We start from the raw sequence: 72089 nt of genomic DNA, 5'->3' as shown, positions 1-72089 counted from the left end.
TACTTGCAAACTATATTACAGGTTCCCTGTTCAGGACAAAGCAGGATGTACATCTTTGCCTTCTATCAGCTCAGCTCATTGAACCATTCCTCAAGGACTTTGACCCTTTCCACGTGCTGGATATCAGAGCCAAAGCAAGCATGTATGAGTAAGGTTTTTACACTCTGCCAAGTTCGACTATGTGTCTTTTCTCCATGGGAAGAATGATAGCAATTCACAGAACAGACAAATGAAGGGACTTAATAAAGGAACCCCTGGATCTGGTCCCACGTATCTGTACAGCCGGACAGTCGGTGTCAGTGGCTTTCCAACACCCCTCCTCCCCAGCTGGGTCATCATTCCAGCAGCAAGGCCTGATGCAAATCCCACTACATGCCAGGAGAAAGTATAAAGGGTGAGAGACTGCCTCTGCCCTGAAGCACCAGGCACCACGCAGAGATTCATCAGGTCTGCTCTGCTGCAGTGCAGAGGAGGCTGTGGAACACAAGCAGACCTCTCATAATTTTGCAGATTACCTTGATCCAGGGTCATAGTGTGGGAACCATTTTTCAAGAGAGTAAGCAATAAAACAGTAGGTTAAAACAACAAAAACAAAAACAAACAAACAAACAAAAAAAACCACAAACCCAAAATCCCCAAAAACTTGTAATTCCAAATATACTACCATAATGCAGTAATGCCCCAGCAGATAATGTTGAGCCTATGGCTCCCTCTGGGGAAATTAAATCAATTTATTCATCAATGTACAGCAAGGTTTTTGTCACAGGTTAAGAATCCGTTACAAATTTGTCATTAGCCTACATTTATACTGAGACAAAGAGGAAAATATACTTTTCCAGATGTACTTTCAACTTCATAGCATGGAAAGCAAAGACATTTTAATATGTTTTGGGATTTATTTACATTTTAAACTTCACCCAGAATGATGTTACCACGACCTTGCAACTTCAGCCCTCCCTAGACTGACACAGCACAGGCCACTAATCCCTGAAATGAAAATGCTAGTTTTGTGAAGATGAATGAAAGCAGTGTTAGTCCTTTGCTGAACAGACAACTAAAGAGAAGCATTTTGAGGCAGTTGTGTAGATGGATAAAGTGCCAAGTAAGGAATACACAGAAAGATCTGGAAGTGTTTAGATTAGGACAGATTGACTTTATCTTCAGGACAGTGTAAAGTAATTACAATCAAGGTTTTAAATCTGTTCACAGCAAGTAGGATATTTACTACTGACTACAGAAAAATCAAATGGGACCTTGGAGACATACCAGTGATAAGAGTGACAAGAGACAGGTATCTCCGTGAGCTGCCCATTACACATATTCACACATCAGTACCAAAACTGCCTCATTTTTCCAACTTTTGGGTTGTCTGTGCTTAATATACTTGATACTGATAAAATGGTTATTGTACATACACATCAGCAGTGCATACAGGGATGATCTCAGGAATAAAACCCACCAAGAGTGCAGCTGAGGTTAGTTAACCTTGAAGGTTATTGCCCTCTCAAAATGAGAAATATCTGACAGTATCTTCAAAAGTGTTTCTTTTTTTTTAATTAAACATGAAGAGAACAGTAGCAAAAACTACGTTGAATGAAAATAAGCCACACTTTAAAAGTAGCAGCACTATTCTATTTTTAACAGAGATTTATGTGACCTCTGTCTATGTTGAGCACAAAAGGACTGTTATAGGATGGCAAGGTTGGATTTTCACAGCCTTCAGGCTACAGACCATGCTGCAGTTTGTATCCATCATTCAGCAGTAAGAAATATTTAGAGGAATTAGTAATGAAGAGGGCTGTGGTTGCCCTTAGACATTCTAGGAAATTTGCTTGGGATCAGCATTTGCAGTGAAGTTCTCAAAATATCCATGAAAGCTCTACCGGTCCATGCCAGAGTGACAGCAATACCTCTTCCTACTTCATTTTGGTGCAGTCATTTCCTGTGAAAGATGTCAGCAAGGCATAATTCTGCATAGCAGAATGGTGTCTTTTCTTGGGACACCTACATCTTCCCTGATTTGTGATGTTTTCCACTTTTAGTAATGCCAGAAATTCACCAAAAGACTTAATTAAAGGGGTTTTCATTTTTGTAGTTCTACAGAGATAGTAAAAACCCCACAGCCCTTACAAAGAATAAGGGAAGATCTGTGCATATCTGTGGTAATGTCACTGAACTCGGTGAAGTTGACTGTGTTGGTAGACAATGTGTTCCTTTTGTTTTATAGTATTACCAGTTAAAAACCCTCGGCTACATGTAGTGAGTCTCTTTCTTCTAGAAATACAAGACTGCACTACTAAGGGAAAAAATCAAAAAGAATCCTATTTTACAACAAAAATTTTTTATGCTTGTTTAATAAGCAAATTTATTGAAGTTTGTGGTTTTCCTTTCCTCACAAAACCACCGGCAGAACAGATCTTCTCAATCAAATGCATTATTGGCCCCGCTCCACCTTCCCATTAACTGTGAATCATAAGCTAGTGCTGAAAAAATCGACCTGATTTGCTTTAAATAGAAAGAGAACAGAAAATAAAGGCAACTGAAATGTTTCAGGTGCTGAAAAAGAAGGCTGAAAAGCTGAATTTTAATCCTGAGTAAGTGATCTGGAGCACAGCTAGTGCATCTTCCTAAATGCTGTGGTGCTTGCTGTGCAAAGACTTTCTGCTCTGGATTTAATGCATGTGACACCTCACTGATGAGCCCTCCTAGGTCTCTAATGCTGAGCTTTGGATTTAATGTTCCAAACAATTTGAAGAAAAATGCTTTCCCCTATGAGTGTTAATTATAAGGCTCTTAGAAGTTAATTGATTACAATCTCCCATGATTCATTATCTAAGGCATTACACCTGCAGCTCTAACTGAAGTATTTATGACTCCATCCAACAGAGAGCTGTCTATGCCAAACTCCAGGCAAGATCTGCCTGTACCAAAAAGTAGGAATGTAATGGACTATAAAACTATCAGTTAGCAGCTGCTAACTTCTCCATGAGCTGAGGACAAACAGAGCCAGCAGGACAGCAAAGCCCAGCTTGCGCAGAGGAAGGAGGAGACAAGTTCAAGGGTGCAGACTTGGAAAGGCTATGCTAAGCCAGGCACACTCACTTCCCTACCAACAGGGCTAAAGCTGTGCAGAAAACAGTCAGGGTGTAAGGAAAAGGTGAAAATATGTCTACACAACATATTCTAGAGGTACACAGCCTGCTACATGCTGAAAAATAGCCTTATGTTTATAAATATTGAAGAGACACATCTAATAAACCCCTCTGAGATGTTGCGTGTATCAGCTTGTCGTGCTTCAGGCATGAAATCTGGTCAACAGACTCTTTACATGAAGGAGAGCATGCTCCTACATAAAGTGTAAATGTATTGTAAGATTGCATCTCCCATTTGCTCTATGGACACCGCTACAGCCCCTGGAGGTGCTGGAGTAGTTACCCTATGGAAACAAGAGAGGAATTAATCTTCCAGAGCCACTTAACGAACATATGCTTGGACAGACAGGCACTATTTAGGGCTTTGAAATCCTAAACTGAACATCCAAACCAAAGACAGCTATCACAGGCAGAGAAGCAGAAGGTTATTGACTCAGACAACAGTACTTGATAAGCAGGGAACTCAACACTGCAGCAGCTGGCCTTTCAAAATGGGTTTTATAAAATGTGACAAAATCGGATTCACCCCTGTGCAGGCAGCGCAGGTGTACACAGGCAGGGAATATACTTTTGGGATTAGTTGTTAACACAGCATTTCCCACTTTCAATGTGACCCAATATATGCAGGAAGCAGAAGCAAAAACATCTGTTGCATCCTTGGGAGTTTTAGCAAATCCCACTGAATTCAACTGAAGAGAAAGGGGGAGCATGATCTTTCCTATCCACAGACTTCACCTTTCACTAAAGAACAGAGCTCGTTAAACACGAGCAATAGCAACACAATTTGAAACAATGGCAATTTCTGTGGTTTTCTGGTTACTACTTTTGCTATCCTGAAAGATAACATGGTTTGCCTGATTACTAGTGGCCAAAATTCCATTGGCTCAAAAAGGGGCAAGTTCCAAGCTGAGACAGTAAAATGACCAAAATATGAGGGAAAAGGACATAAATGTAGTTGATAGAAGAAATGATAATAAAGTCCTAACTGTAAGTTGCAGCTTTTACCACATCCACTACTTCTTCTTCCTTCCAGTGTTAGTTGAGCAATGCAACTAAATAATTAATTTAGTCCCTTCCTTATAGCAAATTATAGAATCACAGAATGGCCTGGATTGGAAGGGACCTTAAAACTAATCTAATTCAAATCCCTCTGCCATGGGCAGGGACATCTTCCATTAGACCAGGTTGCTCAGAGCCCTATCTAAACTGGCCTTGGACATTTCCAGGGATTGGGCATCCACCACTTCCGTGGGCAACCAGTTTCAGTGCTTCACCACCCTTACAGTAAAGAATTTCTTCCTAATATCCAATCTAAATTTACCCTCTTTTAGTTTGAAGCCATTACCCCATGTCCTATCGACAGATGCCCTTGTAAAAAGTCCCTCTCCAGCTTTCTTGCAGACCCTTTAGTTACTGGAAGGCTGCTCTAAAATCTCCCCATAGTCTTCTGTTCTCCAGGCTGAACCACTCCAACTATCTCAGCCTGTCTTCACAGGAGATGTGCTTCAGCCCTCTGATCAACTTTGTGGCCTCCTCTGGACTTGCTCCAGCAGGTTCATGTCCTTCTTATATTGTGGTTTCAGAGCTGGGGTCTCACAAGAGCAGAATAGAGAGGAAGAATCACCTCCCCCAGCCTGCTGGCCACACTGCCCGGGACACATCTGGCTTTCTGGACTGCAAGCACATGTTGCTGGGTCACACTGATCTTCTCACCAACCAACATCCCCAAGTCTTTTTTCCTCACGCCTGCTCTCACTGTCACAGACTCTGAATAGAGTGCCAATTTATTTATGCAAATTTAGACTCAACAATTAAAGAGCTACTTTAGCTGATATTTGTAATAGGGATGTTCATAGGGGAAAATTAACATGATTTTAAAGGAAAAAATGAGTAACTTTTGGTAGCCTGAGGGCAGAAGGAACTGACACGATGTTATTGCACACTTTATGCCCATGCAATATTAATGCAATCACCATGACAACCGTGACATCCTCTGAAATTATACACCTTTACAATTATGGAACATCTTCTGAAGGAAAAAAACACATCTACAGCTTGCAGGAAGGCTGCTGTAATCTAAAATCTATTGCCTCTTTTTATAAGCATTCAAACATTTCTTCAACAGCTCTTTCTTCTAAAGGTTACAATAAGTTAGTTTCTAATTTGTGTCTGACCTAAGTGTAGACATGGCTGTCTGTTTTTTTTTCCACAGTGAAAAACAAATGTATGCCTTAAATTTACATGAATAGTGTTTAAAGGCAGCAAGTCATAATTAAAAATAAAAAAAAAAGCACCTGCATAAAGTAGCTGACCAAAGTCTTATAAAAATTGTGAAAGTTCCTACATGTCAAAATCAATCATGGCTACATCCACCAGCCACCCTGCTTAATCAGGAGCTGAGGCAGGATGCATTATTTACATTTCTATAGAATTAGCACAATGTTTTCAGTGAACAAATAATCTGAATTACATTGAGAATAATATGGCAAACTACATAATCTAGGGACCTGAATAGCAGCCATAAAGTAATTGCTCAGTAAAGTAATATAAAGGCCACCAGACACTGTGTCATGACAATGTTATCCTTTTCATAATGTATTCAGGAAAATCAAAATGACATAAGCAGGCTTTAGCAACAATGCCTTACTTTTAGCAAAATGCCTCATGTGGATTGCATACACTGCAGTCCTCTGCTTTTTATAGTGTCATTACATTTCCTTCCAAATTGAAACCAGGCTGTGATTCAAATGCTCATTCCTCCACTCATTTAAACATGAAGTGAAAGCATCCAGTACCTCAGGCTTATTAGAAAGAAAATGAAGAGTTATGAAACAAGAAGTAGTAAAAACAAAGTGGTAAGTGTCCCGCCCCCAGCAAAAACTGGGGTGGAGGTTCAAGGTAGCAGCTATTTAACTTTTATTGCCCTGTTACTGAGGAAGGATGCACTGTATGGTGTCAGAGAGATATCAGACTCGCTCTGTGCAGTGCCTGAAGAGTTTAAATGTCCCTGTTTATTTTCATAAAAAGCTGCAGATAGGAAAGAAAAAAAGAGAACTCCTTGATCCGTTAAAATCAAGTTCAAAAGTTCAAATCCTTTCACTGAGAGACTGGGCTTAGACTTTTCTCTAGTATCTCTCTTCACCATATCCTGATTGGACACAGTCATGGATCTTCCCACTGGCTTAGTCTTATGAAGTACTCCAGCACCAACAAGCACATTCAGAACTAATGACGTGTTTCAGTGTAACACATCCACTGTAACACATTGGCAGAATAACCCTGCAGTAGTTTGTCTCTCTTACAGTCCAAGGAGATGGTGGGAGCACAGCTCTGGTGGCAGGGCAGGCGCTGCCATTTCCAGGCAGAGGAGGAGACAGGTGCTGTGGTGCCAGCAAAAATGTGGCTGGTCCTGACCAAAGTGTTTATCCATTGGGAAGCCAGACACAGCTACTCACAAAAACTCACCAGCACCCTCATTGTTTCCCCCAATTGCAGTACTGTCTCCATCATGTACCTGTCTTGTGAACAAAGTTAAACCCATATGAGACAGGCTCTGCAACCATAAGAACCCAGTCAGGGGAATATAGAAAACATTACCTTTTAATTAATTCCTACTCTCATCATGCTTATAGCAGATATGAAATTGTCCCAGTGACACAAATTCTTGAACATAATGAACACAACACTGTCTTTCTGACAGTGGCTGACTAGTGCAATATGGCGTAAGAATTGCTCAGAAAAGAGGGGGAGCCTTGGAGAGAGACACTTTCTGTATTGCTAAAACCTCAGTGTGCTTTGCCACAGTGAGAATAGAACTAGAGCATGGGTGATCAAGTATGGGCTAGGGATAAAGATAGACAACAGTCTTACACTTTCAGATAAAAAATTATATAACCAGCATAACTAAGTAATATAGAACACACCAAATGCTTCTCCCTACAACCCTCTTTGCCAGTGATTATATATAAAAAAAACAGTCAAGTAAGCTAAATCTGACATATTTTGTCCTACATTTAGTTAAAATATTGTATATGTATATATGCTAAAAGAACCTAGAGGGGTTGTATAACAGTTTTCTTCGGAAAATACTACAATCAGTCAAACATCAGACTTATGCAAAGCTCAGCTCCAGTGACACCATTTTATTCACGACATTAACTTCTGTGATTAAACTGGCAGGGATCATTGAGCCACCCACTGTAATAAATATTAGACTTTTTTAATAGATGTTCCTGGATATACATTTATGCACATTTACTAAAATGAAACCACTTATGAAGCAGAGGAGAACAAGCAGAAGGTACTTGAAGGGCAAATTTCAGTCAAACCTGCTCAAACTTATAGGATCACATAAGGTAAACATTGTTAAATCTTTACCTCTGTATGGAGCAAATCAGGCTACAGTCCCATCTGAAGGACTGAGATCACAGCAACCCCATAACTCACAGCTCCCCAGCTGAGCCCAAACTCACCTCCTGGAAGCCTGACAAACACCAGGCTTCAATCACTGCCTCTCCAAGTTACAATTTACCCTGGAACTTCTACTATTATTATTTGGATTATCATAACACTATGAAACACCATGAAGAACGCTACTTTGAAAACACAAAACAAGATGCACCATAACCTTGTATAAGTTCTGTAGCCTCAGCATAAAGCAAGAATCAAGAGATTACACACATGCTGGCATAAAAAAGCAGTGAAACAATGTTGGTCAGCACGACTAGCCAGGATCCCACCACATCAGTGGGCTAACTATTGTAAATTAAGCCAATGGAACTATGCTGATTTACTGAGAAAACATCCTGCCGAGTTTGTATTATACTTAACTGCTGCTCCATATTTAATTATAAAAATCCTAAAGCAACACAAAAGCCTACAGCAACACAGTTGGTGCCTGCTGTGCACCAGCTGTCTGCAGTGACAGAGCATGACAGATAGCCCCAGCCTTTGGGGGTCCAAGGACTAAAGCAGTCCCTCAGCAACCAAAACCACTGGCTTCTTCATGTATTACAATCTTTGTTGCAAGAGTACTTTCCCACTGTGCCCATTTCCATCATTGGGAAGTAATTATTGTTGTCTGGACAGATCCTGTTTTCATTTACTTCAGCGGGAGGAAAAACACCATGACAAAGAAATGATGAGGCTGGAATTTTAACCCTAATGCATCTTTTGGGAAGACTGAAGCACAAATTTGCTTGATCTTTCCAGCGTTGCCCACTGGATGGGCTGCATCTGGTACCCAGCCCAGGGGATGTTCCAGGACTCTGCCACATCATGCACAGCCCCACTCCCTGGAGCACAGGAAGCTCTGAGACATCCATATTGTGTCCTCACAGCACAGGTGTTGAGGAAGCAAACATGCAAAGGAGGCAGAAATCCTTCCTTTCAGGGAGGGAAAAAACCCTCATGATGGTAACCTGGTATAAGAAATAAGAGCTCACAGTTGGTTGGGGAAAGAGGACTCAGATTCGCTCCTGGATTTGTGTTTTGGTGCACAAGGAAAAAAAAAAGTAGGATTTTTTTTTTCTCCTAGACAAATTTAGTGAGTCTGTTGCAGCAAATTACTGTCATTAAACACATTTGAAAGCAGCTGTAAGTAGGGGAAAAACCAAAGATAGTTATACACAGAATCATGCTCCCAGGACTATGGAAGGAATATTTAATATTTTAGAGGAAGTTGAAAGAAACTTATAATAATGCTAAATTATGAAATAACCAAGTCAGAAGAGATTTTTCTTTCTGCCTTCTGCTGCTGAAGATGAATGCCTGATAAGTCCCAAAGGAAGTTCCCTCCCCTCTTCATCCCTAACCCCTCCAATAAAAAAAAAAAAGGAAAACATAAAAAAAGTCTCCAAGTTTTCTGCACAGACAGAGTCTGAGATCAAAAGAGATGAATTTAATAGAAGGAGATCCAACACAGAATATCACTTGTAACTTGTCCATTTTACTTCCAGTCTGCCCTTCAGGTGTCTGTCGCTTTTCTGTCTGTGTCAAGAGAGGCTCTCTACAATTTTGGAAAATCAGACGTGATAAAATCATGCTAAAAATATTTCAGTTGCAAAATATGATGCTTTATAAAACAGTAGAAGGCCAGAAATAATTCACAAGGAAGCTTTCAAAATGCTTCAAGAACACTTTTGGATAAAATTGCACTCTGAATCATAAATACCGTAGGAAAGAGAGGGCTCCCCAAAGACATTTAAAGCTAACTGAAACTTTTTGTACATTAACGTTTAGAAATTTGAAGAAAAATAAGAAAAACATTGAAGACATTTTCTTTCCTAATACAAAGAGGTCCCTGAGTGGATGCTCACACCTCCAGTTCAAATTTATTATATATAAATTTTCAGAGCAAATGGAGAAATTCCAGGTAGGTTTTAAGGAACTCGTAAGACATGCTACCCAAGCAAACACTGTAACAAAGGGACATAAGTGTGTCACCACTTGTCTGCAGAGCCAGGCAAGATGACTCTGTGCTGCTCTGATGCTATTGTAAAGTAAAGCATATTAACTGAAAACACCTTGGAAGTTGACTTTGCATTTACCCTTGACTGTGAGTGCGTGCATGGTTAATCCCACAGCTCAGCTGACAATGGCAATTTATGTCAGCTACGTTCTCCACAGGTTGCATGTGCATATGTGAAAGGCCAGTTTCTATTTTGCCTCAGCCAACTCCTTGACTCACTAATACTTTGCAAAAATACCCAGTACTTCTGTTTCTGACTAATTCACTAAACCACAATCTCTCTATATGCTGTAACATGTCAATTCCTTGGTGCCTTTGGAGCAGGCTGCATTTTTCACATGAAAAAAAGATTGAAATCCAAAAGTAAATTTTAACTATCCACATGCTGTATTTTACAGCATCGTTTTGCAAAGACAAGAAGAGGTGTAATGTTACTCCTCCTGAAGCAGCACAGTAAGGCAATATTAGAACTGATTGTGTAAACCACACTTCAGTGTGCTACATTTAAACTGCTCCAGAGCTGGCACTAAGAGATATTCCAAAACCATGTGCCAAAAAATGACACAAGGCAGGAAAGAAACCGAGAAACCATTAAGCTCACTATAGAATATATTATTTTTGACCATTTATTCATGACTTAGTGACAATAGCCTCTGCACTGCCTTTCTTCCACTGTGTGTTATTTTAAATGGCAACATATAGACAATATCATACTGTGAGACTCGATTCAATGACTGATTTTCAGTCAAATTCTCGGCTTACTGTACCCACTAAACATGCAATTATCTAATGTAACCAGACAAAATTACATGGTTGAGCAATTTAGCTCTCCATGTGTTTAAAAGACCCACAATAGTGAGCATAAGATTTAAATTTGTAACTTTTAATCCCTTGTTACAACATACACTAGTAATTCTGCACAGTTGTGTATACTCCCCAGAAAGAAGGTTGTCAGCATCATGACCACATTTAAATAGCACTTCTGGGATCAAATTGGTTTAAACCAAAGAAAAATATAAGAACTCAGTAGCCTTCACTGTCTGCCACTTGTGTGTTAGCACATTCCACCTGTGGAATGAGTTTTTCGTTTCAGCTTTCCTAGGTGGGAAACTCCAAAGTTCCCATTCCAAACTTTCTAGTGCACCCTGTAACAGATATTACAATGCCAACCAAATGTGCTACTGCAGTCCATGCTGTTATTCAGCCAGAGCAGCCACGTTAGGCTTCTGTAATTCATAGTAAGTCATAACAATAACATTATTGTCTGTGGATAACCATCTGTGAGAACTACTGACACAGTGGAAGGAGAAAAAACTCTCTCCATTATGTTAAACCCAGCTTGGAGGAGCCCAAAAGGAGGGGGAAGTGCAGACTGATGGCCCTGGAGTGCTTTCAAAGCACCCTACCATGTTCCAGGCAACATCCTCCCTCAGCTTTCCAAAGCTCTGACATGCCCAAGCAGGGCCAAAGGTAGCCTGTTTTCTGTGTACCCTCGGAGAGGGTTGGATTCCTTCTACTCCACCAGACTCTCCCTTCCACAAAACAGAGGAGGAAGGCAGAAAATATTTCTTCTATAACATCACCCACATCATGGAGATGGCTTGTATCATCTCAAGAGCATGTGTTGTCCCAGGAGCATAAAGAAGAGTAGTAGGGTTGGATCTGCAGGACAACCTTTGTCACTTGCAACTCTCCCACTCATCTTCAGTGCCATTTATGTAATCAGCAGCAAAGCAAGCAGCTCCATGTTACACACTGCTGGTCTGAAGAATTTTTAAAATAGATTTTGATCTACAGGTGTGTGGAGTAGCCAAAGCAGAAAGGAAGGCTCCTGTGAATAATTACAGCAGATCAGAAAAAAAGAAAGGAAAAAAAAAAGATATAATATTTCTTCATTGGTACAGTTGGGCTATTTTGCTCCAGCGATATTCTTATTGCTGCTGTAAAATAGAATATTGATTGGAGAAAGTAAAAAAAAGCATTCACAAAAGCTTGAAATGTCAAAATTAGTAACTATGTCAATTTGAGGGAATGTCTGATCTAGAATACTCCAAAGAGCATTTGATCTTTGCTATCTTTGCTTTTTTTTCTCCCTCTCTCATAGACATACTGCAAATCTAACTTTGAAAAAACACAGCTCGGTTATAAAAAGAGAAAGATATTAACTTTAGTTGTTGTTTTATGTCTTTTATTGCTGATTAACAGGCATGACAAATATTTGTTTAGAGTATTTATTTTGCTAAAATATAGGTTCAAATTCATTAGCTTACTGTACTTGCTTTATACTACCCCAAAGAAGAAAGTAGCCATAAACTCTGCTAAAAAAAACCCCAACTGATTATACTTGCTTTGTATGGACAGAATGAAATAAACCAGCAAGAATATATCAGTCAGTGTAGACATAAAAATCTTTCTCCACTGGCATAGATAATTTGCCTTCCTAAAATGTTAGGGTTTAAACGGAAGATGTGTCTCTTGGCTACTGACGTAATTTCCATATTTCCTATAACACTGAGATACATCTTAAAAAATATATATTATGATTGCAGTTCATGTTTTTTAAAGGTCATTTATACCACTTTTCCAAATCTGCTTGATGATTGAGCCTAAACACCAGGGGAATGATTCCTGTAATGGCTTTGTCTGTTCAGTGCCTCTTTCTCTCTACATCCTGAAGGAAATCAAATCATGAGGAATATTTAAGTCCCTGGTCACATATGTGAATGTTTCATAAGATACTTCTGTATTTATTTTCCTAGAAGAAAAGGGATTCATCACCTCTGAATTACGCTGTTTATAAAGTGTTACATCCACAGCATACAAAAGTCAATTCAAGTCTTTGGAATAACATTAGTAAGCCTAACATCAGACCCTGAAGTTGTTTATTGTAGAATAAAGGTGTCCCTGTAGGCCTGGATTTTTAGATTGAAAGCCATCAAATTTGTTCATTATGAACAAGTTAATAATTTGAACATTGTTTGTTGTACTTTCAACTCCAGATACGTTTCAGAGAGATCTTGGAAGGCCATTTCCTCATTTTCTCCTCACCTCTATTACTGTTACACATCACAGCCCAAAGACACTGTCAAGTCTATATACAGCAAATCTGGGTAGTACACACAAGATCTCTGTGTTATTCAGCTGTTCTCTTTATAGCTTGTAGCACTTTGCCTGAGCTGTTAATGGAAGTGTCTCTGTACTGGCTCGGCCAGATCAAGAGCTGTCTATGGTTGTCTTTCTCTCCTCAACAAATCATCTCCATTTTCTCAGGAAATAGAAGATGAAACATTCTCAAAGATCTGTCTGTGATTTAAAAGACTCATCTTCAAAAAAAACATAACACCTCACAGATCTCAGTCATAATTAGCAGTTTTGAGGTTGTTTAGCTAGAATACTCCTTCACAGAAAATCTTGCAATATTTTAAAAAGTTTCAGGGTTTTTTAATTACTCTTGAGATGGAAAAAAAATAATTTCTTTCCTCTCTCAACAGATAAGTGGTTTCATACTGATTTCAAGATAGTGTTGTCTTCAGGAAAGAGTCAGTCAAAAGACCATCAGCTTGAACAATTCAAGCAACAGAAATACATTGTTGGGAACCCTTTCTGCTAGACTCTAGCTGTGATGACTATTTAATTATATAATTTAGTCATACAATATTTCCCCTTGGACTCATCTGAACACAGCAATATAATATTTTGAGGACAGAATTACAAGCAAACCTACCTCAAAGTAGTAACGATGCCTGGCAGTGAAGTGTACATGATTTACATCACCTTTGAATGTAGTTGAAAGTATTGGGCTGCAAAGAGTGAAGAAAGTTTCCAAAAGACTTGGTATATTCTTCATTTTGGGATTTATTGGATCCCAAATCCCAAATGTTGAATCAGTCTTAAAGCACCCTGAAAGCACCCTGTGTTAATAGTGTGTGCATCTCAGGTCTATCAGCAGAAAGGGGCCTTCACTGGATACTCATTCCAGTGTTTAAGGCTCGGATCCTGCGAAATCCTTCATCTCTTTCATTCTTGCAGTTTCTAAAAGAGTAAATGTTCATTTGCTTTTGACATTCAGAGGCACTGTAGCTTATTAAACAAGATGAATAGAGTTGGCATCAGACATGCAGAAACTCCGGGAGTCCTGGTGTGAGGCAGAACCAAGTCAGAGCTTCACTGTCTACTTCTTTCCAAGACAGAAAGGAAATACTATTACAGCTGACCATGTGACAGGGCACAGACAGTTCATATGAACAGCACAAGTATCCAAAATATGAAATACAGATGTAAAGCCTCCTGAAGAGGGAGTCATACACATATAGGAACTTAAGGGTTTGGCTTTTTGCTCTGCAAACTTGCCACAATCTACAGGATTTTTATCTTTTGAGTAGAACACTGACAACTCAATTTCTGAACACATTAATTTTGTCTATGGATGCTGGATTCACCTTATCTGGTAGGTCCATATACCACCTATGTGGATGATATGGGATACACTGACATTGAATTCTGAAAACAGTAAACACTTTCTGATTTTAACAGTGTGTATGTAACAGTATTGCCCCAGTGACTTTTCACTCTTTTCTCCTTCAGCTTTCCACTCATAGGAAAGGAATAACTCTTAACCTCTTTTAATAAAGTCCCTTGAATGAATATTAATATATTCATAAGAATAAATTCTGTAGCACAAATAAGCTCTGTAACACTGCACTATCAATAATTTCTATTATATAAGAATAGTAACATATTTATTTATGAAGAATTTAAGGATTCATAAGATTCATATGAATCTTGATTAAATATTTGCATTAAGGTAAAACCCTTCACAATAGTGTTAAAAAGCACACTGAAAAAGGTAGCTGAAAATTATCAATGCAACGAGGACAATCCCTCCTCTTAGAGCCAAAGTACACATGAATATCAAACTCCTCAAACACTAACAAAAATTTCCATCACTTGGAAAAAAGGAAATAAGAAAACAGATGGGATTCCTCAGGACTCAAATTTAGTAACTTCTGAGATTACACTTCTGTTAGGAGTCTAGTGTGCAACCATCACACATTTAAGCAGTTTAAGATTAATACAACCTACTCAGGGAAAGAAAAAAAGAAAACACCCCCAGCAAACCAGCAAAAGTAAGAAAGCCCATTGAAATTTGGAATATAGGTTATAATTAATAATTAATTCTCCTAACACAAAAATACCATTGCTGTTAAAGTAACCTCCTTACATGGGCTTATGGGTTGCAAATTTCATTTGAAACAAATACCTTTAGCTTGAGTCAAGGCACTTCAAAAGAAAATTTTTAATCTGTTAAAATTAAAATTATCATTGTTTTCTACAAGATAGAGTACACAATTAAAGAGATCCTGCACTTTTTTTATTGGAATAACAGAGTAATTTTTCATACCTTTCTTCTTTTTTTGTTGTTTGCTTGGTTTTGTCATTTTTTTTAGCAACAAATAAGAATTCTGAAAGCCCAAATTTAAGTGTTTATTTGTCACTCACATTATCAGGACATTTCAGTAACTGGAGAACTGAAGGGAATAAGGACCTGAAAAAAAATTATTTACTGTGTTGATATAAGGAATGCAACATTAAATACACATGGTTTACTACCAGCTTTATCACTTCAGGAAAAAGTATATATGGATAGTTATACTTTTTTTTCTCCCCAAAATGACAAGAGTTGCCCATCAAGAAAGCTCCAATGACCCTGCCTTCCTATTCTTCACTGCCTCATAGCTAACCAGAGATCATTGCTTTGAAACACAGGGTTGTGGAACAAAGTTATTACTCCTGTTCTCAGGGCCTAACCTTTGCTCTAGAAGGGTGACATCACTGCCAAGCACCAGTAAACTGAAATAAGACTGAGCTGATTTCCTGTTACTTTGTATACCTCCCTGAAAGATACATTTCACAGTCTGAGTTCACAGCCTTGCAGGAAGAGGATGCTTATTTAGCAACACCCCTGAATGTTTCTACCAGTGCACAGATATATAAGCAAACAGGACAATTGCTAAACCTCATTGCTCTGGTTTTTTTGTTACTGAAGAATAAAGTTAAATAGAACACAATGGTGGATTTATGTAATACAATCAAGCACCAAAGTCCAGAAAGAACTATAATCACCCTACTTTTTATTAACTTTTTAATTAAAAAAAAAAAGAAGTAAGAAGACAAATTGAAGTCACAGCTTATTTTTCCAAACAGAATGATTCACATCTACAGTTATGAAAACATTACAAAATTCAGACCTTTCAATCGAATCCTATGGTAGAGATACAGCTGGATAGAGAGCAGCTTCAGAAGGATTTGACTTCAGAAATGCCCAGCAGCAAACCTGCCCTTTTCCTTTTCTTCCCAAGCCAACAGCACCTGTTCTGCCATGTTATTTACCATAACTTTCCTGACAGGAGTTCTGCACTATTTCACCATAATTTTCTTCACCCTGTCAGTTTCAAAACAGTATTTCTTGAATTGAGACAAGGACAGAAGTTGCAGATACTCAGGTTTTCCTTTTGCCATCCCAGAATTCACATCTTTGCAGTAGCTTTCCTCTGATGTTGGGAAATCTTAAGTATTTTTTATTCTGTAACTGCATGGACTTACCACCTTTGAGGGTGCTGACAGCTCACCCCCAGACCTGTTATGGAAAGGCAAAGTGCAGAACCAGCCCTGCTGCGCTGCTTTGCTTTGATTGTGGTTGTGTGGGCAGAAGGAAGTGCCAATACAGGCTGCCCACTGGGGACACATTGTATGGGATGAAAGCACGTAGTTATTGCCACCTAGGAGATGGACATCAAAAAATCAGACCACCCAGTACGGAAGAAGCCCTGTCTACTTTCCGACTCACATCGTCACTGACCTCCACACTCCACCTTCTTCCCACAAGACCACTCCAAGCTCCTAAGAGTGCTTGTCCTCTACCAGGACAGCCTGGACATGTTATGGACCCAATGCTGTCCTCCACAGCAGAAGAATTATCTGAAGGTTTTCCTGCAGTGCCCACTCCAGGTATTTCACCACCACCAGGAAGAGCAGATCACATAGTCCCAGATCTGGCTGAGAAGAGCAATTCCCAGCAGAAGGGATGTCTCCCCAAAGGATGATGTGGCTATTGTGATTAATGATGGAGCAAATTCCTAGATCAGTGCAAAGGAAACAATCCAATCCCTTCAGAGCAGGCAGCAAGCTAAAAACAGGGATGGACCAGTAGTATCAAACCCAACACTCCCATCTCAACTCCTGTTTCTCCCAATTACAGAAATTTCGGGTTCTAATCTGTAGGTTATTATGAAAACAGGGAGATTTTTCAGACTGAACACAGGGCACTGCCATCCTCTTCCTCTCCACACTGGAGGATGTTTAGCAGAATTAGTATGTCTTCTGAGTAAAGGCTCTTCTCCAAGAAGTCATTTTTTGGTATTGTCATCAAACCGAAGATTCTTACCAAAACCTCTGGTTTTGAGATCCCAGTAAGCTAAGCACAGATATCAGATATGGGCAACAATGGGCATCTTCAGACTTAAACAGTTCCTCACCACAAAAACATTTGGGAATTAAGCCTCACCTGTCCCTAGACTGGCACAACAATTCACTGTGGGTTATCCAACAGCAAGCGAAGCAGAGAATAAGGATCAGCAGAAAAATAAGCTGTTTCATGGGCTGCATTTGAAGGAAAGTAATGGATATGAAACAAAGCACAGTTCCTCAGTCGTATTTTCTAATCTGAGTCTCCAGCCCCAGAAGACCCCACGACAGGACACTTCCCCGGCTCCACAGTAGCAGGTGTCCAGGCAGAGGCCAAGTAGGCTGCCAGTAAGACAGCTCCAATCTCTTCCCAGTCTCCTCCTCATAAAGGCTGGCTGGATCCTTATTGAAATTGTAAAAATAAATCTTAAAAAGTTATTTGTTTCAATGTTTTGTTGGGAGCCTTATCTGCTCCTACACCTCTCCCAAATAGTAAGTTTTTTGCCAAAAGGGCAGCACACATAGAAAGGTTGATACAGAAATCCCAGCTGCTAGACAGGAGAGATGACGGAGGAACACTTTGTCTCCTTAGATAATAGGCTGCCAGCAGTAAGGAGGAACACCCAGAAACTGCAGAGGTTTGGTCATAGCTAAGAGCAGTCTTCCAGATTGCATGCCTAAGAGCTTTCACAAAAATTTTTCCTACCTTTGTAGAACAAGGATGACTTTTATGGGGATTAAATGGTCAATAAAAGCAACATACTGCTTATGCCTTGTATTATACAAGTGTCCTTATAAAGTGCCCTTACATGTTACGGGACATTTTGTGCATGCAGCAAGCTTTCACTGTGGAGAAAAGATCAGTGCTCTAGGCAGGGAAACAGAAACAATACAGATGAGTGCAATGTCTAGTTGTGCAAGAAAGGGGGCAGGGATGTTTGGAGAAAGGCAGCCTGGGACAAGGCTGAGCCTGCTGAACAAGTCATCGGCGTGGTATGACACAGATTGCAGCTCTCTGATCCCTGAACAGTGATTTCAAGCACTTTAGACTGCCAGCAGAAAGGCTGTCCCACAGCATCCTTCTCCTTAGGGAGACGCCAGAAGATATCCTGCATTTCAACAATGAATGGTTAGGAGCCTCTCAAAGAAAGTGCATGAGCCTCTTGGTGTCCTGGGAGAGCTGAATGGTAATGAAGAGTATGGATTGATATACTGGTACCCTAGAGAATGAGGTTTTCTTTTAGAAGAAATGCATCTTCAGTGGAAAAAGGCTGAGGTATAAAAGCCAATTTGTGATGTAAGCTGTTGTTGCAGAGACTCAGAGAAACCACTGATCTTCAACAATGGCTCACAGGGCCTGTAAAATGACAGAACGATAATTAATAGTTAATCACAAAATTACGAAAGCTGCATACAGGCATGCGTATTTCTTTTCATTTGAGAGATTCCTGATAACACCATCAGTACTGATTAACCTTGGGTACACACCTGTTATAGACCACACTATACTGAAAGTGAAATACAGCATCACAGGCTTAGGCCACCAGCAGATGGTCATCTTATTTTGAATTGATTCATCACTGACCAGTGCAAGTAAAGGATTTCCAAGATCCAGAAGGCAGTGGCAAGGCTCTCTTCCAGAGGGATGAGTTCTCAGGAGACCAACCCTTCAGCAGAAATAAGAGCATGGGCATGGTAACTGTAGACAGGTTGCTGCCTGCTTCTGTACAGTGATACATAGTGGCTGTGCATAGACTCTTAGAGTGAATAACATAAGCTATATCTACACTAGATTTAGTTTTCATCAGGAATGTGCTTCCAAAGGAAACACATCCCAGGGTGGACAAGTTCTGCAAATCTGAGCCAGGAGTGCACTTACAGCTGCCAAGGGACACTTCACATCTCATGAAACACAGAGACCTTGGGCATTGCACCCTTAGCAACAGGCATTTTACCCGCACAAATGTACTTCTCATAGTCTGTCATGCTTGCTATCAGGTATAGCCAAGGTGAGTGTGAGACAAGTGATCCATGAGTATGGGCAACACCAGAGACACACTCCAGAAAAATCAAAAGTTTGTGTTGCAGCTGAATGATGGTACAGCCCAGGCAAGCCACTGTAGAGGACAAGGAAGAACAGTGTAGTGACAAGCCAATTGACAGCACTTCGAAAAAGGACTTAAATACACTACATGATTATAGACATAACTTTCCACAGATCCTTTCTATACTCAAGGTATGTTAGAACTGTTCTGTTTTTCTCTAATGGATATAAAAGGCATGTCAGGCTGGAACAGGTCTGCAATTTCAGTTTCAGCTGTTCAGTTTTTATGAACACTTGAAAAGAGTTTCAATTTTAACAAGATTGCTGACAAATCATATTGTAAAGTGTTAGTACATAACATTTACTACCTTACACCTGGATTTGAAAAGCACACTATATCTGAAGAGAAGCTATGAAATATATTTTCTGTAGAGAAGTTAACACCCCTCTGAGGTCAGCTATTTTTTTATTGCAGAGAAAACACGATAAAACAGACTAATTTAAGATAAGGTTCAGATAATCATGCTTTCTAAAAGGACATAAACATACATTTTTTAAGAAAAAAGTTGTAGATATAGTTTCTAAAGTAGTCTTTGTCTCTTTAGAAAGTTTAGACTGTTTTTTTTAACCTATGCCTTTAAAGAAAGGCTCAGTATCTTTCCAGGCCATAAGGACAATTAACTACTAAATAAATGGTCTGTATTATATTACTGCAGCCAGAGAACCAGATCTCAGAAATGGCTGAGGGATAATAGTGCAGTTTTAGAGACATCATAAAGAGTAAGGCTCAATATGATTATCTCATATTCACTTGTTCTGCCTTCACGTGCAACTTTGAGTAAGAAATTTATTATAATGAATGAGGTGTGCCAAGAAATGGTCTTTGAGAAATCCTAAGAAGTCAGTTTTGGCCTCTGTTTTCAGTAACAGGGTAATATCCCATGCCATTTCCATCAGTGGAAAAGAAGTTCCAGGTTGTTCTTACAGAAAATACCTTAAACACAAGACAGCACATTACAACATGCAAAGGGTGGGTCTTACAGGTAGAGGAACCATTCTCACCTGTACTGAAATACTATTGTTTATATACTCATACATAATAAATAAAAAACAATTTATTTCAGAATAAAAGGGGGATTTTAAAATATATGGTAGAACCACCTTTTTGCTTGTATTACATGATGTTATTGTTTATGAGAGCATTTGGATCTTATTGCATTACACTAAACAGAGACAACCTTATATGCCCACTGGACCAAATGCCATGTTAAAAAGTTATGCTACCTAAACCATTATGCATTGGCCAACATCCACTAGAATTTCTGCCATGTAAAAAGGTGGTTGCTCACCTGACTTACCAGCCTGCACAGGGCTCTGTGGTCATCACAGGTAAGTCAGCACTACATCAGCTGCTCATCCTCTAACCTTAGTGGAAGCAGAATTCAGTTGTGTGGAACAACAAGTTGAACACAAAAAAACTCCTGTCCATGTTGTCAGGAAAGCAATGAGCAGCACTGCCAGGCACACTTCACTGTTGTATTCTAGTACCAGTATGTTCTGCTAGAGAAATTCCCTACCTCTGATACTGGTTTTGAGGGATGTGTTCTGATGTTTGTGAGTTTTTTTCCCGAGAAGGATTCATATCCCTCTCCAGACTAGGCTCACCTCTCAAGCTTATTTACTGCAGGAAAATCCTACCCGACTGGTAAATCATGATTGCAGCTGCACAGGCTGCAAACTCCTTCAGCTGTGTTTCTCCTTGTGGAATGACTTCTTGCGTGTCCCAAATAACTGTGGGGAATTGAATATTACCGATGTCTTATTCCCATTAAATGCTATTCCAGGTAATTCACCTCACATGATCATGTCTGGAAACACAGTCAAAAGGATTTTGCATTCATGGTCAGAGCAGGTATTTATCTAGAGAATGAGGCAACTACCAATTCAGAATGAGTTTCTTCACTTTAAATGGGAAAGATTTAGAAAGTCTGGTTTTGGCAGGCCTCTAAATCCTCTTAGACCATCATGGCTTCATCTCTCATTCAGCATGGTTTCACACTTGGCACTCCAGTGCCTTAGGTCAGACTGACCAACTGTGTCTTCCATCACTAAAACAGCAGCCAGCCAGTTCTCTTTTGATCAACAGGGTAAAAGTGACTGAAAACATAACTCTTAAAAGTACCAACCCCAATAAAGACACGATTAGTTTATAGTTGGGCATAAAGCACTTAAAAACACAACACAGCAAGTGCTCAGAAACAGATGCCAAAACCTCCTTTGATCATACATACAACAAGGAGTTCAGGAGTTGCATGGAAGACAGTCAGAGGCTGCGTGTGTGTCCATATGATCATCATACGGAGACTGCTACAGAAAAGACACCTAGGATTATTTATTGCTTTAAAGGGGCTTATTTTTTATCTTTCCATGGTGTGCAGATTTGATAGACTCTTTCCATCTGCATCCTCTCCAGAACATTAAAAATAGCATTCACAACAGGGATATTAAAATCTTATTTTTCAGCTATAACAGATCCTACAGGCACTGGCATCCCCAGATGCTTCCTCTTCCCCAAGATCTACTCATTGCAGTTTCTGTTACCTCCCTCTGCTAATGAAAATCCCCCTAAATCAGTGCATTACTTGGTAAGTGCATTTAATGTAGCTCTAGATAAATAAATAAGGGGTAAAATCCCCTGTAAATAAGTAGAGAGGTGAACTTGTCACAGCTTCATAGAATGACCTAGCTTTCACCAAAGTGTGTTTCATGAGCTAATGGCCCAGGTTAGGCTACAGAGAGATTTCAGGCAGCTTACACTAAAAAGTAATTTTAAATGCACTCAGGGCTTCAAGCACAGTCCTAAAATGAAAAAAAAGAAAACATGCATGACATTTCTAAACTGTAGAAAAAGCAATTATTGTGGTCCGTAATAATCATTGTATCAGCAAGACTATGAGTACTTGGGGGTTTCTTTATGAGTATCTTTAGCACAGCTGCAGTGCTATAGAACACAGAAAAGAGTGCAACAATAGAAGAGAATAAAAAAAAAAAAACACAGAAGGAAAAAAAAAGACCTCCTCTAAATTAGACCCATGAAATACTTAAAACCATAGCAGGACAATGAGAAAGCTGTAGGATGGTTATTTAAGGCATTTTCCATATATTGCATAAGACCGTAGCTAAAAGGCAGAATTATGATGGAACACTTTGCAACAAAGACAGTATGAATTTCTTTTAAAGCATTACAAACTACCAAGGCCACAAAACTACCCACCTGCCTCTTGAGCCTTCAATGAGCAGCAGCCAGCTCAGATCCATCGAGCAAAGACCCATTGAGCAAAACTATTCAAATATCCCACAGAAGTATTGAGTTTTCTCACTTGGCTCTTTCTCCTCCAGTATCTACAATTTTTGGCATCAGAAGCAAATTCATCATTGCGACTTAAAATATATTATGATTATGCTGTTTCACAATAACCATGCTCTGTGGCATGCCCTCCATGCTGTTTTACAGAAACAAAAAAATAAATCAGATTTTAAAGATTAATAGATATAGGAAGATAAATGATTGTACCTTCTCACCATACTTCTGATGTCATCTCTCTTTCATCAGCACACACACAGAATTCAGCAGCATTGGGCACCTAACTCAGAATAGTGTGAAGAGGTGTGCTGATACAATGGCTAATGAAGTACCTTATTTTGGTATAATGAAATGCTATAAACATCAATTTGCTGTGTTTAAAGCACTCTACTACTTTGCCTTCCAGAATAAAGCTTTTAAGAAAGGTCCACCTCAGAAGTCCAGTTTATACCTCCTGGGCCACCAGAAAACTGATTTCCTAAGAATCTCTTTCTGAAAGCAGCAAAGATTAATAATGGTTTTAAAGCAGAATACTGGTTGGCCATGAGGCAAAGAAATGCTTTCACAGCAGCCTTTAGTTAAAATCAATTCAGGCAAGGGACAAATACCTTGCAAGGAAGCTGCATACCTTCATTCAGGAATTTAAAAGTGTTCTGCTATCCAGTTAAACTCCTGCAGTCCTCTTTCATCATTCAGCCTTTCCTCAGTGTGCTACCCGCATTCTTCCAGAATGAACACAGTATTCTGATTTTTGTCTGTCTCTCCCTAGTCTAATAGCATCATGAGTTAGTGGAAGTCATCACTTAATCATTCTAGTATGACCAGAAACACCACAGAGGCAGAAGAGGGTTTTGGTGTTTGAGCCTATGATAATGTATATTTCTGTCTTTCAATTTGCCTTTTCTTTTCTTTTTTTTGGTAAAAAAAAAGTGTATTAAATTGTCCAGCAGTCTACAGAATTCTAAAATAATATTTAAGCTTTGGGAATGGAAAATTTTGAGGCTTGTTGAGATGATTAAAACTGGTATTTTTTAGTAAAACACACATTCTGTATTCCATCCCCATCCATCACAGCAAAATTAAAAAAAAAAAGCTTTCCACTTTTAAACCCTTTTCATTTAAAAATAGCTTTGCAATTCAAGATACACAAGGAGAAATGGAAACTGATGCAAAAAAGAACTACAAGAATGAATGGACTAAAAACATGTGAATTGTACAGGAAGTCTCCTCAGGCCAAACCCATCCAGCTCCAAAAAGAGACAGCTAAAGGACACTCATTCTTAAGTGAGCTCTGTAAGTTTTTCCTGTTTGCTGGTAGTTCAAAAAATAATTGATAAATTAATTTCAAATTGAATTAGACATTGCAAACTATTACAAATTATATGGTATCTAGGGAAAAGGTCAGGTCTGAAAGGATGATTTTGTTACCATGCAAAGGCGAAGAGGAGGGACAGTTGTATTCTCACACAACAGAGTCCCGCTGCCTTGGGTCCTTTAGGATACAAACAAACAAGTTCAGCATCTGCTTCAGTTCAGAGCAAGCAGCTGAGTAAGGGTCCTGCTCTGAGACCTTGTATTGAACTTATTTTACTTAGTACAAGATACATTTGATTGATTAGGATTTTTACTTGTGATACATATTTTACCCCTTGTAGATAAGAGAAGTCAGTATTATATAAAGTGAAATTAAATTAACATGACAAGGTAAAAATAACAGTTTCAGAGTATTTACTAGTCCATTTGTTAGGGGACTTCTCAGATTCCAGTATTTCAAAAATCATACTGACTTTGAACCTTAGTGTTCCAGTTGCCAGTCGAACGTCCTTGCAACTGAACTACAGAAAATACTGTTAGTGCCATCATCCCCTCACTTCTGTGTCTAGTATGGCAATGAGAAGCACTACCTGGCAGAGATCTACCTCATAAATGAGTTTCTGAAATGCTGGCATAACATGATGATGTATATAAGTATTACTGGAAGAATGCAAGCTTTGGTTACCTAATATACAATTTTAATTTTGCAAATTATTTCCTCAGGATTGTGTCTTCCATACGTCTTAGATGTACAAGTTTTGTTGTTTTAAACAAACTGAGCTACACTGTCAAAGGCTAAGAAATCATATTGCCACATGCCAGCTGATAGTGATCACTTGACAAATTCTTTCAATTCACTTAAGATGCTGAACATTTAAGTGAAGTAAATTATGCATTTCTAGCAGAACTGCTCATTGCTTTCTACAGTCCTTTTGGAAGTGATGGCACAGCTAACTCCTTTCAAAGCTTTCTCTGAAAGTCAGTTTGTGTACAAACCTTCTACAGCACCTATCACAGTTTGGCCTGAAAGGACCTGAACACTCGTACTCCAGCAGTTTAGGGTCCTGTATCACTGATACCATCCCAGTATTTCCTTCCTCTTTGCCAAAGATGTCAACTGTCAGCGTACTGGATTAAAACACCAGTGCTATGAGGAAGTGCTGTCAGTTCTTTGCTGCAATTCCACTGGAGACACAAATGCTTCATTCTGCTTCTCTTACAGCCTAAAGGAAGCATTGTATTTCAGCTCTGGTCTTGAGAAGGCTCATACAAAGCACTTGGAGTGCTCTATTCATCTTCATTTCGCACATTTACTGGGGAAAAAATGAAGTAGCTTGCCCCTATCTCTGCACTTTAATATTTAAAACATTAAAAACCTCATTTGACAGCCTCGTAATTTATCTTTCAGATCATCTCTGAAATGCCGCAATATAAAAATTTCCCATGTTGAAGAAAAAAACCTCATTCAAGACTAGCAAACTATTACTCTGCAGTTATATTAGCATTTTATTATTTCTTGAATGGCTTTTAACTAAGGGAAGATAGAGCATGAAGGACTGAGAATCAGGATGGGGCAACACACTTCAAAATTAAGTGTACAACATACCAAGAACTGTCTCCTAGCAGCATCCAAACACATAATCTCTACTTGTAAGATTGTATTAAACCCCGAAAACATTCAAGAACAAACTTAAGAGACATCAGAAGAGCAGCTGTCTCCCTCCTCCTCCCCCTCTATTCACTCCGGTGGGAGAGTGCTCCCTCTCTCCTCTCCAGTTTCTTTTTGCCTCCTTTTCAATGAGTAGCTCACAACCCTTTTCCTCAACACAAATAAGATCAGGCTGCTTGGGCCTTTAACAGACAGACATCAAACAGCCTCACCTGGGAAAAAGGTGAGTAGCTCAGCAACTGCACGTACCTCTGTTACCTCTTCACCATTAGAGCTCCAGACAACAAAAATAAGAACATACCAAAAAAACAACCTTATGCCACAATGCTTTCCCAAAGCCACTTTCTTCAAATGTTGGACAGAGCTGTGAAGTTCATCACTGAATATTTTCTTTAAAGCTTTTCGAGAACATTAATCTCAAACATCTGACTGACTAAAAACATCTTTTTTTTGTCCCAGTAGATGATACAGTTTATGACTTTCTTCAATTTCTTAAACAGAGTCAGAGGGCCAAAGACTGAGAACTTTACAAAGAATTAAGTTATAAGCAGAAAAACAAGGCAAACTAATGTAATTTCAGCCAAACCAACATAACTCGGCTATGAAAGATACTGGCAGAATCTCTAAGCCACAACTTCAGAACTTGATCAAATGTACAAAAGTTCAACTTTTTTTTCAATAGTCTTTCTGAAATTATGAAGGGTTAAAACCATATTTTTGTTAGAGATCAAAAATAGTAGAAAGGTCATCATCAGAAACTGGATGTAATGAACTATTCTTGTTGATTTACAGGTACCTTAAGAAAACACAGGCCAAATTCACATCTTGAATGCATGTTCTAATGTTGGCTACAATAAAGTCATTGAATGCAATTTGGATTTTTTCTGGTTGTTGGTGTTCAGTTTTATATTCTAAATTATGCAGTTGATAACTTCAGATTTTTAGATCTTTTAATAACTTCACCATTAATGCTAATAAATAAGAATAGAAATATAAGTTTTGGCAATTCACACCAAGTTAATACTGATGCCTTAAACCCCTAAGGTTTTTTCATTTTTCTAATTTTATAAGCCTTACAAGTTTTATAGGTAATAGAAGTAGATTTTAGAAATAAACCCCTTTCTCCCTCCTCCCCGTAGTATCCCTTAGTTTATATTCCTCAATCCTTTCACCCCATTCCATACTCCCTATATCACCCTATCCCCATATCTAGTAGAAAATGTTTAGTCTTTTAGTCAAGGCAGGCCTGTCTTGTTTGGAGAACGCTTGTATCTTGGCCTAAACCGCAGGACAGAGTCAAAGAACTGGGTCACCCTGCTCTCTGTACGCTGAAGATGAAGAAGATGATGAAGAGGGGGTCCCAAAAAGCACCCCAGACCCATTTTGAGAGGCGGGCCAGGGGGTGGACCAGGCCAAAAGTTATAGGGTGGACACACTTAGGATTGGCCAAATATTGTTATAAATGTAACATCCCGGGCACAGCCCAGCGCGCGCGTCGTAACATCTATTGCCTTGGCATAATTAAACCCTTTCTTATCTCACCCCAGCTTACGGCTCCTGAATTTTTTTCGTAGCACCAGCTCAGCAGGCATCAATACTAATCTCATGGGAAAATTCTGTGTTTTAATACCAAAGCTCTTGATCAAAGTTAGACAAGGTATTATAACTTTGCAATTTATGGAATCAAAATGGGAATAGCTGCATCTTTGTTTTAATCTACCAAAAACAAAAACAAAAAAATAATCCTGGCATACAGGACAAGTATTAGCCTTTTTTAGTAAAAACTACGTAACATTCTCAGGATGACAGTTGCATAGGATTTTTAGAACGGATTTTGTGTTTGGTTTTTTTTAATCACATTTCAAGAGAACCACTACAGTGGAACAGAGGAAGAGTGAGAACTTGTGGCCATACCTCAACATATTTTTTTCCACAGTAAGATGTTATGAGTCCTGAGAAAAACTGTTATGAAATTATGCACAAAACTGATGCTTTATTCATTTGGTTTAGTTCCAATAACTGCTACTTTATTTTGACAAATGGACAAACCCTTCCGGAAGTATGTTTGTATCTGAAATGTGTCTCCCACTCACTTATTTGTACTGTACTGTCTCTTAGTACATTTTGATTTTATAGATATGAGGACACTTATTCATAAGAGGTATTTCATATGTGCTTGGTGTCACACTGTAAAGATTTCTGATCAGACTGTGGATCACTATGGAGCTCACTGAAAAGTTTTACCTGCTCAGGTTCCTGGTTTCCTAGACTTTTCTTCATGCTTTTCAATATAAACAAATGCAGTTTTAACTACGCTTATTCTCTAATTAATCTGCATATTCTTACATTACCATATTAATAACAATCTTACATCAGACATCTGTATGTTCTTTATCTGCAAAAGAATAAACAGATTAGCCTATTCTGCAAGGTACCCATTCCTTAGATGCCTGCACAACAGCACAACCTGTGAGGGAATGCACAGTGACAGTGTCTCTCCCCAAACTTCTCTGTTAGTGAAAGGGCAGAAAAGGAAGGAGACTAAAGACTAAGGTAGCTGGGAACAGCTCGTTCTGTGAAGCTGCAGTGAATTCCAATGACAACATATTTGGTCTTAAATGTCTTTTGTATCACTGCAATTAAAGAGAGTAAAATTTCAGATAGCACATTCTGATCGGTACATCCTAGCATACATAAATCTTTCTTTTGTAACAGATGCTCTGCAATTCCTTTCAGAATTGAGACATAGCATTTCAGAAACACAAATTGACTACAGAAGTGTATTTCTACACTGGGCTCAACTCTTTGGGCTCAACTCTTTTCTGTCCTAAAACCAGAAGGGAGTATAACCAAAAATGGTACAGCAATACACTACCTCATACAGATCTCAACCCACTGATAGCACCTTTAAAAATAAGCCTAATTATGCCTTAGTTCAAGTAAATTATTCCTACAATAAAACTGCTCAATAACCCTGATCTCTGTCATGTCAGGTAACAGTCCAAGTCTTCTCACTATCACAAGAAAAGAAACTACATGCAGAGCAAACCAGCCAGAAACATCTTGTCTGGAACTATGACCAACTTTGAAAAGCACTGCTTCTAAACAGACTATGGACAAATAGCTTTGTCCATATGGTCAAATAGGATAAATGCATTTTAACTCAGCCATTTTTAAATACAGCATATTTTAATGACCTGGAAGCGTGACTAAGTGAAATTCTGCTCCTGGTTTCCTCTGGGTCGAGCCAGCTTCTTTGCAAGAACTCCAGACACAGAACTGAAAATGGCTGTTTTGCACCTGCACAGCTGAAATTTAATATTCCTGTTCATCAGAAAACCCTAAAGTTTTGCAAAAACTACAAGCACTAGTGTAGTCAATGACTGATAATTAAGTTCCTCTTTCACCTGTCTCATCTTCCTCATTCATATGTGAGTGTACTCTCACAAGCTATAAATTATTCAGGGACGAGCTGCTTTCAGCCTCTTGTTGCACCTTCTACACTTTTTTTTTACAATTAAATAGTCAAGAATTTGGCATTTACAACCCTGGCATTACTCTTTGACCCACAGGATCTTAGCTAGTAATATGAACTATAACAACTTCAAGAGATATCCACACAGTAGGACAGCCAGCATCTTGGTAGGGTTTCCTTTTTGCTTGATTTGGAACAGATCCTTTAATTTTCCCCAATTCTAGCACACTAGCCACCATGCTGTTCATGCCGCAGATGGATTTCTCTTGCTCCTTAAGGTTTTATGTAGAATTTAAATCATGAAGCTGCTAATTGCATACATGGAAACAGAAACCGCAATCTAACAAATGTTACATTGTTCCCATTCTGTGATCCTGGACCCTGTTTTAGTTACTAAGAGGTTACTACATTTAACCTCAAGTTTCCTCCAAATTCCATAGGTAGCATCATGAAGTCAAATAGCAAATTTTTCAAACCCTCCTTCCACAATGTTAAGCCCCTTAAAAATAGCTATTTTTTTAAAGACAGCTGCATTTTAATGAGACTTCAACCACAGATGTGCACAAGACCACAGGGGCTGGAGAAGCCTCCATAAAGCTCTGATTTTTTACATATACTAAATTTACAATATTTATGATAGCCTGAGGGAATATCTAAGCTAGTACAGGGAGCTTTCCTGTGTAAGGCTAGAAAAAGCAGTTTGCCTGAACACTGCATGAAGAAATGAGGGGAATAGGGAACTGGAACAGAATGGGGGCTCAGGGACAACTGTCCTTCTCAGCCAGTGGTGCACCTACAGCATTTCCCCACTTTTCTGCAGTGCTCTGACACAGAAGGATAGTCCTGACGGAACAGAGATGGAGTGGAGCCTTACTGCAGTCACAGTGAAAGCTAAGTGTGTGGCTTCCCTGACAACAGAATGCAAATCCTCTCGTAGCTTTTCCTAGAGCAGTGGCCTTGGCTGACAACTTTCATCTCTGGACAAAGACTGAACAACCAGCGCAGCATATCTACAAGGAAACACACCTGCTGGCCACCCATCAGGTCAGAAAAAACAAAATTTTCTGTCTGGACTAGTGAGCAAAATTCTTGCATGATTTTGTTCTGTATTAAGATGCAAATACTTCAGAAAGCGCTAGTTATGAAATTCCAAAAATTCTTCAACTGAAGGTCTTGGAACAATAGTAAAGGAAATATATTAATAACTAATAAACATTATTTATTTTCATTTTTATGTTATTGTTTCTAGCACAAAGTTTTTGTATTTACTTTTGACTTCCTATCTTCTCATTTTTACTCCCTATTTGCCTCCACAGGATGGATGCAAAAAGATTTCCATCAGCACATTTAAAGAAAAACATTTCTTTCAAGCAAGGCACAAAATTTAGATTTATTTAATTTGATTAATCCCAATTTTTGTTTTACATTAAGTACAAAAACCAACTTGAACGTAGGTGTAAATACAATTCCACAAAGTAGTTCAGTGAGATTTAAAATCATATCCAGAACTGTAAAGCACAATTAAAAGCAGCCCAGGATATACAGATTGCTTACCATAACTGCTGAAAGAGCTCATAATGTATCAATGTATTTAACAACCTCCAGCATTAAGTTACCTCCTTTCTAACCTTACATTTAAAACACATTTAGCAAATCTGTACCTAACAAAGGAAACATTAAAGAATGAGAAGTGCAGGTAAGTTTTACTCAAGCTGAAGCCTAACTAAAACACACACACAATCAAAAATTAAACAACAGAACACAGACTTAAATATTTTGAACATTTCTAGGAACAAAAATGCTAATATAATATAGAAAAATAGCCACAGGTTCCAAGACTTATTTACTTCTCAAAGAACTTATGGTGTACTGTAGCTGCCTGAAATATTTTAACAATTATAGAAAATCGTATTTCCAAGTTTGGTAGGTTCGTATTTTCTAGATGACAGACATTTAAGACAACCATCAACTTATTTACAACTAGAAGCTTATTCCTTTTAAAATCTGTATTAAAAAAAAAAAATCAATTTTGGCACTATCCATAAGGCAATGGATGATATGTACCTAAGACAGCAAATCACACAATGAAAGCATAACTAGAAGAAAATTATATTCTTTAACTTAATATTATAACAAACTGTGAGACTTTAATTATAATTAAAGAGGATATTAAAGGATCAGCACTTCTAAGTTACTTAAACACCTTATCCAAAATACTGAAGAATCTTATTATATGCAACAGGAAATTGCTGAAATCTGTGAAGCCACTTTGCCATGTCTTGTGGAAGAACCCAGTATTTCTATGGTTATTAAATTATCAAAGTAGTTTTATTATCAGAAAATAGCAAAATGTGTAAGGAGAACATGAATTTACTTCTTAAATAAACAGAAAAAAATTATTCTGAAGTCCAGCCTTTGCTAACCGTCTATTTAAAAAACCCCAAAGGTAGTTTTTCCATTCACTCCACTGAGTAAAGACCACAGCTTCAAAAAAATATTTTATTGATATAACTAGTTTTAACAACTTCCTTTTTGCATTTCCATCAGCTTTTGTGATAGCTGAACCTTAAACTTCAATTTCCCAGTGTTGCCACATTTCCACTGCAAAGACTGCAAGCCCAGATTTCATAAAATGTGAATTTCATTTAAATTTTAAAATAATCTTTGCATTTATCTTGAATTTATAAAAAGATTTTTTTCAAAACTTAAGGCAAAAAACAAGTTTTATTGGTTATGTTTCTTTAAGTCTGAGCAGGTGTATGAGGCTGTTTAAATATCAAAAAAGCAAACGCCATATACAGTATTACCAACAAAAGTAAAGAATAAGGCAGCATGCACCCTTAAGATGAAAAGAAAATTTAATTTTACAAGATGTTTAAATAATTCCAAGGCAAAAAGTGTCTGTCTCCTCTAAGAGTATCTTCAGAAAACATGGAAATTTTAGAGGAATGTTTTAGAGGACATCAACTTACTAAAATATTCCGTTCAACGTTTATACAAATACATTACTACAATTGTAAGTTTACATACAATCAACTGACATCTCAGTGTTAACTAATTACTTAAATTTACAAGACAAACATAAATAAAGCTGTTAAAACAGGCAAGTACAGTACTGATCTATCATTCAGCACAACGTATTTTGTACTTCTTTCACCTTGAAAAGAATCAGATTAGAATTGTGCGAAGTTGATCTTCAAACCTAAAAATAAAATAAAAGAGAATTAAGTATATCTATGCAGGTATTACACAGCATGGGCATATTCCAAATGCCTAAGTCCTGTTTTCAGGTATGTAATTTACCATTTAACAACCTCTTGTCTGTTCTCAGAAGAGGCCACAGTCTTTAAGGTTATTTTTAATAATGACATCAGTTACAGCATCAAAAACAAACTGCACATTTTTTGTGTCTGTGGCACAAGTGAAGTGAGTGTAGATTTCCTTTGTGTCTTTTCTCTTGTTCAGATCCTCAAACTGACACTGAATGTATGCAGCTGCTTCTTCATAAGTGTTTGACCCTAGAAGAAAAAAATCGCTCCGTAAGCAGGTTTCAAACTGCAAAATAGTAACATGCATTTTGTATCTTTGAAGGAATTGCTTCTTTGGAAATTGTTAACCTAAACCTGAAGAGGAGTAATTCCACAGCCATTGCTTAAAGATACCATTAAAAAACTTTGAAGGAAACCTTTTGGATGCATTTGTAAGAATAAAACCTAAGTATTCAATTCCAGCTGCAGGAAATCTTTCCATTTACTTCAGTGGCAGAGGAACAAGTCATTAATGACCCATCACTGTTCCCTAGATTAGGATATTTTGTTTCCTGAATTCACTTTACTTGCTTTCAATTTTTATGTTTTTAAAAGGTTTGGGTTTCCCACACACAATTAAAGACATTTAGCATACGTATCTCTCCTAAGCTTCTTACCTCCGACATGCTATTTTCTGTACCAGAGCTTGAAGTTACAAAGAAAACGATACATAAAAAGGCTAAGACTTGTTCAAATGAATTCATCCTCTTTTGCTTTGTATTTCCTGAGTAAGCCACCTACTTCAAAATGTATGTACACTCCCTGTTCAAATAAAACTCTCATGTGCCCTCAGGGTTTCCTACTTACGTTTAAGTACTAAAACAAGACAATATCAGAAATAAGAATGGGTTAAATAAATTAGCCTGAAGAGTTGTAGCAGTACCATGTAAATGCTATCAGTGGACCAGCATTATTTCACATGGTTAAAAAGACTTAGCCCTATTTTCCTTCTGATCCATAAAAATAATCCCCCATCCTAAACTTCTTTTCATATAAATATTTTAGATGCCTAGAGTTATTCAACTCATGATTTGTCCATCAAAAACTATGTAATTTAGCAAAAAAAACTCAACTTGACACCTGCACCCCCCTCTAATACCTGCATATTCAGGGTAGCAAATAGTGAGAGGACTTCTTTTGATTTTTTCTTCAAAAAGATCCTTCTTGTTCAGGAATAGAATAATAGAAGTGTCTGTGAACCATTTATTGTTGCAGATACTGTCAAACAATTTCATGCTTTCATGCATCCGATTCTGTAATTGGAAAAAAACACATCTTCTTTGTATTTTATCAAACTTTGGTAGTAAAATCAGGATCCATATTTTTGATTAGTTATAAATGAACCAGGTAAGTTACAAAACTAAGTTTTTAGCAAACAAAATCACATTTTACCACAGGGAAATAGAGAGAAGCCAAGACCACCACAAAGACCACTTCTACAAGCCGGCTTTAAGCAACTACTTTTTCTAATTTCCAGGTTTAAGTTTTTAGTATTTTAGAAATTTTTACTGTGTTTTGACATTTTGCAGTACAGATATTCTACAAGAATCGCTGATTTACCTGAATTTTTCTTAATACTGATCAGATCTTCTGGAAATTGAAAATGAATTCTGCACCTAGCTGATATTCCAGAAGAAGGAAAAGAAGTTCTACAAGACTAGTGAATCAAATGAGCAGGTTTTTTTCCTCTTACCATAATTCTTAACTCTGTAGAAAAATTATCCAATATGTAAGTACTTTGGCCAAGTTCCAGCCATTTAAGCAGCAGGATACTAGATACGACCTTCTTTGACTATGTTTGACTTGAAAGGTTTTCTTATTTCTCTTTCCTCCCCAAATTATATTTTATAGGAAGTTGCAGAACACAAGGAGGAGCACAAAAGTCTGTTAATGATTCGCACACAATAGACAAGCATCACTTCAGACCACTCAGACAGTAAAATGCACCCTGTACACAGTGACATGGAAGAAGTAAACCCTTGAAAGAGGAGAAAGGAGCAGAGGGAGGTGGAAGGGAGAAGGAAGAGAAAAATTTCTGCAACTGAGATCAGAGAAACATATTTAGAAAGATGCAAAAACTGAAGACTGAGGAAGGAAGGAAAAACAAAACAAGGTAGACACAGATAAGTCAAGAAAGTTCTTACTCTGTACTTCTAGTATCCCTAAAGAAACTAAAATGTGTATTACTGACAATGCATCCTCATTAACTTATGCATCCTTTAAAACATGAAAGTGTAGCTGCAAAGAATATTTCTCTTAGTATTCCTTCTGAGAATATGAGGAAATACTTTGAAACCTGAAGGCATGAATTCTATCAGCATTCCTGAGACCTCTTGCACAAACCATACATCTTATAAAGCAGTAATACTCCAAAAGACATATTTATAGCTTTCCTTCCAAACTTATTTAGCTTCTATCCAACAACTGTTCCCTTCTTCAACATTGCAGTACTTGCCATTTCCTCATCTTCAGCCAAGACCAAGTCATAATCACTTAGTGCCACACAAAAAATAATTGCTGTAACACCCTCAAAACAATGAATCCACTTCTTCCGCTCTGATCTTTGGCCTCCAACATCAAACATTCTGTGAAACAGAAGCACAAAGCAGGGAATGAACTTTGGAATTTCTAGCTTTCTGAATATTAACCAATAAAATCTGAAAATATCAGATATGTAAGTCTGAGCACAACATTTTAAAAAGGACATAAAAATCTGCAACATTTATTACTATTTTTCTCAGTAAAAATCCTAATTTTAATAAAGCCTTAAAAGCCTTCCTATACATTTTAGAGAGCATGAGGAGGTATGAAATGAAAGCTAAACAAGATTAATTATTTACAATAATATATTTAATCAACAAAGTTAATTGTAATCTATAACAACAAAAATATACAGAGTTAGCTTTACTAAAAAGTCTAAAATAATAAAAGATACTGAACAACAACGTAAGATTCTTTAAGAGAAGAGTGGTGTCTTTTTCAATACTTGGAAATAATGCAGAACTAAGGAAGTTGAACACTGACTTTATTATTGATGTTTTTGTATTCTGAATATTAAAATATATAATTAAATTTGTAGAAAATAAATTTTAGATCTCAACTCTAAATTCTGGTGAGGTTCAGTACCTCTCTCTTCTAAATCAAATTACAATTTAAATCCATTCTTCAACTGGCCATGTTTAAATGAGATTTTTTTTTAAGAGATGCTTTAATTATTTTCAAAATTATCTTAAAAGACAAAAAAAAAGGATTACAGAGTAAAAACAACTCTCATTTTCCCTCTAATAAATGCATTTTTTGGAAATGCAATTAAGTCTTTCATACAATACACTCACTAAAACTGACTTGTATTTTTTTATTATCCCCCTTTCCTCTTTTTCCCTGAGCTGTAAGATTGGAAGGTGGGGCACATGGATAAAACCTTACCAATTTAATGTTAGTGTACTACACAACCAGGTAAATTGCACTTGAAGGGTTTTAATTACAGTTGTTATTTTTACAAATCAAGTGTTCCAAGTTGCTAGATTTTAATTTGAAAAAACACAGTAAAAATAAGTAGAGAAGGAAACAAATTAGAAGGAAAATCAAGTCCCTTTGCTTTCTCATCAAAAACGGTCAGAAACCTCGTAACCTCTAATAAGGTATTCTATTGGGATACACTATGGTGTGACAATGCTCATTGCCCATTTAATGTTCTACATTGGGATAATTCCATGTTAAAAATGTCTTGAAAGATTATTCCTGTTAGAATTTAAAAAGGAAAAAAGGATTCCTTAGAAGTGTTCCTTACCTTCAGAGATAGCTTTGAGAGGAAGCCTTTGGATATTACCCTATATAAATGCAAGGCAGCCACCTACTCCTACTTCTCAAATAATTAATTATGGCTGTACCCCAGGAAGATATTTTGTACCTGTATACTTTAATAATTAATACCTTAAATTTTACTTGTTACTTCTGTCATTCTAATGCTAGGCTTTATAAATTCATACTAAGAGATGAATTTCTGTAAGAATTAACATTTCTACAAAAAAAAAAAAGGTGTTCTTTGAAGACAAAAGTAGTAAATCATCAGACTCAACTTCTGGAAGAGTCTATAGAAACAGGATGAAGACTAGCTATTTGCATTTTGGATTGAATCAATAATCAAAGTAATGCTAAGCACTTTATAGAGAAGGCTGAATTGAGGCTCAACCTCAAAGAATCTAAATACATACAGAAGAACAGGAAAGAAAAGATAATGAAAGAAATTGATATTGCACAGCTAGTCATGTTTATGTACCCTTGCCTTACAATAATGAAGCCTTTCATGTCTTTGGTTCATCTTAGAAGTTCTTTTCAATGTTATGTCAGAGTATATTTCAAGCCCTTCCAATAACTCATTAAGCCTGTCTCCTAAAGCACAGGTACAGGTGTTTAAATGTACAACATTACAGCTAAATACTTCCACAGGCCTGTCTCAAAGTTACACATTTTACAGAAGCATAATCCCATGGTCCTTGTAACAGCCCTGATAATCAGCACAGACTGGACCCATCTACAGTAGGGAGCTGAACAAGAAACATTATGAAGTGAGTGAGAAGATGAAATGCTCCTCAGAATACTGAAGACCTCTCTTCAGGCTTGGCTGAGGACTACTCTCCTCAGGTTTTCAAGAGGTACATTCCCATTTATCAGCTATTCTTTTATGGATTAACAGATTTTGTACACTTAAACCCTAAAACAAGGAAACAAAACATATTTGCACAGTACTGATGGTCCTGCAGCATACCTATTACAGTACTTGATACACATTTCCATGAAAAAGAAATATTTTCCATAAAGATACTAAACAAATATATTATATAGACATGCTGACAAGAATTTCTGCATAGTCAAAATGTGATTTCATGTAATTTAATGTGTGTTTTACTGAGTTTTCTTCTCATTCTTCCTCACCAGTAGGAGGTCAACTGTTCTGCTGCTTTCACCATGAATGGTGCACCTGGGTCGGGGAAATCCCCATGTCAACACAGGCTGGGGAACGAAGGGATTTAATTTACATAAAAAGCATCTTTACAAAATGCTTCCAATAAACCCAAAACATTTACTGAAGTTCCAACAAGTACTATATCCCTTCAGAAAACTGAGTCCAGCATGAGGAATTTTTTTTTTAAAGAAACGGAAAGAAAAATAATCCAACTTGTGGTTAGACAAATTTGTTAAATTACACCATTGAAAGCCATATTCTACAATTTCACAGGAACTGTAACAGATAGATGATCATGCTGCAAGATTTACATACTTAAAATGAAGATCTTTGAAGGTAAAGTGAGTTTCCACTATTCCTGTGGTTTTCACTCTAGTCCTGAGAACGTCCTGTTGAGTTGGAATGTAGCTGGTTTGTGCTATCCTGTCCAAGTCGTTCAAGTAACTAAAGTTAAAAATAAATACTGTTTTCAGTTATTCATAAAATAGTAACAAAATAATTGCAAAGAATTACAGAAGTTCTAGGTCCATTCATTACATTGTGCTTGAATTTTATAAAACAGTTTTCTCTGACGTAAGACTAAAAATCTAGACATGTTATTCATTAAAATTTCCAAGTTTTTTTTCCAAAATAAGCTTTAGAGACATAACAATATTTCATCCTAGATGAAAGAAAACTTATGCAATTTATTCCACTACAAACTGGAAATCCCAAAATGCAAACATGGTTCCACGTACATCAGTGTTGTTCGCACTAATTAGAAGAACACCTTCATCTTTGTAACCTAATGAACTAACAGTTACTTTGAACTGTAAACAAAGCCCCAAATTACCCTAGATTTGATAATAGGTATCAAAAGAACAACTCAGTGTTTTGGTCAGAATTAATGTGTTTAAGAAAATGCCTTATACATAACAATTAACTTTCTATTGAGATTTTCTAATTACACATATTTTTTACAATAATATACTTTCATTGCCAAAATTCTTGCAATGTAGGCCAAGACCAGTGCTTCTAAAAACCACACAAATCTTACTTGTGCTTACTTTTGCCGTTCCCACAGTAAATAGGGAAGGCATTATGTTCTACTTTCTGTGTAACAAGTTAGCAATTTTAACGATAGAACTGTATGGCTAAAAGAACAGTTTTCTTATGAAATTGGAGGTAGAGATATCTAAAACAACAAAATAGAACACAGGAGGGTACCAGAGGAGAGTAATTTAAACTCCAAATGGAATGCTTCAGTGAGAAATAACTTCAAAGAGTACAAATTACTTCAGAATTATAAAGCTTTTAAAAAATTGCACTATAAGCAGTGTCACTGCTATGCCATTCTTTACCATCTTAACTCTCCCTTGGTGGACTCCTTCCTTGACTGACTTACCATTACTTGCTGCCACACAATCTTATTTCTGCCACCCTTAGTTCCTTATTATTTTATTTTTTTACTGAAGTGCCCTAGCATAAAAGATACATCCTGATTGTTACCTTTCCTCAACACGTTTCTAATAGAGACCATTAATTAACAAAGAAAATGCAGCAATGTTGAACTATAGGAGAAACGAACATAAAAGTAATATCCTTGGTAATACAAATTCAGATCAAATTTTCTGGACATGTTCAGATACTGAAAAGGTAGCTGAGTCAGGTTTCTGTAATAAAAATGCTATTAAAGCACCTTAAAGCAACTTTTGTCTTCTTTAAGAGGGTGAAACACCTGGTCAGAGCACGACAAGTTCATAATTATACCACACCTCTTCCTTTCCAACCTCGAAGCCTAGTTGCAGCATTTTGACCCAAGCAGACAGTATCTTTGTCCAGATACTTCTGTGGTTTCCATCTACGTGGGAGCAGAACTTGTCAAAAGATGACACGTACACTTCTTTAACTACTACTTAGAAGGCCAAGAGAATCTTTTCTGTCACACTACTTACTAGGCAGCAGAGTCATTAAGCTGGTACTCTCGAGATCTGTTGAAACAAGCTTGAACTCCACTGTCTTTCCACAGTCTCTTGATAACTCCAGCAAGCTCTGCAGTCATAAATCCTTCTTCTGCTGCTCCAGCCAACACAAAGAGCTGACGAGCATCATCCTTTAGGATGTAAACAGAGAGTGCAGAGACAAATATTGAGAAATACAACACATGTATTATCACCTAAGATATTCAGCAAGAGTTGCTTAACCTGGTAAATGTGAATGTAACCAAACAAGAAAAAAGTGAAATAAACAATTGGTTTTAGTGTTCTCAATAGGATATCAATTCCCACATTTTTCAACAACACAAAGTGTTTCAACACTAAAAATTTGTCATTGCTAATAAAGTTTCTTCTGATCAGTTTATAAGTCGAATAAGTTTTCATAAACAGGAGTAGTAACCTATTTTGTGCTCAAGCCTAAAGTTAACTGTATTTGCTCATCAAATACCACATACTGGACAAAATGCTTACACTGCAGACTAGACCCTTCAGAAATGCAGATGTATATTGATTAACTGAAGATAACACATTAAACACTTAAGCTTCAAAAAACAACTTTGAAAGTGACAAAATCACTTCCCAAATCTTGCATCAGGAATTAGAAAAATACTTCTTAAAACCTTTCCAGATAAATCAGCTACAAATATTCATTACCTCTAATTATTCTACAGACACCAAATTTTCTTGGTAAAGCAATATCAAACAAATATCAAGATTTTTAAGAGCAAATGCTGGATTTTAAAACTATTTATAATGACAGGCTTTGAGAGTGAGGCTAATGGAGTACAGGATGTAAATCCACCATTCCCCTTTAACAGAACGTGACCAGTTTAGTACCTTCATCCAATTTTGACTGAGCACTGAAACTTAACGTTAGACCTGTAAGGCACTGGGTAGAGGGAAGATCTCCACACTAGTACCCTGCTGCAGGGAGCTGCTTGACCTTGGTTATCAGCAGTATGTGATCTAATGCCAAGGTACATCAGCCAGAAAAATCATCACACTTGAGGCTTGTCACTACTACCCACAGCATGTACTGTTTGTCCAGTAATTAAAAGAAAGAGAACAATGAATCTGAAAAGGAGAAAGGGAGAGACTTGGACACATCAGCTGGGAACGGAAAGTATTTCAAGAAAGAGGAGGATTTAAAAAAGCAACACATAAGGTTATTCCTACAAAACAGTAAGTGAAGACACAGGTGCAAATCTGTAGAAAAATCTATTGCTCTGCTGTTCAAACACTAAGCTGTGGGAAAAAAAATTTCCAGGATAAGCACATTAAGTAGTGATTGTTCTAAAGATACTGTCCACTGTAGACTTAAACAATCAAAGTTTATGCAAGCTAACAGAAAAATTGTTTACAGATAGATTGAGTAATACTGAATTTCACAGGCTGAAAACACAAAGTTTGCAGTTCAGTCAACTCGAAGCAAACTTGAAGAGATTTAAATATATGTGTATATATATATGTAGGTACACATATGAAGAACCAGTATCTGATATATAGTTGAAAGTGTCTTTTGAAAGCTAGAGTTGGTAGAAATCTAAAAGAACAGTTGTTAAACAAAAATACTAATTACTGTACATAGACAGGACAAATTATGGACAAATAACAAAAATTCAATGGATTGCAATAATAATTACGTACAAAACCCAGAGCCCTAAAGATCAAAGGGTTGGATAGTCAGATCTCAGGGACTGTAATTTGAGCAATATGCCTGCATGAAAGAAACCTGAATGATAATTCTGGTCTTGAAAATTGTGGATGCAAAGGCAAGAACCTACAACTCATAGAAGCAGCAGATCTTGAAGAAGAGACAATATATACAACAATATGTACAACACACGATAGAAACAGCTTAGAAACTGACAGCCAATTTTGTCACAAAAAATGATGCCATTTTATGCCTAACATGGTCTGACTTTCAAATATACAAAATTTACTCTGTTTCAAATAGCTCTGATCTCTACATGCTCTCAAACAGGCAAGAGAGGAAAGGGAAAGTGGAATAAGGGAGTTGATTTTAGCTCTTTAAAAGCCCAAACATTAAGAAATGGTCTCTGTTACGCCTGTACTCCTTTTGCTAAGGATGGCAACTACCACAGACACCACAAGTGAGGTAGTATATAATGATCAAGTCCTACTTTCATTATTAACCAATGCTAGATATTTTTCTATAATATCTTTAACTGGAATGGGGCAGCTTCCTCTCTAGGTATCACTCATTTTATACCAGATTTCATAAATGAGGTAATGTAAAAAACCTAATTTAACCACCTCTCTAATTACTGTAAATCTCACATTCAGAAAGTGGTCCACAGTCCTTTGAAGCACATTCACTAAATGTCTCTCAAAACACGGTACTGTCCTGTAGCACAGACAAAGATACACCAGACTCCAGACAGATCATTACTGAAGCTGCTGGTGTAACCTGTGCTCCCTTGATTCAATAACTTGAAAAAAGAAAACGTTCAACTCACTGCTTTACCATTAGTCCTATGACAAAAATAAGAGTATATTATTTTTCCAAACAGACTTATCCCATTTAGAGGAAAACCCTCAGAAATTCACCCAAAAGAATCTGAATGTAATACTTTGCCCCAGGAGTTACAATTTCAAGCTTTTCAAGCTTTTTTTTTCGAAAACAAAATAGAATAACTGAGGTATAAATACACTTTTTTCTTTTTTTTCAAGTGATACTGATATACAACAGAAGCTCTGTATTACTTTTTCCATTTCTGGCTTAACAAACGGCAAGAATCTAGTACTAATGTTCCACAGCAGTGATGCTCTGAAAAAAAAAAAAGAATTTGGACCACCAAGACTTGACTAAGTGCAAAGGGATGGATGGCTATTTTAAGATTATTCCTGACAGAAGTTTGCCTCATCATTTATATAGCTCTCTGAAGTTGAGAAACTCAGATGACTTCAAACTGACATCATGTATAACATAGCCCTCAAAATCTTCTTGTTAGTCATTTTATCTGCTAACACCTAAATTTACTCCTCCTCCGTTTTCTCTTACTATGTATTTAGCAACATAAGTCTACCATCTGCCTCTTTGCAACATTAACTGCCAGACTCCAGAGAGAACTCCACTGCACAAATACCGAACTAACAAGCACTGAGATACTGTTGCTGCCCTGGAAAACTTTGGTCTTCCAGGGCAGACTACAGCAAACGTGAGAGCAAATGCACAGAGGAATAACAAATGAAAATGAAGCTTTTCCTATTTCTGTTTACAACTGAAGAGACATCATTAACATATGCACATAACAAAAATGGCTATAACTGGCTAACTGCCAATCAGATTTAGACTTCGGATACAACTTTATGACTCACTATATGTAATCTCATGAACGTTTGTCTTCCTTATGACAACCATACATACTGCATTTCACAAGATTACTAAAGGAATACTCTCTAACATTTATAAATTTTGCTTTTCAAGCAATCAATAAAATGAACACAAGACTGTCATGAATAAGGAATTTACATACTGTTTCTTAAAGGCCCTCCTCTCCTTCCAAATTGTGATTCCACATTAACATGACAGAACAAACTTAGGTCAAAATATCCCTCTGACCTCCTTACATACTTATTTCAATACATGAACAGAAAAACCCTTCCTCCCTTTTTCCTGGGGGATAGCCACAACGTGACAAGTTCCTGCATCAAAACCCTTACTGGTGAGCATTCCATGTTCTGACACTGATTTCTATGGAAAGGAGATAAAAGCACACGTAACTAAGTTTAACTATTCAGACTAGCAGCTCTGGGGATCAATTTCAGCACTGCACTACAGACTGTACTCAGTCCTGCAACAAGAGGACAAGTAAAAACACCTAAGCTGAGCATTTTATAGAAATATTCTGAGCATCTCACCACCTGACCAGATATGGGTGTAGTCACAGATAAAAGCACAGGGGTAGGACTGGAGATATCAATTCTACAGACCAGTTTCAAACAGGTGGAACAGCAAATAAACCCATCAGAGGTTTGCATGTGGGATATAAGATGATATAAGATGGAAAAGGTGAAGAAAAGCTTAGAAAAAGGTCTCATTTCCTGGAAAAAATCCCAAGATTGCTATAATGAAAAACATGGGATACCAGCATCAGGTGTAGGCCCATGTCTCTGCTTTGAGTAAAATGAAGTCCTCAACACTGGAAATCCGTATGACAGGATTCAGTTAGAGGCTGGAAATGTTTCAGGCACTGCTGTGCCTATGAACTAATAGAGACATTCAGACAGTAGCTACATGCCTCCCTATTTCAGCTGTGTTTTTTAAGGAATGTGAAGATGTCTAACTGAAATGACCTACAGAATGTAGCAGCCCACAAATTTGTACAAATAAATGACTGAGTTTTTGAAAAACTCCCTAAGACTCAGATGTTTAGTTCTCCAAATTTAGACAGAATTTGGAAAATTGTATCTAAAACAAACAGTTGTTCTGACTCAATCCAATGCTGACTGCTCCACAGGTCACCTTGCCATGTAAAGTTTTCAATGAGACTTTGTATCCTACAAAGAAGATTTCTGAATATCAAAAGATTTTTTCAGGAAACAGTATGGATATTTCAGCCGTATGTGTGTGTGTGTACTTCAATACTCACAGCCCTGATTGGATCACCAAAGTCTATCTTCAACCTCCCCATTGCTCTAATGATAGCAATAATGGACTGAATGGTGTTACTGTAGACAACAGCTTTGTACTGTTTACATTCTTCTTCTGAATAACCAGCTTCATGTATAATCCTACGGAAGAAAAAATAATAAATTCTCTGTTCACATAAACAGAAACATTTCTCTGTCATAGTATTTTACCATACTTACTTCATCTGCTTGACAATTGTGCTTTTTCCCGATTCACCAGCTCCTGAAAAATAAATATGTGAAAATTCATTAGACTTTTATTAATCTTTGAAAATACATTTAGTTTCTACACTTCAATTGTCTAACCAATATAAAAACTTTCAATAGGTAAAAGGGCATATTACAAATTGATTTTTAATATAAAAATGCATCTTAAGGTGGAAGTTTCAAAATCAAGCCATTTTAAGAACAAATTATTCAGTTCTAAAATGTCTTTTCTTTTTACAGAAGCGAACATAATCTTTACACAGTCTGCTGGTGTTTCTAATGCTAACAGATGATAAGTCGCTCAACTTCAAAGGGGTCTGAAGCTGAATTCCTCTAGATGCCTTTTTAATCAAAACCTAAACAAATTCCTCCTTTATAAGTTCTTCACACATTAACGGTCTTCCATGTTGCAAATGAACATCTTAAAACTCTTCAGAGCTCTAGTCCTTATAACCCTCTTTTGACCCTTGCATGAATAAACCAGCACAGCCAACCTACTTCTTGTTAGAACAGATGGCATAAGGTTTGTCAGTCATCCTGATACCATTCTTAATGCTTAACAAATTAAAAAAAAAAAAAAAAAAAAAAGAGAATGCTATGTTAAAATACAAAGCTTACAAGAACAATTAGTATCTCTGTCTACAGACAGGAAGGAAAAAATTGTAATTTTTGCTGTCTTAACAACGTATCTTTAGTCTGTTTCTTTCTCTAAAGATATATGAAACTCTTACAGCTGTGGTGGAGTCATCATCCCTGGAGGTATTTAAAAACTGTGTAGATGTGGCACTTGGGGTTTAGTGGTGGACTTGGCAGTGCTGAGTTAACAGTTGGCCTTTTCCAACGTAAACAATTGTATGATTCTGTCCACACAACCATTATGCATGCCAAGGCCCTACTTTCCAGGAAGTGGCCCAATACCTGCCTCCCAGTGGGAAGCAGGGAATTAATTCTTCTTTTTGCTTTGCTAGTGTGTGCAAGCTCTGGCTTTTCCTATTAAAACATCATTATCTTGATCCATGAGTCTTCTCGCCTTCCTTCTATTTTTAATTTATCCCAAGGGAGAGGAGAGTTATCACACAGCTGTGTGGGTGTTTGGGTTGACCCTGGCCAACAGCTTTCACGGCTGCACTGGCAAAACTGCAGACAAGTCAAAAGAAGCTGTTCTTCCCCAGCAGTCAGCATTCATTATGCTGCATCAAGTACTGTATCCAGTTCTCTCCCTCGGCAGCCAGTAAATGAGATACTGATAAACTAGACAAAAACCAGTAGAAGGTCACTTAGTTGTTTAGAGGGCTGCTGCACATGGCATTCCAGGAAAAGCTACAAGGAAAGGGACTTTTTAATCCTAGAAAGATTGAGAAGAAGGTTGGATGTGTGTACAGCTGCTTCCTCTCCATAAAACCCGCTTAAGACAGCTTAAAGCAGAAGTAAATTTGTTACTCATTACACATCCGCAACAAAAAGATGTGAGGCAATCAAGAACCTGCAGCACAGGAAGTTTCACAGAGATATAAGGAAGGGAAGGGGGAGACATGCAGGGGACCTATCCCCATGGAAGAGATTGTACTGGAACCAACTGCGCATGGAGGAAGTAGAAAGTCAGCCGTGGAGACCTACAAGATTCAACTGGCCAAGGCTCTGAGCAACCTTATTCATTTCGACGTTAGCCTGGCTTTGAGCCAAGGGCTTAACTAGATGACTTGCAGAGGTTTCTTCTAACATCTATTATTTCATGCCAGTATAACAGAGTATTCTGTACTTGTACACTGTACAGTGATGCTTTTGAGATGTTCCTCCTACTGAACCAAATATGTAATTCAGGACAGACTCAGGCCAATTTAAGACTGCCAAAAGCTGTCCCACCTCCCCCCCAGCACTGCTACTGATGTGGTTACACTTCCCTTCCTCCAACATTGCAGAATGAGTGCTGGCATCACGAGGAGCTGGTGAGCTCAGAGTTGAGTAGCTAAGGAATAGAGAAGGTCTGTCACATCCATCTAAGATTGCCTAATACCATCATTACCTAATGTCCAAGTAAAAAACTTATTTTTTTATAAATCTGCAAGTCTCTTTATAGAGTAGCAATAGTTCTCAGACTCTGAGCTGCCATGGAAATACATTGATATAAACAGAAATCAGAGGCACCAATAAAAAAGTCATTCGTTATTTAGACACCTGAAGCACTTATAAACCACATTAACACCCAATCTCAAAATAGCTAATCATGCACTGACGCACAAATGAGTGACAAAAGTTTAAAGATTAGCTTTATTAATGAAATTACCATAATTTCCTTTGCATTATTATTTTTATTCAAATAATTTGAAGACACTATATTCCCCTGCATTCAACAGCAATTTTGGAGATATTAAGAAATATACTACAGCATTAAATTTATATAACCTCATAAAGTGCTCTTTCTGTTAAAAATTTGTTACATTTGACTAACCAAGCAGGTCAGTGTCAGGGCTAGTTACAGTATAAAAATGAAATCATTTTTGTCTTACACTTTCTAGTCCATTTTTTCTGAGTCAGATATGAGTGTTAGAATTCACATGTACCAAATACCTAGAATAAAAGCCCTGTCAGTAACAAAACCACAAACACTCAGAATACATATGAAGAACAATTAAGTCATTTTTTTATCGAGTACTCAACATCAACAGTGAGTTCCTGGAAGGTGCATTCCCCTACATTATTTAACGGAAAATAGGAAAGATTGTATTTGGTTTGGGTTTTTCCTTTATTTGCACACTGAAATGCTTGCAGCTTTCCTAATAATCTTTGCAAAGTATATAGGAAAATTACACCTTACTCAGTTTCTCATACTGAAAGGAAATTCATTATTTTCGCACTCCTGAATGCAGAGTTCTGCCAGGTTTTCTGACAGATGCACTTTTAACATATCCTCCTTTATCTCAGCGTACATAAATTGCCCATAAAGCAAAATGAGAACTAACCCTGTTTTAGAAAGCTTTAGAGAGGAGCAAGCAGTATTAAATATTACATGTGACAGCTGCATATAAAATGTCAGAGCTGACTGTATTGTCGAAACCAAACCCTACCCAAATTTAGACTGACTTGACTGTATATTCCTCAATCATCTAGTAAGGGATGTTATTTATTGCTTGCTAGTTAAGTGTGATACTTGATTTCAGCATCACTACTGTCAATAATTTGAACAGTCTTACAGGCTCTGTTACTATTTATGTATAACAAAAATATTAATAAAAAGACATGACAGTTCTGCTCAGACTAGAAGAACAGCAGTACATCAGTTCTGAATTTAAAAGAATAGTGGGTATTTTTTGTTTGTTTAGTTTTAAATGATGGTCTAAATTAACTGTTAGGTCAACACATAAAAAAATGTTTAATAACTGATGAGTATTTTCCTTTCTCTTGCACACTATGTCCTTCCCATGCTTCTCAAAAAAAAAAAAAAAGGCAACACATCCTATGAAAATCTAATTTAAAGCAAAGAATTTTAAAACTTTTGTTCACATAGTTCAGAAAAATATAACTTGAACTAAATCTAATACTCTTACTACACTTGCTTGCCAGAAAGGAGGTAGATCCTTATGCTCCATTATGGAGACTGACAAAGTGTGGAAACAAGGCACATCCAAGTTAATCAGCACAATTTCATGTTTTCCCCATAGATCCTACTATAATCTGAAGGGTCTTCTGCATTAAAGTTTAGTACCTTCACATGTCAGTATTTCACAGCTAGTACTGTGCTATTCAAAGCAGTCTTTTACTTTTTTTTGGATCCAGTCTGAGTTCTGATAGCACTTGGTGAATTCAGACCCAGCACATAAACCCAGGCCTGTGACTGACCCAACTGTACCATCCACAGCTCAGGGAATCTGAATAAAGAGGGATTAAGCTTGTATTAGAACTTTTCTTTCAAAGCCAATTTTCAGCTTTGGAAATAGAAAAATCAAAGCATCTTCATGTTCAAAAAACCCAATCAAAAAACCATTTAACAGATCTGCCTTGCATATAGCCCTCTAAAGGAACCAAGTAAAACTAGCAAAGCTCAAATAAATTTAAGGAACAGCTAAAGCAGTATTTGATTCTCCAAGCTGTGATTTGTCCAATTACAGAAAAAATTTATAAGACAGGGTTGGACTCGATCTGAAGGTTCTTTTCCAACCTAAATGATTTTATCACCCTATGACTCATTACTACGAAATTGTAGCAAATACCATCTTAGACAGATTGAATATTCTTTTACGTTTCAAATGGAGCAAATCTGTGTTTAAAAAGAATTAAGTATTTAATAATTTGATTAAAATTAACAGATCAGCAAAAATGTTACTTTAAACTACTCAGAGTGTCTCATGATTTATTATCCCACACACTGCCTACATAGCAAGCATTCCAGAACTACAAATTTCTAGAACAAATGTTTTATGCACTCAGGCACAGAAACTGCTGCTTGTAAGTGCTGAGATCTTAATAGTAACATTTCTAACGTGTGACACATTCGCTAATTGGTTACTGAAGGAAACAGTCAAATACTAAAGTAAAAACAAAGGAAACTTCAAGTTCACAGTATCCCTCCTTGGAGGAAACCACCTGTCAAGTATAACAATTTCTAATAGCATAAATATACTCCTTGTAACACTAACACAGTAAAAACCCTATAGATTTAATTTTTTTTGAGAAAAAAAAGATTAGAGCTAGAGAAAGAATGGGCTGGCTTTGAACTTCTGACTAAGTCAGACAAAGGAACAGAACCCACAAACAAGTAGAACAGCCCTGTATGTTGTCAAAAGAGAGATCAAGTATGGACAAGAGTAATTAATACCAAACTTTCTACAGATGCTTGCCAGCTTTTCAGCTTGTAGAACAGGACACTTAGACCAGACTAACTTAAGCACAGACACATGCAAAATTTAAAATAAAACACACTGACTTGTAAATTTTTGGATTCACCTCCTGTGAAGTTCTCTCCCCACAACTCTCCTATCCAATTCTGCCAGACACTGCAGTTACATAGTAGTAGGCACAAGCTGAATGATGCCTGTTCCTCACCTGCCACTGGTCACAGACAAGCTAAATGTCCATTGATTTCTACTCTTTCTGCTATGGGGTCAGTAATCTCTTACAAAAGCACACTGCTTTGTAGCCTGGAAGATCACTTGGAGGTATAATCTCTTAAATTTATCACCTCATGACACATTACCAGACATGAGATCTAAATTAGAACGCAAGCTGCTAATCAGTGTTACTATATCCAAAACACATCAATGCTGGGACAGGAAACCCACAGTGGAAACTTGTTGATACAACATACACCAGACTGAACACTAAATGAAACATTTTCTGACACCAGCACCCACACTGCGCTATCTCCCTGAATTTTTTTATTTTGCCCTGTGTTCCCAATCCCCCTTTTTGAAGCCACCCAGCAGTAACATTTCTTATCTACCACCATCCTGTATTCTTCTAATGCTGGGGCAGCTGCTGACCCTAGCAGTTTATGTTCCTTTTCCCCTTCCCTGCTGTTTTCATATAATCAACAAAAATTGGATAGTATTCATTACTTCTAAGGTGGCATTAGTCTTGGAATTTCCATAGCTGCTGGAATTTGAATGTGCCAGGAAACTTTGAGCAAGCTAAGAATCTGTATGAATAGTATGTGGAAGAAAATATTTCAGTAACGTAGCCATGCAGTAATAGAGTGTGAATCCCAGATTACAGCACTGGTTCAAACCAGAGAAGTGACATATTCTAAACTATAGCCTGACTCAGATAAAAGATTTGAGATAATTCCCAAGGTTTCAATAGCTGCATGCTGGCTTAGTCCTACAGAAGCAGCACCATTTACACTAATAAGACACTGTCACTTTTGTATATTCCCTAACAAATCAATAATTGATTACAACTAATTATTTCTTTTCTAGGTCTACAGTGTTGCTCCTAGATAGATATTTTAAACCAATAGTACACAATAAAATCGTCAATATATTATATATAAGACATAATTTAACCAAACTGTTAAAATATTACCTCAAGAAGCAATCATGCACTAGCTCATGGTAGCATTTTGTATGTTTATTGAGATCTACACATCTAAAAGACTGCTCTGAGTTTCTTAATTATCTAGGCTGTTACTACAGCAAACACATAAGCAAGTGATAAAGACAGTGTTGATTAGTTTAGCGTTGAAACAACAAGGAGAAATTATCGTTTTATATTCAGTATAACCTCTGGAACTCAATGAATTCTAAAAAATAAAGCTTATGATGAAATGAGAGAGATTCCATTTTGCAAACATTAAGGTAACTTCTATTCACCCGATGCCTCAGAGTTTTTTGATTTTTTGATTTTTTAATTTTTATAGATTTTAGAAGTAGATATGTAGTGGATGTAGATTTTAATGTATCAGTATTTCCAGCAGAAGTAACTACAGCAGCACACAAGTCAGGTATCATTTCCACACTAAAGTCTCTACCAGCATAATTAACATGCATTTTTTTACTGTGTCACTGTATTATATCCCTTACCAGTATTTTCCAGTAAAAGTAATGGCAGTAGCTTAATGGCTGCACATACCAAACCCGTCCCATATCAATTTCTCACAATTCCATTAGCTATTTAGTCTTCTTTTCAGGGTGGAGTTGCAGAAAAACACCTTAAGGCCTGCACCAAAAGATGTAAACACAGACAAAAGTGACCTTCAAGCCCGGAACTCTGGAGGGTCTTCAAGGACTCAACGTGCTGAGAGGAGGACAAAGGTGATGAAAGAGGGGTCCCAAACTCCCTCATACTCAATTTCCGAGGGAGTGTGCCAGGGGGCGGGGGGGAGCGTAACAGGGCAGAACCGGGGGTTGGTCGAACGGGGATTGGATGGACATCATTATAAAATCATAGAATCTGTGTCCGAGTGCACACGCGTGGGTTTGTATTCCTGTGGGCCAAGGGCTCATTAAAGCTCTGCTCTTCTTATCTCCTACCTAAATTAGCCTGATGTTTTTTTCTCCTCAGTCTTTTAGGGAACAACCTTTTTATCTTTAAAAGTATGAATTGAGTTTTGAGCTACCTGAAATTTTCCATTAGTGCTCAATATCTTTTGGTGACAGAAGGTTTATGAAACGCTCTTTTTGTTTAGGATTTAATCATGTGATAAGCAGACACCTGAGCATAAATTGTTATGTGCAATTTCATGTGCCACACAAAATTAAATTCATGCAGCTTTTGAACACAAATTCTATCTAGCTCTTCCAAACTGTTCCTATACTCCTCAGCTGTTTCCAGTTGCTAGCTGTTGCTCCTGCTACACAGTAGGAACCCTTTTATCATCATGTGCATCACTTACACCATAACCCTATTGCACACTCACTGGCTCACTCTAAAGGAGAGCAACAGTACAATACGAAGTGTCATATTTCAGAAACTCTGCAAAACATTCAAAAGGAAATGTGGCACCTTGGAATTGAAGCTACTTTAAAAAGATGTATCTGTTCAGAATGTACAAGAGATCTCTTAAACACCAGTGTCACTGCCTTTCCCAGGGACAGTGCCATTGTACTTTTTATTTCAATTAAGATATAGGCGTAGCTTCCTTTGTGTGAAGTGCCAAACCCAGTAGGTCCGTGACAAGCTGAGACTCGAAGGTTTGGAAACAAACCTCTTACTTATGCCAGAAAATAAATACGGGAACTAATGCACATTTAGAGGTGAAAACCAGTTTGCAATCATGCTAGCTGCCTGACAACTGTGTCACACCACCAGCAGCTAAACATTTGTGGGTCCAGGTTTATCTAACATGTCAATGTTGACAACAGCTTGATAAGATTAGCAGTTGACTACTTAAATGTATTAAAGGCCAGCATCCACACTACTACACTCTAAAAGACTTGGGAATCTCCTCAAAACCTTATTAGTGTTTCAAATGGAACTTCAATATAGAAAATAAATGATTTCCTCTACAAAACTGAAATAAGATTTAAATTTGTTACTTAAAAAAATTAAAGAGGTTCTCTTCTTCCATACATACTAGTTTGCTCAGAAACAATCACTGCATAATTTGAGATCATGGTATGAAAGAACACGATTCAAGACCTTCTAGAATATGAGTTTGAGTGGATATTGTATTCATCTCCACTCCAGAAGAGAAATGCTGACTGCTCCAACAGAAAGAAGCATCTCCTTTACTCTTACAATGTTTATCAAGAGAATCGATTTCTGCCGACAGAGTACAGCCTCATCCAGACCTCCAGGTATACAGCCAATAAACCTCTAGAAATTCACAGTGCCCTGACACTGTTCTTGACAGTGTGGTTGGCCTTCATGGCCTTTTACTGTTCAGTGAGCTATAACTATGACGTGCACAGATCGCAGGTTCAGCGACTGAGATACCAGAGAGAACTTACTAAGCAGGCTATCATTCATCACAATCGAAAATGCTTTACAAAAAATTCCCCACCACAACAGAGGCATACTTTATGCAGGTTATTCTGGTGGAGAGATACAACAAAGGAACTTGGAATTAACAGCATATTTTCATTGCAGTCTCTGCCGGCAATTCAGAACAACACTACTGTTGTATTATCTACAATTGTGACAGAACCTACTGTCCTGCTACCTCATATTACTATGTAACTGTACAAAGAGCTGGGACAATCAGAAAGCAGTGTGTGCATTTCTAGCAAAACAGGAAAATGATCTCTCATGTCAATCTCTGCTGATTTTATTCAAAGCTCTACTTGTCACGTAACACCAAGGCTTTATTTGAATATGCGATGAATGGGTACTGTCAAAGTTTATACCAGGACAAGTGCAATTACACTAAAAATTGTCCCATTATTGTCGAAACAGAGCAATAAACTTCAATTCACATAAATTTTCAGTATTCATCCACACTTAACAGTTTTTTTCATTTTGTAGCTCAAGGACTAAGATCCACAAAAATAAGAATAAGCACATTGATAGCTGACCTAAATTCTCTCCAATGTCTCCAACTCCACCAAAAAACTGTATGTATTTAAAGTGACAGATTAAAATGTAAAAAGATCTTAGATACCTAGAACAACCTTTTTCAAATACAAACATTTTCAGAACTATTTGTATTTGAAGAAAGAACGAAAATTCATGTGTACAGGCAACCATATTCTTTTGTTACATGCACATGCATTTTGCACACAAAACTATTCTCAAGCAGTATATTATTGGTGGTTAACAATACTTAAAAAAAAAAACAACTGGCTTTTTTTGGTTGTTGTAGTTTATATTTGTATTTAACCAGTCTCACATTAAACTGAGAAAACTATGAAGCATGTAAAAATTCCAACCCCTTCCAACAGGCAGTTGCACACAATAATCCCAGAAGCAAGGAATAAGACATAAACACATATATACATAAACAGCAGTCTGTTAGGCCTCAAACAAGGCCTCAAAGCCTGATATAACCTAACCTCAAAAGCTCCCAGAACAGCAGACAGAGAAAATAACCTAAATAGTCTCTCACCCAGGAATTAGATGACAGCCTTTGCTCACAAACACTGAGGCACTACAGCATATCAGAAGGAATCCCTGTCAATGTCTAAGGGCTTTATGCTTAAGCATTATATGCTTCAGAAAGTATAAAAGAGTTTTGCTAAGAGTTTATCAGATTTATTAAGGATCAGTAACTTAATCTGCATACAGCTGAGAAATCCACTTTCAAAATGCTTCAAGAAATATTTAATGAATCAAGAATACAGACAGCACTTCAATGAGACTCAGCAGCTTATTTTCATTCCACCGTTGTACAGAACATCAATGGTAGGTCTGAAATCAACATGTATTCAAAAAACATTTAATAAATAATATCTACAAATATTCAAGACAACTGTCTGGTTTAATCCCAATTTTTATTGCAAGACCCAGAACTCCAGTCATAGCAAGTTTTAAAACTGCATTCCAATACAATATTTACACTGTATTCTACTTATAATGTTAGTACAACTTTACTGTTGTCTCCATCTTCCTCTCTACTGTTTACACACTGAGCTGGCAGTTGTACTTCTTGCCCATTACCATCTTGCATTCTGCACCAAGTGCTAAGCATAAGAGGATTCTTCCTAGTCAAGCCTACAATCTATAAAATAGAAGAACATGAGAAAACACAGGTCTGAGGCTCCCTGGATTTGGAATGAAAACAAACTCCTACCTCTAACTTCCAATCAGTACATTCCTTAAGGCAGATCGGCACTATCTCCTATTGCAGCAATAAAGTCGTAAAAAAGTGGGTTTTGAAGAAAGTTTAAGATTTCTACCAACTGGACCTTGCAGAGGAACAGAATTTCACATTATTCCTAAGCCAATTCTACAGTGAACTGTGACACACAAATGCAGAAGTTGGAAGCATCCTATTCTGCACCCACTTTCCCCTCCATCTCCTGCTATGCATTTCCAGTACTCCAATTGCATATGGTATCTCCACTCCTCATCACGCTTTTAGTCAGGTCCTCATCAGACCATTATGAAATACCAGCTGAATTGACCACTCTGGCAGCAAACTAAGTCCACACAGGACAGCCAGTTTGACTACTGAACCAGCAAAAAAAAGAATTAAGCATTTAAAAGTGACAAGGAGAACGCAAAACCATTCAGCTGGATGCTGCAAGAGCACTCGCTTTTTTAGCAATCCAGAGCTTCTAGAAAAGCTCTACTGCTCATTAGACAACATCCACTGCATACTTCCAGCATTCCAATCCAGATTTAGAAAGCAGGCAAGAACCTCTTGAGTTTTACTGGAAACTATTAAAAAAGACCCAGACATTCAGAACATCCTTATGTCTGTGATTGATGATAACTCGTATTACAAGCCAAACAACTTCAACAGCTTCATCCATGCAACAAACAACAGAGTTGTACGCAAAAAAATATTTTATCAACTTTGCAAAAGGAAGATGGGATTACAGGCAGCCATTTGATTCCAACAGTATTTTCATTTCAAGAAACAGATCATATTAAATTCTAGACAATATTAAGAATTATAAACCTGATTCACATTTTCAACAGGAATTTTCATTCCAGTACATTGCTTTCTTCTATAAAAGCAATCTGCTTAGAGCAATGATTGTAAAGACTTCCTGTCCATTCTGGTTGCCTAGATACTGTTATATTTCACTACAGATTTAATCTGGTACCTTTGTTAAGTATATTAGTCACTTCAAATTCAACACTACATTTCTAAAAAGCACCTATGAAAAAGTAATGAGGTAGAGTTAATTTCATAAGTTGAAGCACAGCATGTTCAAATGGTGTTGATTCCTTTAAGTAGCTTCACAAGAAGTGAAATTTTCTAATTTCAATATCAATATATGTAGGTACCTATAATATTGAAGTTTACATGTATCTCTAAATATAAATACAGAGTACCCAAATAAGCATACATCTATAAGTCAACACGGCAAGTTGATAAATCAAGTTGTTACCAAAACATACCAGAAATGGTCTTATTCAAAGCTTCAATGACCCTTCAGTTACCAAAGCTAAGAAAGCAATTTACTTGCTTTTCACATATTTAACAAGCCTCTTATTTAAAGAATTGGTTCTTAAATGCTCTATGTCAATTAACCCCATCAGTTGAGATCCTGAAAGAATTATACCAAGAGAATTTTTTTAAAATAACACAAAAATATGTTTCAAGGAAAGGACTAACCAGCAATTAAACCAAAAGCAAAGTCAAAATTTGACCTGAACAGATAACATACTTTCAAATCAAGGTTTAGTGCATATGAGTATCTGTGACACTAGGTGATTTTTAGGTCATTTTGCTGGGACAGCATAGAGTGGTACGTGATACTTCACCTTCTGTTACATATTCAAGCTCTAGAGAATTCCAGAGATTTTGAAGTTGGCTCCACAGCTTTGAGATATCCAAGGGCAAAGCCATGATGATGCAAAACATCTTCCAAGTCCACAACTCTTATATTTCTATATAAGAGCAGCTATACAGTGAAAGGATTATGAGCAGTCACAAACATGGGTAATTAGTCTACAAAATCACTCCTTCAGTTCCCACCCTGATTAAGAAATCTTATTTTGTCTTTTCTGCCCCTACTTAATGGAGAAGGAGAACAAAATACGTTTAGCATTAAGAAAAGAGTTCAAATCTCTTACTGCAGAAACATACATTCCTGGCACACGAAAGTGTCTCAGCAAGTAGTTTATTTTTGTCTTAATAGTCTAATTTCAAAATTTTAATTATCTTTCCACTCAGAAATGTCACTAACTTGAGCCACTTCAAAAACTGCATTTTTCTTAACAGTGCATTCAAAACTTCTCGCTCTCAGAAGTTCAAAGTTCTGATTTTTTCAACTACTATCTATATACCTCACCAACTTCAATACTTTTTGGATACAAAATCTCCCAGGTGAAGCCAACTGAGTTCCATTTACAGATTAATTATGTACTTTACACAAAGCCTGCAGTAACAGTAGGGCACTAAGCAAACAAGGGGAATAAAGAGAACAGGAGACCCCGGTAAAGCTGGACAATGACTAAGACTCAATCTCAGAATAGCAAGTTTTCATCAATACAGGTTCTTCTATACATGTCCTGGGAAAAAACTTTTAATAGATAATTATCCAGTCAGTTCAGATCTTTATTTCAGTGTTTCCATGGCAAAAAAAACCCCAAAAACCAACCACCCAACCAAAAAACCAAAACAAGCAAACAAAAAAAAAAATCAACAAAACCAACCAAACAAAAAACCCTCACCTTCACACTTAACAGAACACCTTAAATACCTCTTTTCTACTTCCAGTTTTGTACCACGACATTTGCCAGACAGCATGTTACAGGAAACACTGCAGACAACCATCAAGCCAGACAACAAAACTGATTTCAGAATTTCATGCCCTCTAAGCCAGACACATGGTTTGGTTTCAAATTATTTAGCCAGACTTTAGGATGTGCCAACTGTTCAATTCTCCTTCTCAGAGGACCAAAACATCTAAAGGGTAAAACGTGGCAGCAAAAGAACAATCTACTTTGACAATATAATTATATAAATCATTACAACCCAACTACAGCACAAAGCCCTGAGTTCAAGTTGTGCCAACATAACTATGCAGGGAGCTATACTGTAAACTCTACTTTTGATGTGAGTTAAAAATAATTCCACAAAAGGAGGTTAGGTGAATTTTGGTAATATTATCTACAGAACAATAAACTGTCATATCAGCACAACAACGATACAATAAACTGTACTGCCAGAAAAAAAATAGCAAGACAGTAATTATGTCACAGTGTATTACAGAATTTATGTGTGGTCTTGAAGCCCCACTGATGCTGGGAGAGGACAGCCTACCAAAAAGCACCTTACCAGAGCCTCCACTTCAGGAGGGGGAAAAAAATAGAAAGAAGCATTATATTGTTTTTGTAAGAAAACTTGGAGGAAAACCATTTCTTAAGCTTCAAATGTTTTCTAACCTCTAAAATATGAAAAAAAGCCTTAATATTTAGTGCAAAAGATAAGTTAAATTATTTTTTTATATATCCATAACTACACTTTTTAATCAAGATTTTAAAAAGTCACCATTACTGATATCACAACATAGCACAAAATGTACAGTTCCTCTTTAACCCTTTCTAAATCAACATGTACTGAAGTAAATTTTGTCTTAAAGAACTAAAATCATGATACAATCATAAATAATGATCTTATAAAGTAACTTCCAAAAAGAAGAAATAAAGTAATAATGCAACGGAAGACCCAAAATCACTAAAGATAATTTGTATGGTAGTGAAGTCTATACACACAATAAAGACCAATATGTTGATCCTTTACACAAACATTCAAATAGAAAGAGACAAGCATAAAAAAACCCAAACTGCAATTACACAAACATAACCATAACTGAATGGTTGTGCTTTCTGCACATCCATGAGCTTCCTTTCACAAAAGCAAGGGGGATTATCACACCATGAGAATCTAGTAATTTTGACTTTTGTTCTTTGAAATTATTTTTATATTTAGTACAAAGGCTGGAGAATTTCCCTGACTTAATTACAAAGTCAGACATAAAACTCCACATAAATAAAATCCTGATTTGCAGGGTCCAACTCTACCAAATTAAAATGCAAGAGAGCTCTTAGTTCAGAATTCCTGCTAAATCTAAGCAGACAGGCAGAAATGGGGGCGGGGGGGGTAAAGCAGACAAGACCAACAAGCAAAAAATCAAATCCAAACATCAAACACTTCTTTTAGGTACTACAAAACAGCTTTCAATAAGAGGTGAACTTTGTAAATATCTGCAGATAGCTGTCTCTGAAGGCATGACAGGAAATGTTTTGTTAGAAATGTTTTAGACTAGGTTGGCATAATTTATAAAGATGAGGTCAACTTCTCTGAAATGTGCAATACTTGTTTGTGAGGATAAGGCTTTTTTGAGAGCTCCCATAAGTTCAGACTTCTAAAGTCTTTCTTGTCTGCAAGTGTGGAGAAAGAGAATACTCTGGAGGAAAGGCAAGAGCAGTAATGGCACGAACAGCATAAATGTATTTTTTCAGTCCAATGTGCAATCAGGTCTGCAGGGAGGTAGGTACTGCCAAGCACTGTGAGGATCACGCTGTTGAAAAGATGAGTATGCAGCAGGAGTCAGTTTGACTGAGCAGACAGAAAGATGCAGGTCTGTAACAAAAGAAAAGCAGACAGAAAAAGATGCCCGAGATGTGAAGATTTAAAACAACAACTAAATAGAATTGTTCTAGTTACTGTCTTAAGGAACAGGAAGAACTGCAATGGAAAAGATTAAAAGCTGTACTCTGTCTTAAGTTAAAAGCCATTTATCTTTAAGAACATGACATGCCAATGTTCCAATATGAATCACAAGGATCTATTCAGGAACAGAAAACTGGCTCTGTTGGTCATGAGTATAAAGGTATCCATTGAACTTAAATCTACAACCGTAATTATCCAGAAAGAAGACACATAATTACAGCTGTCAAATACACGGCCTGTGACCTCCTGGATCCAGGATCCACTTCTAAAGAATGTTTAAGACAGATCTGTTGCCTTCTTCATTCAAGATACAAGAACCTTAACACTTTGCTATATTAGGTGAAGAATGTGATAATTCACAAGATAAAGTGCTAATCCTATAAAGTTATGCTGCCAATTTGAATATACTCATAAAACCTGATGAGCTAACCTCATACCAGAAGGCCTTCTGCTAAATGAGGTGCTGCCTGTTCTCCTGCAGTTGGCATAAATTCAGTGTTATGTGCTTTAGCTAATTCAACAGAAATGCACTTGCAAATCCACACCTGATCTGGATCACATGTGTATTAACACAGCACATGGATCAGTCACACAGAACTGCCACCTCCCAGCACGAGCAGAATTACATTCATTCTGCAATCACTGGAATTTTTATTTATTGAATACTAAAAGTTGAGATGAGGAACCATGGAAGAGAAAACTAATTTGGGTCAACTGCTTTCTCTGCTTGGAAGACAGCTAAAATATAAACTGCTTCTCCAAAATCTCACACTAAGTATATGAGCTATCTATAAGAAACAATAACAAAAAAATACAATAAAATAAAACAGTACTTCAATTGGGACACAAAATTTTAGGAACTGTTAACTTGACACAAGTATTAGAGTGCTTAAGGAAAAGTACATACTTTCGTATGTTAAATTTTCAGTGTTGGCCAATATAATACATTGTTCTTACACTTTATGTAGAGTTTTCATGCAACTTAAGTATTTCTTTGTAACACACTGACTGAAAATAATATTAAATTAAATAAGCTTGTTTATTTAATAATTTTAAAAGATATAATCATCAAAATCCCACATAAAAACAAGCATTTTTTTATCTGGCTTACAAACTATATGCTCAAATTCAATTTACTTCTAAGAATGAGGATGGCTTCCAGAAATTTAAAAAGGAAAGGCTCTCCTGCTGTTGGGATAGCACATTGAAGTGCATAGAATTACAAGGTTAAAATAGTTATACATGGATAATGTTTAGAATCCAGTATTTTTATTCCAAATGACCTGCAGTCAAAATTGTATAAAGGGATGGACCAATTTACAGATATAACAAAAGAATTTAGATAATCCAGTTCAACAGTATTTTGCACAGATTAGATATATCTGCTTATTCCTAGAGACAGGACAACAAAATATAAATCTAACATGGATCAGTGATACTGTACACAAAGTCATGTTTCAGGTACAGCAATGTCACATCTCTCTTGTAATTAAATCCCCACAATTTCCTGTTTTAGAAAAAAACTTTGGAAAAGCATATAATGGAATAAATTAAATTTTAAGTTTAGAAATAGACTTCTTTTATGAACATATCTTCCTTCATTTGAGCATTCTAGCTCAAGTTTCCAGTAGGATTCTCTAATCACCATATAAAAATACAGGTTTTATAGATGCTGGAGTAAATCTGATTTATTGGGTCATTAGAGCTACATGACCTTTTTCTACATAAGCAAGGTGTTTTAGATGCTCCTCACACACTGCATTTTCCTGGCAGTAGACCACAATTTGTACTTTTCCTTTTATTTCAGTGTCTTTTTAGCAGAACAAGCCCATAAATAGATGTACGAGTACAACCGAGTAGATGATAAACTATGACATGTGGGCTGAACAAGCAATTGGGAAAGTGAGTGGTGAGAAGAAAGTGACTCCAGTGGAAGTAACTCTAAATAGTTTTGCCATCAGATAAAGCACTCACACCACATTTAACACATCTGATAGAGTTGCAAGGAACACTAACAGAAAAACTTCCATTCCAAACCATGTGAAATACACAAATGCATCCATAGGTGTATGCACAAAACCTCATTCAGAGTTCATTAAACATACAGGTAATCTTTGTTTAAACAATCATCCTAACACTGGTCCTAAGAGAAGCCAGCCTGCTTGCCTTCATACCTCTTTTTAATAAGGTATGGGGAAATACTAAACCAACCAAGCCGCTGCTCAGAACAACGTGAGAATCCACATGTATTTGACCATTTGTTCCATATCCTAAGATTTCATGAGATTCGAGCAGAAAATCTTTTAGAAACAGAGAATGTATAAAATTTAAGCTCATAACATAGCGCTTTGTACATAAGAGCATTAAACAACTGAAAATAGCAACAAAATCCATTCTCAAGTTTAAAGCATCTTTAAATGGACTTTATTCGTATCCAAGGAATATGATGAAAAATACTACGACAAGTACTCAACTACAGGTACTACAAGTTCCATACGGAACAGCAAAACACTGACAAATCATTTCAAATGCCTTGCCAGAAGACACATAAAGCACTACCTTGCCACCTTTTTCTAAAAAACCCCTATGTTCTGCAGTATCGTTATGGATCCCATACAGGAGAACCTTTCCATGCAACTAACTGAGGATGCCAAAGGTGTTCAGGAACAGGCACTGTACCAACGAAAAACCTAACACTTCCTGGAAAACAAACTAGAAAGAAAAGCTTTGTTTCTCTCATCAGTAAAATTTTAAATCTATAAATACATTTTAGGCCGTTTGTTTTTCCCATACTAGATTTGTTTCATCTACACATAAAAGTTACTCAGTTTCTTGTACCTTTCTAGAGCCATTTTTGAATTTAGCAACAGAAAGTTATCTAAGAGGTCTACTGCAATGTTTGTAGTGAACAAACAGGAGACGAGCAATGCAGCAAAATCAGTGTCGAGGGGAGTGAAAAACTGAGGAATCATTTAAAAAGTTTGCCTGAAACTTCAGATCTGAGGGTGAAACTGCAACCCAACAGCTACTTTAACTCTCGATTAGAAGGATTCAGTCTGGTTTAGCTTTACGGAATATACTGCAAAATTCCCTACAACATCGATTCAATGCAAATCTTGCAGCTTTCAGCTGTCCCCAACCTCTACAGTAGTTTTAGTTCCTGCACAAATGTACTCTAATTAAAACCCTCACTTCCTTTTTTCCTGTAATTTTAAAAGTAATCTTATCTTACTTATCTTTTACACACAAGCATACCACTTAAAACACACAAAAAGGCGAGCTTCAAGTACTTGTGAGCCAAACTCAAGAACCCGAGATGGCACGTTATGAGAGTCACTGTATTATACATGTAGAACCCCCACCAAGGAGGTAAGATCTCAGAAACATAAGCAAGTTCCACAAAAAGGAAAAAAAAAAAAAAGCAATGCAAAAAGTTAAACGGCGCTTTGCCTTTTGTTCTTTTGTCGCTTTCTGCACTTTATTTTCAAAGGAACAGTTTGGGATATGTTCGGGTCTACAAGTAACATTTAAGAGTAAATATCCTCCGACGTAACATTTCCTTCCTCTCAGCAGATGAACAGAGAATCCAGGTCAGGAGTTTCGGGCGTTCTCCCCTTCCCACGGAAGGCAGGGCCCGGGACAGACCAGCCGTGCAGCTGCCCCTGATCCCCGAAGAATCGAGACGGCCACCCGGCCCAAGGGGCTGCTGTGCCCCCCGCCGCCCCCAGAACTCCCGAGGGAACCCGAGCACGGACCCCACGGTCCGGGGGCTCCCTCGCCCCCCGCCCAGCCCGGCGGGCACCTGCCCCTCCCCGGGGGGGAGCCGGGAACTGCCCCGGGCGGACCCTCCTCTCACGACAGCCCTTACCTAAGAGCAGCAGCTTCACCTCCCTGGCCGCCTTCTCGCCATCCTCCCGCAGGTTCCTATCGATCATCTTGCTCCTCTCCACCGCCGCCTTGTCCTCGGCGCTCAGCGTGCACCCCATCTTGGGAAAGCGGCTGTTCGGCTCCGGCGGGAGAAGGGAAGCAGGGGAGCGGCGGCGCTCGGCGGCGGGGAGGCGCTGAGGAGGCGCGGGAGCGGCTGCTCCCCGCTCGCTCTTCTTCTTCCCCCGCTCCCTCACCTGGGGCGCGGCGGCGGCGGCGCGGGCACCGCGCGCCGGGTTCGCCTCACAGGAGAGCGAGGAGGGGCGCGGGGAGGCTCTGCCGGGGGATCGCGGAGCAGGGACAGCGGGAGAAGGGACGGGCGGTCCGAGGCCTCGAACGGGGGCCGCCGCTGCCGCCGCCGGCCCTGGGGCTGCTGCGCGCGCGGCACCGGCACCGCCCCCGCCCCGCCGGAGGCGCGCGAGTGCGCGCGCACCGCCCACGCCGGGGAGAAGAGGAGGGGGGAAGAAGCGCGTGCACGGCGGGAAAGGCGGTGGGCGCGGCTGCTGCGCGTGCGCGGGGCGTCGTCGTGAGGGGAGCGGAACAGGATGGGGATGTGAATGGGGCTGGAAGTGGGGAAAAACGGAACCAGAGCGTGAATGGGGCTGGAAACGGGGGAACAACAAAACCAGAGCGTGAATGGTGCTGGAAACGGTGGCACAGCGCGACCGGACCATGAATGGGGCTGGAAATGGGGGCACAAGGGGAGCAGAACGTGAACGGGCCTGGGAACGGGGGCACAGCGGGACTGGACCGTGCGCGGGGCTGGAAGCGCCGCTGCCGCGTGACGTCACGGCACGCGCGCCCCGCGCACCTGCCCGGGAGCCGTTGGGGGCTCGGATTCAAACGGCACCGCGCGCGGGAGGTTCCATTGCTCGGCGGGGCGGGGGGAGCGCCGGGCGGGGCGGTACCAACCCCCGCAGGGGATAAGGTCTTAGCCCCCGAGCGCCTCGTATCCCCTGGTTCCTGCTGCTTCCCGCTGCCGGGAGCCATGGAAGGGCGTCAGGGTCCAACCCCATCGCCGCTGGGTGCTGGCGGTCTGCCCTCGGGACGGACAGCAGCGCAACTCTCTCCTCTCTGGACTTGTCAGTCAGCCGCGTTTTACACCCTGAACACAAAGCCAAACGAACCATCCCACCCCAGGGCTCAGAGATGCGCAGCCCACTCACTTTTAGTGGGAGCCTTATCAGTGTCTCTCAGTATCTAAAGGTGGGTGTGAAGAGCATGGAGCCCGGCTCTGCTCAGTGGTGCTGGGCAATAGGCCAAGAGGCAACGGGCAGAAACTGATGCACAGGAAGTTCCACCTGAACACCTGGAAGAACTTCACTGTGCAGGTAGGTGACCACGCACTGGAACAGATTGCCCAAAGAGGTCGTGGAGTCTCACTTGCTGAAGATATTCGTGAACCATCTGGTTGCAGGCCTATTCCATGTGCTCCAATATGGCCCTGCTTGAGCAGGGAGGTTGGACCCAATGACTCACCACGGTCCCTTCCAACCTGGCTCATCCTGTGATTCCGTACCCCGTCCCAGAGCCCAGGACTGGGGCTCTCTGCAGATTCATGGCCTGTTAGGTTGTTCTGTGATTTGTTTTGCTCTTTAATATAAAACCCTTAAGGAAACTATCCAGTGTTCACAAGCCTTTCCCCACCATGTACGTGTTGTGCTGTTTGGATTACAGAGGAAAGATATCATTACCTGATAATAGGATCATGGAACAAATCGGATTGAAGGGACCTTGGGGGATGATCCGTCCTGAGGCAGCTGAGCTGCTCCACAACTGGGACCCACCACCCTGGCGAGTGAGCACCAGCAAGGCCAAACACTGAATTCACTGAATTTCTCAGATAAAGCACTGTGGACATGGGATAAAACTTTGTGAATCTCAGGAAAACCCTTAGTCAAAACATAAGACACAAGAGCCTACAAGGCAAGTCTGTTGAATTAAGGTTCATTGACCCAATGAGTCCTTAGAATTTTTTGGTTTTGTAGGATCTCAAGAATTTCTGCCCCCAGAATGAGTTTAAAAAGAGCGTCACTTTACAACACAGAAGGTGTTTTAGCATTAGACTACAAAGACCTTAAGTCAGACTCAGCTATTACTATACTTAATAAGTTAAAAGGCTTTTTTTTCCTGTCATGCTTAAAGGAAAAGTGTATCAAATGTTCCATTTTTATTGGATGTGTTGGATTTTCTTCTTTGCAGGGATCTTTGTATGCTGACACTGAATAAACCATAAGCAATGGTGTAAAAATGAAGTAGATAATGCTCAAACTGTAATTTAAATATTTTTACATTTTCTGGCTTGTAGGCATGCACTCAGCCCTAGCAAAGCATAGTATAAAATCCTTGCTTAGAGAAGTCCTGAACAACATTAATTCTTAGGACTTCATAAGACCTTTCAGACATTTTTTTTGGCCATCTTTGTTGTGTTACTGCTTCAGAGAATGGCAGAGCACCTGGGAGGTATGACTTACTTCTCTGCCCTCCTGAGTTGTTCAGGTACATAGTTCATTTTGTGTTCTCTTGTGCAGACTTCCACACTGGCACCATATGGGATGAAAGCTTTTACAAAACAGTTCAGCTCACATATGGGGAACTAGTGTTTTTTGGGGATTCCTGGCATCTCCTGTAGTAGAGATAACGATGTCAAATGCTGCTCAGGAAAGAACAGAGTCAGAGGAGAGGAAAATTATTAAGCTTAGGGATAGTTTTCTGGTTTGGAAATCAAGGACAAAGAATGATTTCTGAGATAAACAACATGTGGTTAGGATGTTGGCAAGTGAAAGTACAGATTAAGAGATAAGAAAGTAGTAAACAGAGATTATGGTAGGTGGAAATAATGTGATAATGAGAGTAGCAGATGTTAGAAAGATGGAGATACTACAAGTAGGACACCCCAACTTTGAGTGGATTTTGTTTCATTTAATGCATAGAGCACACATTTTTATACTTTTGACTAGGAGGGTTTACTAGTGTCTCTCTCTGTCCTCCTTCCCTTTTAACACAGTCACTACACTCAAAAAGGGTGAAATAGGCCAAAGTTCCTTTTCTTTTTATCACCCTGTAGCAGGAAAACCGAACTGTATAGTATCTACCCTTTCACACATATAGCTAGTCTTAAATACAATAAAATTCTTTTTTTTCTTAGTTCTTTTTAACCTAAAAAGACTTTATTTCATAACTGGGAACTTTTCTACTACCTTTTTCCTATTACAATCCTGTGGATAAGGTGTACCTTTTTGTACATGGACGACATTACCAAATCCAGGGCTACTCCTGAAGACCTGCTTACCTATATTTTCGCTGACATGCATTCTGTTGGAATTTGCAGCCAATTTGTATAGTTTTCCAGGAGTAGAAGAACTACTCAGTACAGGTTACATATGATTCACCAATATTATTTCCTTATGCAGTCTCTTTTGAAATGATAAGAGACATGAGTGTTCACCAATGTCAGTTGTTTAGTTCTACTTAGAGAATAATGGCCATGGTGATAAATTATTATATTCTAGAGTTACTTCACATACATAGCAGCTCTCAGGATCATGGAATAACAGAAACTCCTTTTACAGTGCCCAAGAAGGCTGAAGAATGATTGTGCAAACTCTGGTAAGGACAGGAAACTCCCAATATTCAGAACAAAGTTTGTCAGTGCAGTGCTTTAAGACAGATAATGTCTTACATGATGTTGTAGAGCAGTGTAGGCCTGAATCTACATCTGGCGCTAGTATGTATCTGTCCATGATGTCTTAAAGTATTTTCCTATAATCTAAAATATTCTACTGGATAGTGAAAGAAACTACAGTTAAATAGTTAATTATAGTCTGTATTTGGGCAATACACCATCAGTTTTATTCCAAAGGGCAGAACTGGGCTTGCTCTAACTCATTGATTAGAGTTGCTTCACAGCCATATGGTTCTATGAGACAGTGTATTCCATCCCTGCAGTTAGAACTGTACAGCTTTTACTTTCATCTGACAAGTTGGGAGATTGCTTAGGAGCTCTTTGTGTGTTTCGTGGCCTCATTCCTGAGAGGGGATTACTTCAAGAGATTTTGTTGTTTTGCTTGGTTTAACAACAAATAGCTGTTGTTTGATATGACCTCCTTTTGAGTTCCCATCACCAGCTCTTGAGCTCATTTTTCTGTAAGATTATCTTTAGCTGCTGCTGCATGGGCTTCATAGATAAATTTCTTGTGTTTGGAATGAAATACAGTGTTTTATAGGGATAATGATCAGCCTTCAGCCTTCTATTTTGCTGGTTTTGAGATTTTAATTTAAATTATCTGATTTAATAATCTTATTTGCTCTCATCTTTAGCAACACACGGTACATAAAATCATATATGAGAAACTGAATAAAATTGTTGTGAAAGAAATAGAGGAACGTGGGCAAGAACTTGAATTTCTGCCTTTGGAAAAGTGAATAGAGCAAGGTAAAATACTTCCTGAATAAAGCATGTAACTATATGCATGATTATATCTTCATGCCTAATATAAAATAAATTTTTATATAATATATTTATTTTTTTTGTGCCAAGAAAACCAAATGTTCCAAGGTATGGTGCAAGGTGTCTTCTTCCATACTACTGCCTCAGTTTTAAAGTGTGTATGTTGCATCATGATCTTTAACCAGCTGCTTGACTTTTTTTACTATTGTAGTGGCCCCCATTTTTGGGGGGATTTAATTATGATTAAATGAGAGGCCTCTCATGTGATGCTGTGGTCCCATGTGGGACCATATCTCATAGAATCATAGAATGCCTTGGATTGGAAGGGAACTTAAAGACCATCTCATTCCAACCCTCCTGCCATGGGCAGGGACATCTTCCACTAGACTGGATTGCTCCAAGCCCCATCCAACATGGCCTGAACACTTCTAGGGATGGGGCATCCACAGTTTCTCTTGTCAGCTTGTTCCAGTGCCTCACCACCTGCACAGTAAAGAATTTCTTCGTAATATCTAATCTAAACCTACACTCTTTCAGTTTGAAGCCATTCCCCCTTGTCCTATTTTGCTTCTCTAAAAAGTCTCTGTCTTTCTTGTATTTCCTTTTTGGTACTGGAAGGCCATAACTAGGTCACCTCAAAGCGTTCTCTTTTCCAGGCTGAACAATTCCAGTTTCCTCATAGGAGAGATGTTCCATCCCTCTAATCAACTTTATTGCCCTCCTCCTGGAAGGCAGTCTTTTGGTTGTGTTCCAGCAGGTCCGTGTCCTTCCTGTGCTGAGGACCCCAGAGCTGGATGCAGCACTCCAGGTGGGGTCTCACCGGAGCAGAGAAGAGCAGAGGGGCAGAATCACCTCCCTCAACCTGCTGCTCATGCTGCTTTTCATGCAGCCCAGGATACCTTTGGCTTTCTGTGTCTAAACCATTGCCAACAGTAAGAAGCTGTATCTAACATCTGAAATTTAAATAGAGGAAAAACCAGTAAAACAAACCCACCATATGAATTAAATGTCAAATGCCCCTCTGCCCCATTGTAAAATACTTTCATTCCAACTCCAAGAACCTCTGGATTACATTGTATGCATACACAAAGCTGATTCTCCTCTCACGTTACTGTGATTAATTAATGGATAGTGGATACTTTAGATGTTAATTATCTATGATAATGTGTTCAGCAATGTCACTAATGACAGGGCAGAACTCATGCAGCACCTGTGTGAAAGGCCTTTCTGACTAAGAGATTTTGTATGGTTAATTCAAAATGAAAATTTTTCTTGGAACCAACAAAACAAGTTCAGCTTTAAAATTTGCCAGCACTGTAGCTGAGCAATGCTGAATTGATGAAGCTGCAGCTTTGTAGCACACTAAAACCTATACTGCTTGTTAATATGGATGCAAGTAATTATTGTCAGTGCCTTGGGAGATTCCAAGGTGTATATTGTGCGAGGATGATGCCGTTGGGAGGGGAAGAGATGTGTTCCATGTGTGCCAGTGAGTGCTATGCACATCCTAGTACTCACTGCTGCCCTAAAATACACAGTGAGAATTCTGTTAATTTTAATGAAGGCAGTACTAATTACACTAATGTGGGAGGAAAATCAGCTTTGTGTATGCACACAGTGTAATCCAGAGGTCCTTGGAGGTGGACTGCATGTATTTTGTTAGGAGGAGGCTCAGCAACGGGACAGAGGGGAATTTGACATTTCATTCATGTTATGTTAGCCTCTCCAAAAGACCAGGCTACCAATGAGTTGTGTGAGTATCTAAGTCGATGATTTCAGTATTCAAAACACTGTAAATAAGTCATCTACTAGAATATGATCGAGCTAGGAGCAAATGTTCAGCAGAGAAGATTTCTTTTTGCGCAGTTGTGCTGTCTGCATTTTTTTGAAATATTAACTTGTTAGATTTAATTCTAAATAGTTACAGCAGAAGGAACTACAAAATCTACTGTCTGTTCTAACCCTGAGCTGCAAATGAACCACTCATGATACAGACTTCATAGTATAAATAAACAAAACAAAAACTAATTGAAAAATTGAGCGCTTAATTAATAAATACTATATTAATTTATAAGAGAAAGAGACACACATGCAGAGATACACATTTGTTTCCATAGTGGTAAGACACACAAAATTCTGTAGAACTTTAGGACATAGTATACCCATAGCAGAAATGGATTGTACATAAAAGAAACCACAAAAAATCAGGTAAACCAGTAATATTATGAAGTACATGGCTCTCTGGGATGTGGTCCAGTTACATTATGTTCTGTTCCTTTGTACATATGGGTAAATTGAAATTATTTCCCAGTAAGTGTGAAACAGCACTGAACCACTAAGTGTTGCGTTTGTAAATGTTATTGCATGCGAGTAAAAATTAGGTACATAAGTAGGTATATTCATATGCAACTGTCACATCAGCAAAAATTTTAAAGTGGGTATCATTCGGTTTGTGTAAAGCTTCAGTAACTTTTTTGTAGTGACTATTTCAGTTTTGAATTGTAGCAGATAAAGATCAGTGTATATGTAAAAATATGTAAAAATATCCAACAGTAATGTTTAAAACCAGTGTTTACTGTTATGATGCTAGGTCTTCATAGGTTGGTGTCTTTTTAAATTACTTTCAGATAAATGTATTTATTCAAGATTCATAAAGGTATAGTGTGTGAAACAACTGCATAACATTTTACACTAAATGAGATAGTCAGGAAAATTGCTGCAGGAACATTCCATTTTTCTCTCACATAAACACAGCATAACTATAAGACAATGCAAAAACTTTTGACAGTCATATCTAAGTGTTTTCACATATGCTCTGAAAGGCAGCTCCTATGAGTACATACCTTGAACAGTCAATTTGCTTTTACTGCATTTGAAAATATATGAACATTACTTATTGCGATAAATTAATTCTATAATATATTAATACAAGCTTTTAATTCCTAGTTATAAATATGGTACAAATCCAGCAATGATTTTGCTGACAAAGCATATCAACAAACCAAAGAATAGGACTGATTACTTACTGAGATTCAGAGACTTTTTTAATAATTGCAATTTTAAAATAAATTGCAGGTAAAGTCTGTTGATTGAATGAAGTAGATTATGACCATATTTATCCAATAAATATTATTTGCTTTCTTTCAAATGAATCTTGCATGATATTTACATGTAAATTAAAAGTATTTTCTATTAAGTCATCCTTTTTATTTTTGCAAACATTTATGTGTGGGTCATGGCAGTAGTCTTTCCGTTTCAGAATGCTAAACAACTGTGGGTAGGGATCAGTAAATACCAAGAAAAATAACTTTGAATCACAGAATATGCCAAGTTGGAAGGGAGCCACAAGGATCATCGAGTCCAACTCCTGGCCCTGCACAGGACCATTCCCATGAAATATTTACCAAAGTGGATTTGTCCTTCTCATCTATGCATGGTGACATAGACTCTAATACTAGACCTTGGAACTGTAGTAGAATAAAAGAGTCTCCTGATTACAAAAGGTGTGGAAGAAACAAAGGCATAAAACTACTGCCTCCTTCCAGTGATTGTCATGGAGCAGCAACATGAAGCGGGTCTGAAGGAAGGCCTTTGCTGTGGTTTTAGGTTTACATGTTTGCAGAATCTTCAGAATGTTCCTGTTCATTCTCGGTAATACCAGGCCCCAGATTCCATCCAGAGTTATACTTACATCTATACTTGCTTTTACTCTTGGCTAGTAATTAGCTTTGAATTCTGCAGCTTCTGAAGAAGGGCTTGCGTGCCCTAAAGCTTGTCTTTTTTTCCTTAGCTACTCCAGTCAATCTAAATAAACCAACAAACCATAGTTTTAAGCATTTTATTAGAAGCAATTAAGTTCATGGTTCAAATCCTAGATACACTGGAGTCAATGGAAATGTGACTATTACTATTACTCTAGAATTACTATACATAAGTACAGCCAGAATTTCTCTTTTGGAATTGCTCAAGTGCTTCAAGTTACACATGTGTTTAAGTGCATTCCTGATCTACAGCCAAGCTGCTCAGCATCTTTCAAAACTGTTTTGTAGTTAAACAAATTATGCTGACACTTACTGTGTTGCAAAACTATTGTTTTTACTGGGGAAGTGAAGAAAGTTATTATACTTTTTGTCTAAAATCTGATCCTAAATGATTTGGGAGGAAAGATACAGTCCTTGAATAGTAACATCTAAGTTTATTTCTGTTCAAAATTTGTGTTTTTGAGGACTGAGTAATTTTCTCACTTAATTCTCCTTAAATGGCCTAAAAAAAGTAGAACACTTCATGTCATCACAAAGACCTGGATGAATATGCAGGATCTTCTCTAATGTGGTGGCAAGAGTGGTTGTATTTTGCTGATTACTAATTACTCAGAGCAAAACAGACGCTTTCCTTATTATAGGAAATAGCGGTTTCTAGTGCTACTTCCTTCATCTTCCAAACAGGAACAAGTAAACCCATCACATAGTTGGTTATATTTCAGTGCCCCTTTGTTTGTTTTGGCATTTGCTTTGCTTTTATATAAATCAGTACGAGTTGCCTGGGTAACGTTTTTCATTCTGTTTTTTGTTTACATGTTCAACATCTTTAAAGCTTGTAGTAAAAATGGGCTGCTACTTTTTTTTTCTAGTAGACTAGGTCACTTTTGTCATATCTATGAAGAATACAGAAAATTAATGGTTTCAAAGTTATTAATTTTTAATTTTCATTGTGAATTGGATACCATTATGATGTTCAGCTGAATAATACATTATGTCTAATGGTGCCTGGTATTATAAATTACATTTTGAATATAATCTTCTCTTTGAAAGCTAAATAGTTTTGCCTTGGTTAATCTGTTTATCTGTTTAAATCTTACCCACCCCACAAAAAAAATCCCTTCATATACCAGAGGAGGATTCTGACAGAAGATTTTCTTTTCTTGAA

The 72089-nt window shown here is 37.9% G+C and overlaps 1 protein-coding gene across 1 annotated transcript; it reads right to left on the bottom strand.

Moving 5' to 3' along the window:
* Positions 1-30320: 30320 nt before the first annotated feature.
* Positions 30321-63081, bottom strand: GNAI1 (G protein subunit alpha i1). Its single transcript, XM_027679460.1, has 9 exons — positions 62658-63081; positions 44038-44080; positions 43818-43959; positions 39160-39317; positions 37541-37669; positions 34715-34844; positions 33359-33512; positions 32255-32469; positions 30321-32153 (listed from the first exon to the last, which is right to left on the bottom strand). Exons 1-8 carry the CDS (start codon positions 62773-62775, stop codon positions 32279-32281), a joined length of 1065 nt encoding a protein of 354 aa, XP_027535261.1. The 5' UTR covers positions 62776-63081; the 3' UTR covers positions 30321-32153; positions 32255-32278.
* Between the last annotated feature and the right edge of the window lie 9008 nt (positions 63082-72089).

This window comes from Neopelma chrysocephalum, unplaced genomic scaffold, assembly GCF_003984885.1.
Source record: "Neopelma chrysocephalum unplaced genomic scaffold, ASM398488v2 Primary Assembly neopelma1_45, whole genome shotgun sequence".
Classification (NCBI taxonomy): Eukaryota; Metazoa; Chordata; class Aves; order Passeriformes; family Pipridae; genus Neopelma; species Neopelma chrysocephalum.
This window is presented reverse-complemented; position numbering and strand designations above follow the sequence as displayed.

Coding starts and splice junctions, on each gene's coding strand:
- GNAI1 (XM_027679460.1), bottom strand. CDS start 62,775: ATGGGGTGCACGCTGAGCGCCGAGGACAAGGCGGCGGTGGAGAGGAGC. Junction 39,318..43,817: donor TTGGTGATCCAATCAGGGCT/GTGAGTATTGAA, acceptor TACATCCTAAAG/GATGATGCTCGTCAGCTCTT. Junction 37,670..39,159: donor CTTAATGACTCTGCTGCCTA/GTAAGTAGTGTG, acceptor TTTTAACTTTAG/TTACTTGAACGACTTGGACA.